Genomic DNA, 72,089 nt, shown 5'->3' on the forward strand with positions numbered 1-72,089 from the left:
ACATTCTATTTGTTAGACAGGAGGTGACAATGCTGTCCTACACTGAAGAGGAGAGGAATTAGACTCCACCATCTGAGGGGAGAATTGTCAAAGAATTTTTGGATACATTTTTAAACTATCACAGTCACCATGGAAATTCAGTGATTATCCTGGAAGTCCCTCCTATTAGTGCTTAGCTGGATCAGGCTGGAGGGGAGTTGAGATGGGGACAAGATTCAAGACCAGGAGCATTCCCAAGCTGGATACAGAGATCGGGGGGTGCTGGACTAGAGGTCATAAAATGGTTTAGGGGGAGACATTCTTGACTTGTGGACGTTCAATGGGAGAGTAATTGCCCGGGTCTTGCCTAAATGCTGACCAAAGGTTTTTATCCCAGAGCAGTTAGTCTTACTCTCTCTTATTGAGTGACTTACTCTCCCCACTGCCATGGGACCTTGTAGAATCAATCCTGGAAAGTTTGACTGGTTTGAGGGAGGGCGGTGAAATCTTCTGTAGAAGAGATTTATTCTCCTGCTATGACTCAGTCCTATTTTTTGGGGGGGGGGGGGGGGGGGGGCCCGATAAGGGTTAAGGAAGGGATTAAAGCAGAAGATCATGAATTTAAGAGCCAATAGGGGATGGTCAAAGGGAGTGTAATAACAGATCTGAGAAACAGTTGGGAATGGGAAGCAGTGTGGCAGACTGGGAAGCAAGTTACATATGATTTCACACTAGAAAAAGAGGAGTATATGGATCTTTTAGGAGTCATTGGACATTGATTCTGATCTAATCATTAGGGTTTCAGAAAACCACCATGTTAATGAGAGTCCATTGATAAAGAGAATTTAGGACTCTTTCCATCTCTCGGTGGGGCCAGTACATCTATGAACATATTTATTTTTTCCCATAGTTCCTAAAAATTTAGTATTCAGCAACAGGTGGAACCGCCACACGGGCTCCTTGCCTTGAGAGTGAGGGCGTGTGTGAGAGGATAAGCAAAGCAGAAGCCCCTGTAGCACTCACTCCCCACTGCACTAAAACAACAACAGCAATACCGCATTCCTGGGGGGCAAGCACATCTAAAGTTGTAAAGGTGGCAATCCCTCCCACATCTCTATTTAACTTCATTGTTAGGCCTTTTCAAAAGACAGAAATGGTAACACATTACTTCAAGGGTTATTAGGTGATGACTATGATTGAAGTTGCTGTTCCAAGTGTTATCTCTCTACCCTGTGGTTCTGCTATATGGCTATTGAACTGCTGAATACACTTTTTAAAAAGAAGTTTTCCTTTACTTGACAGGAATAACAGTATATATTCACTATCCTGTTTTGGAGCTACATTAATTTTTTTCTTTATGCCATAATTTAGATCAGAGAGATTTTGATCCTCTTGTTAAACCACAGAACAGTGCATTGCACCACAGTTTCTATGACATAATGCTAATTGACCAGGTGAGCAAGCAATACCACATATCTGAGATATTCTATATGTGTGTCTGAGTTTGGAAGATACATCCATTGGAAATTCAGGGATCTCAGAGACACTTCTAAAGGTTTATATGCCTATATAACATGAAAATATTTCATTCAAAGTAAAAGAAACTTGTACCATGCATACCACACCACTAAAAACTAGCAACACATTTATTGGCCTTCTTTGGATTTTGAAGGCAGCTTACACCACACATATGGATGTGTGCTCCTCTGACCCTGTTACTGAGTAATGCATAAGGTTGCTATCTTCAAGCCCAACGCAGGAAAAGCTGCTTCAGGCCATAATACAGGCAATGCTGCCAGTAGATCTGCTGACTAATGAATCCAATGGTGCTTGAAGTGTCTGTGGTTGTTTAGAATGCTATACAGAGCCTGTGCCAAGTCCTGATTAAAAAAAAATCATAATGGAGAATTATGTTGTACTCAACATTATATGAATATATATTTCTTTAAAAATCAACTTCATGAGACTTCCAGCAAGACGGAGGCATAGGTGGATACACTGTACCTCCACGCACAACCAAGATTAGAACAACAACAATTTAGAGTCAGAATAACACCCAGAACTGATAGAGAATTTATCTGAATGGAAGTCAGACAACCAAGAAGTTGAAGTAGACCCGTTCACCCAGACAGGTAGGCAGGGTGGAGCCAGGCGGGTGCGGGTCGGCAGCGGCACACGGTGATCGGGGAAAACTTGGCGGGAACTGGGCACAAACTTGGCACGTAAGCCATCCGGGGTGCGCAAGATCGCAGCGGTGTGAGTACACAAGCGGCAGCTGGCGGACCCAGTGAAGCAGCGATTGTTGACCAGGGCAGAGTGCACAACCCAGGATCCCAGAGAAGAGACTGTGTTCCTGGGAGAACGGAACTACCGCCATCGTTCCCTCCCACCCCCGCACCCGTCCCCACATACAACGTCACAATCTAGCAAATGGGGTGCCCAGCCCAGGTAAACACCTAAGGCTCTGCCCCTCACCGTAACAAGAGCGACCAGACCAGAAAAAAAAGAAAAGAAAAAGGAGAGACAGGGAGAGATATGTTTCCAACAGAAGAACAGATCAGTCCCCCAGGACTCATCCTTTTGAGCGACCAAGAAATAGCCAATCTATCAGATGCACAGTTCAAAACACTGGTGATCAGAAAGCTCATGGAATTGGTTGATTTTAGGCGCAAATTAGATTAAAAGATGCAGGTTACCATAAAAGAGATGAAGGAAGATACACGGAGGAGAGCCAATAGTGAAGGGAAGGAAACTGGGTCTCAAAACAATACAGTGAACCAGAAGGAAGACAGAAACAATCAAGCAGGAAAGCATGAAGAAATAAGAATTCAAAAAAAAGAGGAGAGGCTTAGGAACCTCAAGGACATCTTTAAACGTTCCAACATCCAAATTATAGGGGTACGAGAAGGGGAAGGGGAAAAGCAACAAATTGAGCACATATTTGAACAAATAATAAAGGAGAACTTCCCCAATCTGGCAAAGGAAATAGTCTTCCAAGAAATCCAAGAAGCTCAGAGAGCCCAAAAGAAATTGGACCCAAGAAGAAATACACCAAGGCACATCATAATTACATTAGCCAAGGTAAAAACGAAGGAGAGAATCCTAGAAGCAGCAAGAGATAAGGGGACAGTAACCTACAAAGGAGTTCCCATCAGAGTGTCAGCTGATTTCTCAAAAGAGACCTTACAGGCAAGAAGGGGCTGGAAAGAAATATTCCAAGTCATGAAAGACAAGGACCTACACCCCAGATTGCTCTATCCAGCAAAGCTCTCATTTAGAATGGAAGGGCAGATAAAGTGCTTCTCAGATAAGGTCAAGTTAAAGGAGTTCATCACCACCAAGCCCTTATTTTATGAAATGTTAAAGGGACTTCTCTAAGAAAAGAAGATAAAGAAAAAACTTGTATAGTAAAAGGACAGCAAACTCACAATTATTAAAAACCACACCTAAAGCAAAACCAAAAGAAACTAAGCAAACAACTAGAACAGGAACAGATCCACAGAAATGGAGATCACATGGAGGGTTAGCAACAGGGGAGTGGGAGGAGGAGACAGGGGGAAAAGGTACAGAGAATAAGTAGCATAGAATGTAGGCTGAAAATAGATAGGGGGAGGGTAAGAATAGTATGGGAAATGTAGAAGCTAAAGAACTCATAAGTATGACACATGGACATGAACTAAAGTGGGGATATAGATGGGAGAGGGTGTACAAGGTGGAGGGGAGTGCAGGGGGGAAATGGGACAACTGTAATAGCATAATCAATAAAATATATTTTAAAAAATCCACTGAAGTGTAATTAATGTACAATAAAGTATGCCCACTGTAGTATACAGTTCAATGACTCTAATTCTGTCATATGTGTCAGTAGTATCAGCATTTTTTCTTTTTTATTAATAAATATAAACATAGCACAATTTCTTTATCCATTAATAAACACTAAATTGTTTCCAGGTTTTGGTTCTCATAAATAAGGCTGCTATAAACATTTTTGTAAAGCCTTTATGTAGACAAATGTTTTTATTTTTCTTGGGTAAATACCTAGGAGTGAAATTTCGAGACATATGGTTAATGCATATTTAATTTGATAAGAAACATTTGTTTTTCAAAGTGGTTGTACCATCTTACATTCTCATCAGTGATGTGTCAGTGTTCCGGTTGTTACACCCCCTCACCAACATGTGCAATGGTCAGTGTAAAAATATTTTAGCTGTTCTAATGTATGTATAGTAATATACGTACAATACTATATGGTTAAAATTTTTCATTCCTTTATTTCTAATGGTATTGAGCATCTTTTAATGGACTTATCAGCTGTTTTCAAATTTTTTGTGGTGTCTGTTCAACTTTTGCCCTTGCTAATCAGGTTATTTTTTTCTTATGGAGTTGTAAAAGTTCTCCATATATTCTAGCAATAAGTCATTTGCAGTATTTTTATGTATATATTTTTTCTTAATCTGTGATTTACCTTTTCATTTTCTTAATAGAGTTTCTCAATGAGTAGAAGTTTTTAACTTTGATAAAGTTCAATTATTACATTTTATTTAATAATTTTTGTCCCGCCTAAAGAACTCTTTTTTTTTCCCCAGTAAAAGAAGCAAAGCAACAGACTGTGTTCATGATATTGGTGGTGCTCCTGTGCACCCCATGCTGAACAGTAAAATGCACTCTTGAAGACAGTTCCCGCTGCATCTGGGAGACTCTATGTTCCGAGCCTGGAGTGAGTTCTGCAGGATGCAACACATGCTGTGACCAGTGACTAATATCCAGCCAGAAAACATAGATCTACTAACCAAAGCATAGATGTAGGAAAGGAACCTCTAATATTTCACCCAACGCTCTACTTAAAAAATGTTTACTTCTAATTCCTGGAACACTGCTGGTTTAGAGGCTGCAGTACTACATAGTGATTCTCCCACCAGAAAACACCATCGTGTTTCCAGTGAATTGGATGTAAAGATTGGTCACCTAGAATTTTAGACCCTCATTCCACTGAGTGCTGTTGTTTACTTCAGATAAATCTGCCTCCAACCCTGACCCTGGAGTACGCAGTTCAGAGATGTTCATTTTCTGGCTGATCACTATCTCCAGCAAAATAATTCTTCTGTCACCCTTAGAATGGTGGAACATTCTAAGAGTCTTTAAACAGCCAGCTTCTTTGTATCTCATATTTATGGCTGTAAATATGATTCAATAAAACACTTAAAATTTCAAAGAAAGTTGAGATTGCCACAAAGGAGGGGATTTTGAAGAACGATGTGCATATTTACTTAGTTATGGTATTGTGTTAAATGAAGAGTCTAACAGATTGCCTACTTTGTTCACTGGTATAGATTATACTTATAATGAATGGATCAGAATTCATTGTACCCTAGCAGATGAACAGGGCTATGAGGGAGTGAGACTTGGGATATATATGTTTCAATAGAGAGAAGGGTTTAGAAAAAGTCTAGGGCATGTGGCACCACTGTTATTTGCAGGGTGAAAAGCCTAGTTGTGGGGAAGGAAAAAGAGACAGGATATGATATAACATGGGCACTGGGTATTTAGAGAGGAGATACTCAAAAGGAGACATGAGAAAAAGGTAAAATCAAACTTTGCCTTCCTAAATACCTGGCCCTACCATTATGAAACAGTGTAATATAATAGTAACTCCACAGAAACCTGAGTGAAGAAAGAAAGTCCTTGTCTAACCTCTGCTAGGGCTTCCAGAAGAGCTCACAGTGCCCCACTGCCCTCAGCTAGCCCTTATCTGCAAAATGGGGAAATCAAACATGAATGAAGACACCTATGCTGTTTCTTAGCCTCAGACGTTTAATATAATACTTAACTGAGCCTTATAATCATTCCCAAATAATGAAGCATAAAGTATTTAAATATATATGGGTTGTTTCTATTGAAGAAGTAAAAACAAAACATATTCTCATCCATTAATCTTCAAATTTTCCAATGAAGGCACATAAAAAGAAACATTCTACTGCCTAGACTAGGACCCAAATCTGAATTTTAGTCTTAGCTCTGCCAGTAACTTGTTCCATGACCTTCACCAAGTTACTTCCATTACCAGGGACTTTATTTTGTCTACAGAATTACAGGATGAGATGCACTCCCACTCAGCTCAGTGGCCCCTCCCAGCTCAGGATCCAGGGAGGTGGGGCCTTCCATCATCACGTGTCTGAGCCCACATGGTGACTGGGCCTGGAATGTCTTGTCTCAGAGTAAGGAAGGTGCAGTGGGCTTCTCCTGGCCCTTTATCTACAGTCAGTTAACCTGACACAAACATACTGTAAGTATTTTATACCTCATTTGCATGTTTTGTGGGATGGGTATTCAGAGTATATTCATAGTCATGATGCTAAACTCCTAGAAGTCCTGGAACCTCATACTACATCTGTTCATTCTAGAATCCATGAAAAGACTTTCCCGAACATACTCTGTACCTTATTAACCAGTGGCTTAGGAAGCAGCATAGGACACAATATGTTGATACTCATTTTACAGTCAAAAAAATCAAAGCAAATATGGGCTAAGTAACTTATTTTTAAGCACATACAAAATAAAAAGAATTTAGGAGCCCCCAATATTTACTTGTCAAATGGAAAGTTGCCAATAAATATTTGTAAGTGAATACAAGAAAACAAGAAAGTGCTTGCATTGCTGGATTATACTGCCTCCCAAAGAGCAGCATAAGTACTGAAACCAAGCTTAACTAACCCAGAGCATTGTTCTTATTCTATAAAAGTGACATCAAGTGACTTCATACTTACCAGTTTTGAAGCAGCTTCCAGAGTCTGTAAATTGTCAACCCAATTTCTCCTATCTTCTGAACTATAGGATACTTTGTGACTGAAGTTTATACTGCTGTTATGAGATTTCCAATTATTTATAAATAAAAAGGTGTTTTTGTATTATTATGTTATGCATACTTCCATTAAAATAAATTATTTTACAGTAATATCTATTAAATAGAAGTTATATAGAAATGCATGGCATATGCTATATTCTAATGAAATATTATTTAATAAAATCTTCTTCTACATGACAGGCCCTGCACCAGAACTCAGTATCCAAAGATGATAAGACTCAGGCTTCTGACCTTGAGAAACTTACAGCCATGTGGACGATACAGAAATCTTTTTAATTTTTTTCATTTGTAAAAATTCAAAAACTATTTACAAAAAAAGGTTTCTAAAATATTTAAGAATAAAGAGACTTCTGGCCAAGATGGGGGTGTAGATAGATACATTTTGCTTCCTCTCACAACCAAAAGAAAGACAACAAATTTAAAAACAAAAAATAACCAGATGTGCCAGAAAATCAAACTGCATGGAAGTCCAACAACCAAGTAGTTAGAGAAGAAATATTCATCCAGACCAGTAGGAGGGGCAGAGATGGGCAGCCAGGGTGGAAAGGACTCTCAGCAAGGCAGTGGCTAAAGGACCAGGGTGAGTAAGGCAGCAGCTGGTGGAGTGGGTGATTCCACATTTGCGTGAGGATAAACCAGGAGTAACAACTAGGGAGTGAGACAAACCGCACAACCCAGGGTACCAGCACAGGGAAATAAAGCCTCAAACCTTTGACTGAAAAAACCTATGGGGGTTGCAGTGGCAGGAGAAACTCCCAGCAACATAGGAGAGTTCATTGGAGAGACCCACAGTGTCCTAGATTGTACACAAACCTACCTACCCAGGAATCAGCACCAGAAGGGCCCAATTTGCTTGTGGGTAGTGAGGAAGTGACTGAAAGCCAGCAGAGAGCTGAACAAGTGGCATTGTTCCCTCTGGGACCCTTCTGCCACAGGCTGTACCACATCACAGTTATGTGGGTTGCCTTGCCCTGGTGACAGTGAGACCAAAAAAAAAAAAAATGGCCCAAATGAAAGAATAGATCAAAGCTCCAGAAAAAATACAACTAGGTGATGAAGAGATAGCTAACCTATCAGATGCAGAGTTCAAAACACTGGTAATCATGATGCTCATATAAATGGTTGAGTATGGTGGCAAAATGGAGGAAAAACAGAAAGCTATGCAAAATGAAATGAAGAGAAATGTACAGGGAACCAACAATAAAGGGAAGGAAACCAGGACTCAAATGAACAATCTGGAGCAGAAGGAAGAAATAAACATTCAACCAGAATACCATGAAGAAACAAGAATTCAAAAAAATGGGGAGAGTCTTAGGAACCTCCAGGACAACTTTAAATGTTCCAACATCCAAATCACAGGGGTGCTGGAAGGAGAAGAGGAAGAGCAAGAAATTGAAAACTTGTTTGAAAACATAATGAAGGAGAACTTCCCCAATCTGGCAAAGGAAATAGACTCCCAGGAAGTCCAGGAAGCTCAGAGAGTCCCAAAGAAGCTGAACAAGCAAGCACACACCAAGACACATCATAATTACTTCACCCAATATTAAAGGTAAGAAGAGAATCTTAAAAGCAGCAAGAGAAAAGGAGACAGTTACCTACAAAGGAGTTCCCATAAGACTATTAACTGATTTCTCAAAACAACAACAACAACAAAAACCTCCCAAGCAACAATAAGGGGCTGGAAAGAAGTATTCAAAGTCATGAAAGGCAAGGACCTCCATCCAAGATTACTCTATTCAGTGAAGCTATCATTTAGAATGGAAGGATAGATAAAGTGCTTACCAGAAAAGGTCAAGTTAAAGGAGTTCATCATCACCAAGCCCTTATTATATGAAATGTTAAAGGGACTTATCTAGGGAAAGGAAGAAGATCAAAACTATGGACATTAAAATGACAACAAACTCACAACTATCAACAACTGAACCTAAAACAAAAACAGAAACAAAAATGAACTAAGCAAACAACTAGAACAGGAACAGATTCATAGAAATGGAGATCACATGGAGGGTTATCAGCCAGGAGGGGGAAGAGAGAGAATGGGGGAAAAGGTACAGGGAATAAGTAGCATAAATGGTAGGTAGAAAATAGACAGGGGGAAGTTAAGAATAGTATAGGAAATGGAAAAGCCAAAGAACTTATATGTTTGACCCATGGACAGGAAGAAAGATGGGGAAATTCCCATGGGAAGGGGTGTACAGGGCAGAGGGGAGTAAAGGGGAGAAAAAAATGGGACAGTTGTAATAGCATAATAAATAAAATATATTTTAAAAAAGAATCATATTTGCTATGTACTCTCAAACAATTTAGAAAATGTGTATGTATATATATAAATATATATGTTATAGACATGTATAAGTATGCACACATGTCTATATATGTATAAACAAATGTGTGTTGTGTGTGTGATGTGATCTATGGATATGTACAGGGTGGGGTAAAAATAGATTAGAGTTGTGAGCATGTGAAATAGTTTATTCTTATATTATTATTTATTAATGATTGCATTATTTTCCATACGAACAACTGTAAACCAACTTTTGCCCCATCTTGTACATATCACATATACAGATATATCACATGCACATATACACACATTTAGGGAGAAGATAATAAAGCAAATATGGAGAAAGATTAGCATTTAGGGAATCTAGGTAAAGGATATATAGCATGCATTCTCCATGAGGCAATACTGCACTCAGAAGTATGAAAATTGTCCTGTGGGGCCAAAAAAAAAATCTTACTCTTTTTCTGTGTAAAGCTCAGGTATATTGAATATATGGAACCCATAAGTCAGAGCAGAAGGCAATTAGGAGGAAAAATGTCTAAAAAGGGCTGTTGGTGTGGCAATAGTAAGAAACAGGAATTCTTTAGTCTCTTTTTGCAACTTTTCTGTAAGTTGAAATTATTTCTGAACAAAAAGTGTTAATATGGTGATGTGCCAGTGGTGGAAGAGTTATGGGAGCAGAGGTGAGGCGGCCCTAATTCTACAGGGGTGGCTGGGGCAGCTCTGGGTCAGGGGACACGGAAGTCTCACCAGGAAGATGACATCTGGCTCAAGTCTGGAAGGAGAATTATGAGTGTGTTGGGTAGATAAGGACACAACCTAATCCCAAAAAGCCTCAGAGGAAGATTAAATTCTATATCTTTTAGTTGTATTGTTTAGCATATTTTACCATATTCTAATGAGATACAAACTGATAAGCCACATCTTTTCTAGAGGATGACCTGAAATTAAATAACAATCCTTTGTTAGGCAGAAGATCCAACTCCTAAACTTTCTAAAGAAATAGTAGTTTGAGGGAAAACAACCGTCTTTGCTCTAGGATTCACTGTTTATTCAGACTTTCAGTCCCTGAGGGAATGTTTCCAGATTCATGATTTATGGTCTTGGGGAACCCTTTGGGATTTTGGAGAAGGAAGGTGGCCTGTGCCGTTAGCTCTGGTGCCACACTGGGTCAGGAGGCCTGAGGGAGGCGGGGAGGCTTTCGAGTTCATCGCAGAGCAGCAAACCCTGCCTTTCTGCCACTGGAACCTGACCCTGCTCTGTGGCAATGCACCGAGTCAGAAAGCGTGCTGGGAGGAGGGGTGCAGAAGGGGCAAATGCTGCAAAAACTGCTTTTCTCCCCAGGACGGTTGCCTTGTTTTGGACAAAATAACTTGAGGAGAGAACAAAAAGCAATTGTTTGCTTAATGCCAAGCCACAAAAACATGAAGCTTTTCTAGCCATAGCTGTGAGAAAATTCCTTGTCCCAAACATTCCTGATGATTCACCTTCTGGTCCCACAGACCAAGGTGACACAGAGAGCACCCACTGTCCCCAGAGCCCCTTTCACTGGCAGGGGCTGCCTCACTCATTCATAACTCAGCAGGATGGAATTCCAGGGAGTGCCCGGCTGGGCTAAGCCACGGGGTGGCTGTGATGGGGTGGGGTGGCCTGAAAGCAAGTCATTAATGCACACAGATGCCCGGCCTGCCAGTTGACTTGTCTTCTAGGCCAGAAGAGTCTGCAAAAAAAAAAATGTACAAAAGCTTGTGTTTAAAACTTTTGGAGTTTATAACATATACAGACTCACACACACATACACACACGCCCAGAAACACACAAACTGCTTGTGATACATGCATTTGGTGCCAACATAAACAGGGCCCTGGCCAAAACCCGTGTCGGTTAGCAACTGGCCAGCGAAGTGTTTAAAGTTAGAGGCCAAGAGAAAAACCCAAACACTGGTGTTTTTCCTAAATGTGAAGTCACCAGTCAGCATTGCTTTTCCTCTGCAGAATGGTTTTCTAATATCTTCACTCAGGAGAGATCCTGTCTGCAAAGAGGCCTGTGACAGGTTTGCTATTAGGTGAGTTCATTACCCTAAATCCATCCAAGGTGAGCTCCAATAACAATTACATGGCCATCAAGCCATGAAACCCAATGGCCGCTTTGAATTTGTGACCAGTGCGAGTGCAAGGGAGGAGGGAGGTGCTGGGCTTCTAGAACTGCTTGGTCTCCAAAGTTTATGGAAGCACTGGGGCCCCAAAAGAGGAAGGAGCAGCTTGTTTGTCCAGCCAGCTGACACCTGGAGGAGCAGACTGGGGAGGAAGCAGGCACTGTCCCCCAGGCCCTCATCGTCCACCCCAGCACCATGCAGAGGGAGCACATCATCCTCGGGACATGTCCTCAGAGTAGGAGTGGCTCTTTTCCCACAACCTGCCACTCCCTCAGCCCCCTATTAAAGTCTGTTCTCAGGAAAGAATTGATATCCATCATTTACCTTTGAGTCTGAATATATTTATGTCACTGATATCAGGTCATAGGTGTGTTGCATTTGAACTCTGGCCTAGCAGCCTTGTATCTGCTAGAAGAACTAGAGTCTCTGGCCAGCAAATGGGAGATCTGGAAGGCTGAGGAGGTGCAGGCTTTCTCAAAAGCTGTTCTCACTGCCTGCAAGTTCTTCCCTCTCAGCCTTCAGATCTCAGCCTAACTCTCTACTGCTGTGTAGGTCAAATTCCCATAAGATGCTATCTTGGTACCATATACTTCTCTGTAGTCCTTACTGAAATCAACACCCATGTCTGGATTTGATTACTATTCTCTCTCAAATGCCTATCCCAGTGCCTGGCATAGAGCACATCTCAATGAATGTCTGTTAACTGAATAAGTCAATAAATGGTTAAATAATGGCTTGTTTGGACACACAAACAGATGATGGAACTCCATTACAACTCCATCTGGGTCCTGCCCATCTTCCTATGATCCTGTCTTCCTGAAAACTCTGTTGTTTCAGTGCTAAACTTAAAGAAGCCAAGTCAATAGGTGATGGTGTCACTGGATGCTCATGATGAATTACTGCAGTAGCAACCGAGAAAGGCCAAGAGAACAACCAAAGAGAAGGGCTAGGAAAATAAAAGACAGAGGGAGAAATAAAGAGGTTGAGAGGTGCGCAGAAAAGCAGCCCGTGGGCAGCTGGAGGAGAAAGGCAGAGCTTGGGGCCTGAAGGAAAAACAGAGGGAAGACTGGCATTGAGACCAGCAGTGAGGAAGGGGGGGCAGCAGAGAGCAGGAATCATGGGAAAAGAATTTGCATCATCAGGCAAACAGAAATAAATGATAAGGACTTCTCGAATAGGTCTGTAGGGAGGTGAAAGTTGAAGGTGGGAGGCTTGTAAAAGGAATGGAGAGGAGTAAGAATCTTAACCAGACACAAATTAAACAGCAGAGAAAGAGAGAAAGAAGATGAGAGGAAAATGCTGGCCCCGAAAACTACAGAAGGAGTGCCCGGTGTGAGGGGGCCAAAGCCACAGCGGCTCCGCCAAGGGAGGAAACCTTGGTAGACTCTCCCAGCCAGAATCTTGAAGTCGCAGACTTTTTCCACCTTATGAGCTGTAAATTGATCTATTCAGTTAGAGAAACCTGGTTTTTATTGAGTAATTTCCTCTGAACGACCTCCAGTTTTGAAAATGTCCCCAAAGTTCTCCGACTCCCTCCTCCCCCTCCAGGTCCCTATGTCAATGCCCATAAATCACGGGAGGCAGGCCCCCCTTGTGGCTGGTCAGGGGGTCCCTTGGGTAATCCTGATATTGCAGTGCTGGGCCCTCTGCTTGGTGCAGCGACCTCGGGTCTGTCCGTTCTGTCAGCCAGGTCCCAGCATGCACCGCGGGAGCTCCCATCTGGGCAGCAGCTCGGAAGCCCCCAGCCACGGCAGGGATTTCTAACTGGGCCCCAGCCATGTCCTCTGCCTGGCCTCAGTATCAAGGAAATTTCTCAATGTTTCTTCTTAGCCCTCAAATAGGGCCTCTTGCAGATGCAAACAAGGGACTCTTTATGGGAAACATTGTCCATCGCTTGCTTTTACATTGCATCTTTTATGCCTGCGTCCCTCAAAGCATTTTCACAGACAAGTGTCATTGTCTCCCATTACAGATGGCACCAAGAAGAAAGCACAGAAAGTTAAGTGGTTCAACGAAGGTCACTCAGAAAAAGTGGGAGCAGAGGTGGGAACAGAACTCAGAGCTCCCTGCTCCCAGGCCTCTCACCTGCTCCCTCCCAGGCCTGGCTGGAAACAAGTCAGCGTCTGTCTGCAAGTGCCCTTCCCACACCCCAGCGGCACGCCAGCCCCCTTCATCTTTGCTCAGTAAAGTTCAGAACTGAAGCCTCATCTTCCTATGCAGGACTGCACAGATCTCTGGATGGAAGGGGCTATCTCACAAAATCAATTGCAGGCCGATGGACTCGCCAAGACCCAGTAGGGTGGGAGGGAGGTCTGAGGGCCCCCTCAGGAGGTGAGATGCAGGCGTCAGGCTCAAAAAGCAATTACATTACCTGTGTGGCTGAGGTTTTACTGCCTGCTCAATCTGAAAGTTAGCAAAGTAGTAATCAATGAAAAGGAAATATAATTGAGAAGATTAAAAGCTGAGGGTGGGTATAGACTGGGGAGGGAAGTGATTGCTAAAGAGGTCCATTTGTATAATTCAAAGGTCGATGCCTCTCATTAAACTCACATCTCCAGACACTCAAGGGATGAAAGAGAATCTCTCCTTGCTGACTGGCTGACACCTAAGAGTTTCCTCTGGCCACTTTCAAGGGCAGCATGAGGCCAGAGAGACAGAAAAAGCTGTTGGAAAGAGAATTTAGGGGAATCCATAAGCAAAAGAACATTTGGAGAATTGAAACACAAAACCATGTCTTCTGAGCCTTTTAAAAAGTATGCCCAAGTTTCTTGTAGACTCTGAGAGCTTGTTCACATGATCAAATGCAAGCTGAACTGATGCCCTGCGAAGTTCTAGACTGGCAGGGCCTTCCCTTCTCTGTTTATTCTTATACCCACCCCCCCCCAACACAGTTTATCTTTACATGGAATGAATGAGCTTCTTCAGCTGTGAGTCGGTGCTGGGCTCTGGCTGACACCACATGTTTACTTGCAAAGCTACCAATGACCTCTGCCTCTGAGACAAGTGACCAGCTTGTCCCCATGCTCCTCTCTGGGAAGGAAGGTGTAGGGGAGTGAGTGAGTGTGTGTGTGTGTGTGTGTGTGTGTGCATGAGCGCACAGGTGAACATTGAGATGGCAGGGCCTAGGATCCAGGAGCCAGGTCACTCCAGCCTTCCAGGACACAGGCCCCAGAGCACACAATGGGGTGGTTGGCCTCACCCCCCTCACTCTTTTTCTGTTGTGATTACTAACAAGATGTCCAGGGTACCTGGTTCTCCCTTGCCCTTCCTTTCTTCTTCTGTCCTCGTTGCCTACACCAGCGTGTCTTCAGAGACTGCAGGATACAGGTAGGGCCACCACGGTTAGCAAATGTGTTAGTTCATTGTTGGTGCCTAATGCATGACCACAAACTTAGCTGCTTCAAGTAACGTAAATTTTCGCTCATGGTTTGCAGGGGGCCAGGGTCTGATGTGGTATGATGGTGTCTCTGCTCAGGGGCTTGCACAGCTACAATCAGGGTGCCAGCCAGCCTGCCGCATCTCCTGAGGCTCAGGGGCCTCCTCCAAGCTTTTCCAAGGTGCTGGAAGAATCCAGTCATTGCAGCATAGGGTCCAGGCCCCTATTTTCCTGCTGATTGTTGATGGGAGCAGTTCCTAGCCCCTCGACACCGACCATGGTTCCTTGCCACATGGCCTCTCTGCAACACAGCAGCTTTCTCTTCGGAGGCCAACAGAAGAATTCTCTGTGGCTTCAAATCTCAGACTTGTGTTTCTGGTCTCTAGACCCAAATTTAAAAGGCCTCCTGAGGTTAGTTCAACCCACCTAGATAATCTCCATTTTGTTTAACTCAAAGTCTACTGATTAGTAGCCTTACTTATAATTGCAAAAACCCCTCTTACCATGAAATGTCACATAATCACAGGACTGATGTCCCATCATAGTCACAGGTTTCCCCCACACTCCAAGAGAGGAGATTGTACAAAGGCGAGGGTCACTGGGGAAAGTCTAAGATTTCAGCCCAAAGCAATAAAAAACAAACAGATGCCCAGTTAAATTTGGATTTTGGATAAACAATGACTGATATTTAAGTATAAGTATGCCCCACATGTTTTATGGGACATAAACACACTAAAAGAATTGTTCGTTGTTTATCTGACATTCAAATTTAAGTGGGCATTCTGTATTTTACCTGACAGCCCTAGGCGCAGAGCCTCAGGGTCTCTGGTCCTCAAAAGCCCAAGAGAAGGCATTCCCTTTGCTACTTGAGCAACAGTAGAACTTTCTTCAGCTGGGGGCCCTTTCGTGATAAGAGCAGGCCTCTGTGGCCTTATTTCTGCAGCATCTTTTTCTCCGCTTCTTTCCCCCAGCTCCCTCAGCTCATGGCTGTCAACACGCTGCAGGCACACGGAGAGCAATTGCTGTTCCCAGGCCATGTGCAGAAGTGGGCCCCCAAGGTCAGCCACAGAGTCTCACTTGCCTGGAACCACAGCCTGGTGGGTGGGGTAGAGAATTAAAGGGGTGGGGGGTGTTTGGTGATGGGGGAAGACAGAAACAACGCCAGGCCCTCTCTCCTCTGCCCCTTGTGGAAGATTCCTGCCCTAGAGGTTCTCTTGCCCTTGAGGTGAGTCATACAGGCTCTTTGGACCAGGGAAAGCTCCCCTCATCAGCAGAGTTTTCCTTGTGAGCGATGCTTGGCTCTCCTTACGACGGCTCCAAGTCCTTGCCAGCAACACTTCAAACTCTGGCCAGCCCAGTGCTACATTTTAACAGGCCAGGCCCTACTGGCCTGATCCTAGGATGGGGTTATTCTTTCCAGTTTTCACTAACAAAAATCCCCTTTTATTTGGACATTCAAGTGGCCTCTAGGAAAGAGGCTTTCATGAAGTGCCAAAAATGTTCGGATGCGGCAACATTTGTGTGTGTGGCCAATTACATCGGTACCTCTGGGGCTGATCCCACAAGCCTGTCTCAAGCAAAACTCCTATGAGCTTCCAGCAGACCCCCACCCTTTTTCCTGAGCTCTCTTTGCAAGAGGCGGCCCTGGGCAGCTGTAGATGGGCTTGTGCATGGAGTTCCTACTCTTATGAAATTAATCTGAGGGGGGAGGGTGACTTATATGAGCACTATCCAGTGCATTATTAGAATTACTGTCATTATTTTGCTGCTTCCCTTTTTAGGTTTTCCTCATAAATCAATTTAGTTTGATAAGATTCAGCTGAGCTTTGGTTGCATGCAGACTAGAGTGTTCTGAATTGTGGGAAGAAAATATCATTTGGTGAGTTCAGACAATGCCTCCATTGTTTTCTGATTTACTGAAAGCTCAGGTTTTGCAAGTGTTATATGTACTCACTGATGTTGTGCAAAGCAGGGATTAATGAGATTGTTTTGACCTAAAAGCTATCTTCATACAGTGTTAATTTCTCAGAGTCTAGTTGGTTGTGAGTTGCCTTTTCCACAGCCAAGGAATGGCCACTGAAAGGGTGGGTAGGTGTTTTTATAATCATTCTTTTTCTCCATCTTCATATTGGGCCAACATACACTAACTCGTCTCATGTCTGTTCTGAGTTTCCTGACTGCTCGCAGAAGAGGACCCATTTCAGTCCTTTTCCTCAACATCATCCTTGTTAAATACGTTGGGAGTGAGGTCTGTCTGTATTTTTGATGCCAGCCCATTGTTAAATCAGCTCAGCCTCTAACCTCCCATGAGAAGTCCATGAATGCAGGCACCTGGGGGTATCATGAGTTTGGATGCTCTCTTCCACTGGCCTCTTTGTGCACCTCATGCATAGCCTCCCTCCACCACCTGCTTCCCAAAAACTTGTTGCAAAAGACAGCACTGGAGAAGCATGAGGTTTATTTCTTATGATCAGGACAACATCAGAAATGCTTAGACATCAATCTTCGATAGGAGATCAGAAAAGGCTGATTTATCTTCAGTCCAATCACGCTCATTCACCCTTCATCTCTTTCACCTGCCCTGTCCTCACCCTTGCAGTTGCTGGCCACCCGCTCATCAGAGTTCTGTGCAATGGATTCTGCTGTCTGCACTTCTTGCCTGAGGATTCCCTGGCCCCTTCTCTTTGTTCTGAAAATGAAACTTAGGAGAAAAAGCTTAGGAGAAGAGGGTGCATTCCCACTGGTACATGCACCTGCTCCTAAGAGGAATTCGGATGTCACCTCCTCTAAGGGCTGCTAGACACCAGGTGGTGCTTTGTTTTATTAAATCTAGCAAGAATCTAGGAAGAAATTAAAGTTTAAATAAACCTTAAAGGAATGGGGCTTCCAAACCCAGGGTCTTGTAACAGTCATTCACTAAACGGTTGTTGAATCAACTGGATTTGACATTGATGGGTTTTTCTGTTTTAAGAGAAATTACTAAAATAAAAACCTTTCCCAAACGAAAGCTTTCCCAAAATAAGGGTTTATTGCTATATCCTTAGTGGCAATCTCATGTCAGAGCTACATAATGAGCCCTCCCTGCCCCAGGCCACGGGGCTGGGAATTCTCAGAGCAGCCTCAATTTTACTGGAAACATAACATGCCTACATGTGAGCACAGCACATTGGACCATTATTGTTCCCCCAATCCCAATTCACACACCTTCCCTGGCTAACACGGGCAAGTCTAGTTCTTCCAAGGGGGGACATTACAGAGGAAAATGAATCAAGAAATTGCTTTTGGAAACTGAAAGGGATCTGTAAAACATTGGTGCTAGAATGCACACCATTGAAACAGCAATCGAGGGTGACAAGAACTTGGCTGCTGATGTTACAAGGTAGGAGCACTCTTACTACCTTATAATTCCACATCCTAAGTCACTAGGCTTCATTTCAGCTTCATCACCAACACAGTATGCTTGGAAGCTGACACGTTAGCCCCGTTTCACAGATGCCAAAATCAAGGCTCCGAGACACGTGGTGTCTTGCCCTAACACTCAAAGATATGGACTAAAACCAGTTTGCTTGTTCTCCTTTTGAAAAAATGCTGTTCAAAAGAAACACATTTTCCCATATAGAAGCTCTTATTAACCTATCCAACCTGGCTGTGAAGTCCATGATGACAATGACAAAGATAATGATGATGGTGATGATGACAATGGTGACCGTTTATTTTGACCCCAAACTGTTTAAGTCAAGTATTATGCTTGAAATTTATTTAGTTTTGAAAATGATCCTGTCAGTTCAGATAATATTAGCCATTTTATTATTTTTTAATTATTTTATTGTTGTTCAATTACAGTTGTCTGTATTTTCTCCCCACCCCTCCCTACCCCCTCCAAATCCACCTAGTTCCATTTTATTAACTAGAGGGGAAAGGCTCAGAGATGTTGATTAACTAGTCCAAAGTCACACAGCTGAAAGATAGACAAACTCTGATTTGGACTGTGCTGTTGGGTTGCACTGAACCAAACACCTGGTTAGAAAGGCTAGGCTGATTGTTTTTGTGTCTCTTTCTCTTTAAAGCTCAGACTTTTTTTCTCCTCATTTTTCAAAGTAGGCATTTCCAACCGCTAGCCCATTTAACATTTCATAGCGTGCAACTGACTGATACCAACACACAGCTGACCATCTGGAGCATGGCACATGGGGTGCAAAGGAGGGCAAAGTGTAAGATTCTCTCTCTCTCCCACCCCTGTCTCCAATAGCTGCATTTGAGTCTCAATATTGTCCTACTTCTGGCTTCTCACCAATAATGTAGATCAGAGCCACTAAGAAGGATCCACTGATGCACTTCAGTGAATCTCATTGTAAATGATGCACATTATACCCAATGCAGTCTTAGCAATGTTCGCTCTAGAAAAACTAGCCGAATGTAGAAATGTGTAGTCATGCCTCAGTACAGGAAATGTTCATGGATCATTCTGGATAATGATTCGTCTTTCTTTGAGACAGTGTGTTTTTCAGTCAGAAAATCTGTGTTCAGCTCCTACCTCTGAAACACACTGGCTTTTAAGTAACTTTTTTTTATGTGACTTCAGGCAAGTTACTTAATTTCACTGAACATATTGTACTTCCACACCTATAAAATGGAGATAATGCTATTGTACTTTCAGCTGCTAGAGGATTAAAATACACCTGTTCTGGCAAGGAGCAGGCCCTCAACACATACTGCTTTTTCATTTTGGAATATATGCAGTACAATTTAGCCTTAGCTCCCAGGCACTAGCTTATATAAACTGTAACCATTCACTCATAGACTGTAGACTGTGTCTTAACATAGTGAAGCACTCAAAGGTTATTGACCTAAAGGACCTCAATTTACCCGTGCACTCGGCACTCCAGCCCACGTGTGTGGACCAGTTTGTGTGGCTTTACTTTGACACTTGGGGTGGCCTCAAGGGCTGGGAGTCTAAGTGTCATATATGGCCCCAGGCTGCTAGGTTGGTATTTCACATCTTTGCCCAATGAGTCAGGCACTCATTCTGTTGGTGTTACCCCAGTTGTTACCGTCTTCTCTACTCCTCTGGCCTTCCAATGATACTGTCCACTGCCTTCACACCCTTTCTTCTTCTTCCTGATTTTCTGTTTTCTCCTTTTGCCTCCTTTTCTCCAGATTTCTCACCCTTTAGTACCAGTGAACCTTGCTAACTGTTAGTTAGTATCACTGCTAACCATTCCAGTCAAGGGCCCAGCAAGAACCTGATGGCACACTCAAATTCAAAGAATTCCAGAAAGGATTCATTCAAAAACTACTTCCAAAGTGTGGGTGGCATGTATGTCACGAGGGGCAGTGCAGCACGCTGGGTTTGAGTACAAGGTTGCTGCCAGCACCTCTGGGCCTGAAGTGGGGAGGACACGGAGCCTGGAACTTAACTTCTAGAATGTGGAAGGAGTGCCACAGAGAGAGACCCCACTGGGAAGGGGGATAACCCCCTCAAACTTTCTCTCTTCCTTTCCTCCCCCATCCTGTTAATTTTCACCATTGAACAAACCCAATAAGAAGCCAACGATCAAGACTTCCAGGGACCAGAACAGGCTGAAGGAGGGGAGAGGGCTTAGAGGAGCACAGACACCAAGAGAGGTTGCCAGCTTCTGACCTTGAGCACAGCAATCACACACTGTCAACTTTGGCAGCAGTGTTTCATCCTCTTTTGGGTCCAGACTCCCCACTGTGTAGACAGCCAGAGTGTGGGGCGCTGGGCAATTAGGGTGTGGCTTCCATTTTAGGTAGACTTACAGGCTAAACTGTGTTTTCAATCTTCGTTTCGTTTTCCTTCCTTTCTTTAATTTACTATGGTCCGCTCTACATTTTATGGAGCTATTTTAAGCATACACAGGAGATCTTCTTGCCATACACAGGGAACAATCAATGTTCTCACTTAATAATTCATTCTTTCATTAAATGCCCCAAGTAATTAAATAAAACATGAATAAATTCCACACTGATATTTGCTAAAGTTTTGTTTCTAGAGAATTTTACCTGTTAGAGGGTATGTTGGGACCACTATTCACAAAGATGAACAATGAAACAAGGAAATCTTTAGAGAATATTCATCACATAGTACTTATTTATAGTATGTAGTCGCTCTAATATTTATCAAACGCCTATAAGCATGAGATATTTTAGAGACATTACCTCCCACACTGAAGCAGTCCTATGAAGACTCAACAAACTGGGACTCCGAGAAGCTCAGTATCTTACCAAGGGTCGCGTCAGGCAGAAGTTGACGCCAGGTTTGCCTGGCACCACAGCCCTGCTCTTCCTACTGCTCCCCCAACTCCGTCTTTCTAGTTCTTCTATGAGGAAGCAGGTGATGCAGAAAATATCTTAATAACTCACAGAATTATTCAGATCTCAACGCCTACCTGGGGGGAGCATGAGATTCCAGAGGCTTGGGAGACCACCTCTGAAGAAAGTTCTAAAAGAATAGCAGTGAAGAAGGGAAGCAAGCTGGCAGAAGAGAGGATCTTCTTGTACCTCATTTCCATGAATGACCTTCCCCGAAAGTTCACCCAGCATTTTCCGATCAGCCCAAAATGTTTACCTACACTCTCCAGAGGAGCCACCTTCACAGCACACAGTCGTGTCCGGGCTCTTCTGTGAATCATTAGGAGAAACAACTGCTCTTGAAAGGGCTTTCACATTCGTATTGGGGTCACACACCTTTGGAATAACTTGTTCCTTTGATGACCTCTCTGTTAGCATGTTCTGATTGTTTCACACCATCATAAACCTCTTCGCTTTAACATTAGTTTTGTGTAAGGTGTGGATTGATGCTAAGTCTCCCGAAAGTACTCTGAATGTTAGGAGAGTCCCATTCTTTAGAGAGAAAACTTGTTTCTTTGTACGTCCCCACCTCTCCCCAGTCCTATCCAATAGAGCTCCTCTTCCTACTTGTCCCCTTTAGAATAGTGTCCCCATCGTTCCCTTTGTGGTCTCAGTAACCCTTGAGTCCCACCCCTTCATCATATCCACATCAAATCAGTCAGTGAGTCCTGTCATGAACCTCTTCCTCCTCCTTTCTCACCATGACCACTGTAGTTTGATCCCCTGCCCTCTCCCCGTCGACACATACTGAACCCTGCATAAAGGCTTCTGAGTGACCGAACAAATGAACCATTTTGAGAGACAGTCTCCTAATCATCCCTTCACTTCCTGTCCACATTCTGTTGAGCCACTAGAGTTAACTCTGTAGCATTTAAATTTGATTGTTTTACTTCCTTATTTGAGGTCTGCCATTTGCCTAAGAGAATATTTCAAATACTCTAACCTGACACCACAGGGCCCCACTCTCCTTTCTGGGTGCTCCCTCCAGCCTACTGTGCATTCTTGATTCATTTATCCCTCCCTATCTATGCTCACAGTGTCCTTTCTACCCATGATGCCCATCACCTACCCCTTACCACACCTCCTGCATTACTACCAGCCCATGCTCTTAACCACCACACTGGGAGAGGAAAAACCACTGGCCCAGATTGGCTCAGTTAGTTATGGCTAGGGGAACAAGACCATTTACCATGCACACTTATTATGCACATGTGTGTACTTATTATAGACAATGCCAGTGGGGAGCACTGATTTTTGGGCGGTGGGCATGGAAGGGTGAACCATTAGTACCAGGTAGCCAACTCAAGTTATCTGTTGTATTTCCTGTGTTGCTATAGGAACACAGGCAGGATACACTCTATGTCCATGAGCTAGTGTGTTACATGGGTCCCAGCCATCACAGAGACCTGAGTGCCAGCTGGGAGAGGCTCATACAGGGAACTCACTTATTATATTGGTTAGCTAATGTGCTTTTCTGGTCATTCACAATACAGGGTGGGCTAAAAGTAGGATTATAGTTGTGAGTATGTGAAACACAGTTTTTTCTTGCATTAGTATGTATTATCTATTATATTATTTTGCATATGAACTGTAAACCTAGTTTTGCCCCACTCTGTGTATGGAGACATAACTCTTTGCTTGTCCTTTCTGACTCTTGGTAACTCAGCCTTAAGTTACCATGCACACACCTGAAGAAAGGAGCAGAGGGTTAAAAAAAGAACTTCTGGGCAGCATCAGAGGTGGTGGGGCACAGAAATCAATGCACTTCATGTCATTCTCTTCCTTTCTTATAGCAACCACCCATTAGAATGCATCTGAGATCCGAGTACTGTGGGATATTTCTGATGCCTTTTATCTGCAGAAGCCTTCCTTCAAAAGAGACTTTAGTCGCACAATATTAATGGGTCAGATAGAAATGGAGTCGTTGGGTGCAGGGGCACTGAGAGCATTGCACACCCTACCCAATCCCTCCTTCCCAGCGGCCTGGGAGGCACTGGGGCTGGAGCCTGACTGGAAAGGCCCTGAAAAGGACCAATGTCAGGTGGGTCTGCCCACCAGAGAGGACTGAATCTCAACCAGGGCACAGGAGGTTTCATTACAAGCTCTGGTTGAGTTTTCTGTATTAGCTTTTCATCAAAGAATTCTAACAAAGCTGTTTTTCTTTTACCTTTGCAGTCTCTTACTTGAGAGAGAAAATGGCTATATCATTTGTGGCCTGTGTGTGTTGTGTCTGGTTCCCGTGGTTTGTTTTCCTGCTTTGAAAACGAAACCGTTCATGGCTCAGAGATGGAAAGCAGACCACGTTTTGTCAGCGAGGCCATTCGTCATGTCCCCCAGAGGGGGCTGTGAACTCCCGCAGCCTTGCACTCTGCCAGCTCGGGGACCACCCATGTTGCAGAGCTCACAAGGCCACCAGGCAGCACTGGGCACAAGGCTCTGCTGCTCAGCTGGCCTCAGGCCTCAGCCAGCTCCTGCCCACCCCTGGGGATGCAGGTCTGAAGTAAACCAGTGTGATGGCTCTGGGAGACTGGATGCTACCTGGAAAATTGAGGTCTCTTGCAGGGTGAATCTGAAGTGGGCCCAGGGTAAACTTGCAAAAATGTCCAGAGTGAACAGAGCTTCTCAGATCTGCTGCAGAGCAGAGCCCAGTGAGGAAATCACTTGACTGCTCTGCTAAAAGTTGTTTGGCTTCCTATAAGTTGAACTCTTGTTTTTACTGTTCTGCAGAAAGCTAGTTGTAAAATGCTCTGACATATAGCAAAGAACTTCTGTTAGCGAATGTCTGCACCTGCTGGGTGGGGGGAACCAAAGGAGTCATGCAGAAGCATCGTGGTAAAAAGAAGCTCCTGATGCAGCTGTGCCAGGCAGGCTGGCATTTCTCAGCAACTCTGTCAGGCTCACCTGGAAATTTACTAAAGATGCAGTGCTCTGCAGTGGCCCACCCAGACCTGGGGGCTGGCAGCCGGGAATCTGCATTTATAACAAGTTTCCTGGATGGTTATTAATGTGAACTTACTTGAGAACCAGGGCACAAGGACAGTGTTGATTATGAGACTCCATGCCTGGGGAATGTGTCTTCATGTGAGTCTAGAAGGGTGTTCTGGTCTCCAGGGCTGATTAGCAAGGCCAAAGAGGAGAATCCTGATTGCTTTGCCAAGTGATGTCAAGACTGGAGAAAATGAGCATAGAGCTCAAGCGTTCGAACCCATAAAAACACTGGTGTAAATATGCCACTGGACCGGGAACAACAGCAGAAGACAGAGCAGGAACTAACTGTAATTGGGCTCAGTGAGGAACAAGTTGAGCCTAGAGCCTGTACTTAAAACCTTGTTTCATTCTTATGTCATCATTCATTTTTATAGGAAGTAATAACTGACTCACATTGTGATTTTAATAAAGATAAACTTAGAATAGAAAAACATGGAAGTATGTACTTTCTCACTTTCTCTCATCTAAACCTATTGGACATCCTATCCTGTTGTCTTAGGCATAGGCAGCCAAGGTACCGTTCACCTAGGGAAGACTCCAGGCATCAGGATGGATCAAGAACATGGTGGGATTTCACTTGCAACTGCAGGGATACCCAGCCCGCAGCTTATCCTGACCCCAGAATTGATCTGACCACTTAGGGTTTCCCAGACGTGCTGAAGCCGTCCCAACCTTCCCGTCTCGCTCTGGCTGGCTCCTGCCCACTAAGGCCCTCAGACCAGGCTGTGCTCCAGGGATGGCCTGGGTTACAGTTGTCCCAGACCATTTGGTGCTTCGTCAGCTCCCACATTGGATGGTGACTCCTGAGTCAGATTTCCTGACTTCATGACTTCAGCATGTGTGGCCAAAGGGACTGAGTGGTCATGCTCTCCGCAACATCTGGCATGCTTTGTCTCTTGGGCTTCGTCTTGCAAATTTTCTAAGGAAAAAATAATCCTAATTATCTTGTTTCTTTCCCTTTGGGTACAATGGTGAGTTTTGGTGGGAGGAGCTGATGCTGGGCAAAAAAAAATGGCTCTTACTTCTTCCTGTGCATTATCTGTCTTTGAAATCCAGTGATAAAGACGTATGTGGGAGGGAAGAAGGGCTTTGGGAGGAAGACACATTTCAAGACCTACTGGCCTGAGCAGTCAGCTAATCATATGTTATCCACAAATGATTTATATGAATACAATCAGTATTGCTGGGGTGAGGGATGAGCATTACTGGCTATGGCCACCTCTCCTTGAAAAAAAAGAAAGAAAGAAAGGGAAGGGCAAATGGCATCATGGGTGTGTGGAGAGAAGGAGGAATCTGAGAACAAGCAGATGAAGACACGGGGATTAAAGGGAAAAAAGGACTGGAGAGAAGAACCAGGAGACAATTCTCTGCAAGAATTGTATTTTCTATTTCCTTGGTCATCCCCCCTTTACTTTTAAAAGGAAAAATGTTTTCCTTTATTGAATTAATATCCTAGAAGTATTTCACTGCATCAGACATCTTAGGAATTGTGGATTGAGGAGTCTCTCTCTTTATGTTGAAATATATAACTCGTAGCCAATATTTGAAATTACTGAGGCTTGGTAAAGACTCAGTGAGTAACTGAAATGACCATTATGGATTTTTTTCACTTATCTTCACTGGTGAATGAAGTTCTTTGCCTTGGGGATAGAAAGGCCAGTTCAAAGGTCACCATTGGTCTCCTTCTCTCTTCATTTTTATTTCCCTAGTTTTTTGCTAAAAGTGAATTTTTTAAAGAGAAAAAAAAGACTACCAAATTTCAATTAGTGTTTGTATTCATATTTGTAATTATCATTGTATTTGAGATCATCATGCAGTGTTGGTCTCACCCATTATTGCACGGTAACCAGGGTTTACATGTAGTGACGGCCAAAACATGTCTTTAAAGTGGATACAGGCAATGCCCTTAGTTGTCAGCTGATATAACTCAGTATCAGCACCTCCTCCTGTTGCATTCTCCTCTGTATCACAGGGGAGGAGCCTAAACACACATTTCTCAGAAATCTTCCTCTGTGCTGTTGTGCGTGAGAGTGTGCCTCCCAGAGGCCTTTGCACAAAGTTTGAAAGCCAGAGTTCTCCTGCATGAATTCCAAGCAGACATGTGGTCATTCCACAGATGTGGGGGTTTCCAAGCAAGCCCTAGAGAATCATTGGCCTCCTGGAGATTTGAAACTCATGGTGACTTCCGGCCAAGCTTTTGAGAATTACCCACTGCAGCACTGCAGGCAGCTGAGATGAGCAGTGGGAGTTTCCCTGACCTTAGCTCCCTAGTCCTTCCAACAGCTTCCTAAGCTTCTAATTCTCTGAATTACAGACTGTACGGCTTTGTAAAACCTACAGTGTTTCAGTTTCCCTGACCAAGCTCTGACAAATGTAGCAAGCCATTGAATGGGAGTATAGACACAGAAGAGGACAAAGGAGTGAGGAAGCCACTTCCTTCCTTCCTTTGGAAAGGGCTCTGGCTTGTCTGACATGCTCCCCTCCTGCTGGGTGGGCCACCCCCTCTTCCCAAGCCAGGTGGCTGGTAAACTGCCTCCAATAATCCTCAAAGTTAAACAAAAATGGTGCCCAGGACCAAAAGGTACTCTTTTCTCAATTTAAAGAAACAGCCTTTAAGCATCCTGCTTTATTGGTTTCAAACGTTAATAGCACAACTTCTAGAACATATTGATTCAGGTTTAAAAGGAACCACCTGTGTCCAACATTTACTCAATAGAATATTCTGTAAGAACAGAGTAACTCAAGTAGAAAAACAATGTTTTGGTCTCTTTAGTCTATCACTAATCTCAGCACAATCGACTGCTCCTGAACACAGTCTCTGTAAACAAGAAAACATGATAAGATCACTAAGCGTAGGGGCTGAGTGCTGCCAGCACATACAGACACTCCAAACTTTGCTAACTGAATGAGGTCTTGAAATCACAGGGAGCATTCCAAGAGATATGGCTAAGAGGACAAAATAATATCTCTTAGATGCAGAAAGACCCTCCACACTTTATAATTTTTCCATGGGGGAGCTAACAACATCAAAAGATCCTTCCAACACCTAAACCTAAAGAGGCTCTAACTCCAGAAAATCTGAATTTCTGGGTCTCTAAGACGGAAAGGAATGTGAAGCTGTGTCTTTCTAGAACTACCCCTGCCCTTGCCCCAAGAAGTATTTAACAGCACAGAAGATTTAACAGGCATGCCAGCCAGAGAGCACAAATAAATAGTTTCATTTTCCAACAAAGGGAGTTATTTAAAGTTTCCATGGAATATCATAAAAAAATCAATGTCAAGAACAATGCAGGCAATATTTTGGACATGATCTTGGAGCACTGTTTCAAACTTTGTTTCTCCCTGTGGTGGAAAGGACTGGCCACTACTTAACTGAGTGGCCTTGGGGAAAAAAATCACTTTGCTTCCTTGAGTTGCTTTCCTTCAACCATAAAATAGGGATAAGGCATGTGGCCACCTAACCCTAAGGATTGTCGTGACGGTAAAGTGATGAGAGTGAAATGTCTCAGAAAGTGGAAATATTCTCAGCATATAAGCCATTAATAAAATCTTGTATTCCTGATTTTGGTAACCCTATCTAAGTGCTCAGATTCTAAGTTATCACTCTTTTCATAACAAAATAAAAACCCTTGTTAACCAATGTCTACGGTATGGGAATGGGTAGTGATTTTATTCTACTGACCCATACACAGAAAATCTGCAACTACACAACATTGTTATTACACACACATACTTACAAACAGAAAAGTTCACAGCAAAGTTGGAATGGCAACAGCTGAACTGTGGGTATGAGACTGGAGTGGACCGTGTCCTCACTAATAAATGTCAGCTTGATTTGAATTACTTGCTAAAGTACAGCTTAGACAAAGCCAAAAAGGAAAAGCAAAGCTTTCTCGATAAAATGGAATCCCAAAACATAAATAAAAGATTTCACCTGAGAAGAATGATTTATTATTTCTCACTCAAGAAAAGGATGCACAGTCAATTCTCTGTGACCACATCTCTTAAGTTATTTGCTACTGGTTTATAAAAAGCTCATGCTTGTGTGTGCATACACACACACACATACACACACCCCACAGATTCATAAATTTAACTAAAAGGAAAACTGGGTTATACACTGGTTACTTGAAGTAAAACTAGGAAAGTTTATTCTTTTCAAGAATTGACACTTCTTTGTCCCTTAAAAAGCAAATTACCACACATCCAGGTTAGAAACACTGATGAAAGTTTACATTGGCCAGAGATTTGGAGATTCAGGGAACCAAGGTTGTCAGTTCTTTAGCATCAAAGTGAGGCCCTCACAAAAGAAAAGAGACTGAATGTCTAAAACTTAAAAACCTATCATACCTACTATGTATATGTGAATGGATTTATTCTGCATCAAACAAGTTTGAATCATGTCTAGTTCAACTCCCTCTAAGCTATTTGATCAGAAGTAATGGAAATAATCATTTTACAGCACAAAGTCCTTCATTCTCCAAGTTCTTCAAGCCACCGGAGATATGACACTATGAAAAATATTTACATGTTTGTGAGGAAGACTCCAAGTACCTTTTCCAAGAGCAGCCATTTAGAAATGAAAGGCTATAATATATTTTCCTTTTTTTTCATCATACATGAACTAAGTGCCTCCTTTTCTAAACAGAATTTAGACAGCTTTATGAAATCAATATCAGATTTCTGAGGAATTTTTAAGGTTCTTATATTTATGAATCATACGTTGTGCCCAGCTCACTAGGTGATCATACCTACTCTATAATATGGATAGGTAGGATAATTGGGATAAAATACTGGATCAGTGGAGAAGTCATTTGAGAGCTCTGTCTTGCATTTAAAAAACCTAACCAATAGGAAGCAAATATTTTAAATATTTGTTGCATTAAATGAATACAGTTGACAGTTCACCATTTAAAACCTAGGTTTCCCTCCCACCACACAAACCCACCTGAGGAGATCTAGCATACCTGTCAAGAACACAAGATTTCAATTTTCTTAAGCCCCGTATCAATTAGAATGTTTGATGCTTAGAGGTATAAACTGTGAAGAAACGTTGTCACCCCCCACACCAGGAAGCCTAGGCCCATCATGCCTCAGGCTCTGTTGCTCTGAATTCTCTCAGCCTGGCCCGCCTGCACATGTGGAAGTTTATATTATGAGTAGCATGACAAAATCTGGCAAGTCCCTCTCTGCCCCACCAGGGATGTGCGTCATCCATTTGTCCAGAGTCTCCACTCATATAGGCTTCTTGTCCACTAGTCACTTAATAGCTGCTTCTTTCATCATACCAATTGTTGATGTATCTCAGTGCTTGTATTCAAGTAACCCTTATGTTACTTCAAGATGGCCCCAGAGCACAAGAGTTAGTGATGCTGGCAATTCAGATAGCCAAAGAGAAGCCCTAAAGTGCTTCCTTTAAGTGAAAAGGTGTGTATATACAGTCATCCACTGGGTTTCTTGCAACACACCCCCCTGGATAAGGGGGAACTACTATATTTTCCCTCTATAGAAGGACACCAGTGGTATTGGCTTAGGGTTCACACCAATTATCTCTCTAAAGACCCCATCTCCAAATGAGGTCACAGTGTGAGGTACTGGGGGGGGTAAGATTCAATATATAATTTGGAGGGACATGGTTCAAGCCATAATGCCGTGTCACTGGGGACCTTTAAAAAGAGGACAGGTAGCCTGTGACCAGAGATGGGGCTGGTTTCATCCTGCAATGTGACCAGTTGGGGATAGGCTTTTACAAAACAATCACAGGTCAAATCAGGACTCCCAGCATGTGATGTGAGGTGCAATCAAAATCTTGACTTCTTAACCCAGAGACCTGGCTTGTTCTCATAAATTACAGTGGCAAAAGGGCAGAGCAAAATTTCAGCTACCTCTTTGGTCCATTTTCCTGCAGGGGGGAATACCTCATTATGACCCCTTTCAGGCTGCATCGTTGCCTCGATTTTTTTTTTGTCATTCCACAAGTCCCAAGCACACCCAAGACAGCAGTATCTGTGGGTAAATAATATTCTTTAACCTCTGGAACACTGCAAACTTTTTTCATCTTTATCTCATTTTATCTTACCAGCAATTACAGAGACTATAAACATCAAATAGTCTCATGCTCATTTCCACATGAGGGAACTGCAAGGTTAAGCTTTTAGTCTAGGGTCATGTAATTAATTAATGGCAGTGCTGTGATTAGGTTTAAGCTTCCTGATAATCTATCAATTACAAGTCGATTTATTGATCATCTCTTATTTGTTTAACATTAGGCTAAGTATTGACAATTGAGACCTGGTGTCAGTCAAATTCAATCACTGATACTTCCAGTTTTCGATTAGAAGCCACATCAGTCAAGGCTAGTGGATTCCTGCCCATTCTTAACTAAGACATGACCATAAAAGATCTCAAGACTTTCTTCCCCTTTATCTTGGCACAGTTACCTGCAGATCGCCCAAAGGCCTTCACTGCAACCTCCCACAGTAAACAACATTTTGAATTGCTGTATCCCTGCTCTTTGCTAGAATGGAACCCTCAACTGTCCTTGCTGTACCTTGGCAAGTGCTGCAGACTGTCTCTGTCCTCTCCCCATACCTTTGAGGTGATGGCACTAACCATTGGGAGTGGTCATCTTGCCACAGAAAGCAATGTTTTAGAGTTTTCCTGGGTTCTGAAACCACCTTTACTTATTAAACTCAGGAATCAACTCAAAAAAGAGCAAGGGTATCTCTCTCATTTGGCCAAGGGCAGCCTTGTTCAGTGCGTGCAACAGTCAGGTTTGCTGCATAACAACCAACCACAAAAAAACCTCAATGCAAATCAACAAAAAGCTTTCTTTATTCTCAGACATCTGTGAGTTGGCAGGGGTTTGGCTACTGATGGAGGCTGAGCTTGGCTGGGCTTGGCTCCAACCTATGGATTGGGTTTAGAGCTCCTCCATACATTTCTTGCTTTCCCTGGACCAGCACTTAAACCTCAGGCATGTTCCTTCCATGGCTAAAAGCGGGGGCATAAAAGGGAAAACCTACTCTCACAAGTCTGTTTCAAGCCTATGCTCACATCACATCCATAAACCGCCCATTGGCCAAGCCTAAAGTCAAGCAGTAACACATCGCACCCACCAAAAGACCATGGCAAAGGTATACAGGTATGATGCTACTGCAATGGAGTGCCGAATCAAACCTATAATTGATCTGCCCTGGTGAAACCAAGTCCCAGTTCTTGAGGTTGCCCATGATGGCTTGGCCACTGAGCACCTGCCCTTCCGGCAGCATAGCTTTATCTTTGACCACGGAGCCATCCCCCCTTCTCCTTTCCTCACCAAATTCCATGACACTGCCTTTTAAAAAGCTGTTCCTCCCTCCTCGAGCTGCTTTATTAAAAGCTTTCTGCCAGGCTAGGAAATTGAAGAATCCCACCTGCATCTAATCTATGATAATTTACTAGTAACCCAGCACAATTTGCTTTTTTCTCACTCTGTTGCTTGCCTGTTGCATTGTTGTTGGCCAAGTTCCAAAAATCATAATAGGAAAGGGGGGAAAAGTAACTATTTAGAAGATGATTATCCAAATATCCAAGCCATCCTCCAGGTAATGAATCCATATTAAGTGAGACCAGCATTTGGAACAAAAATGTAAAAGGAAAAGAAAAAGAAAAATTCCCATCAAAGTAAATAGATCCTACAAGTCTTTCTTTGCAGACCCACAATATGGAGCCTCATAGATTTGATCGTTCACACCTCTCCCATATTTTCAGAGCCATTAACCATTGTGGACTTGTCAGGGTTTCAACAATGTAATTGTTTAGCTATAAATTTCCCTGCTGGCTGGGGCCCGAGGTTTCTAATAGTCACAGGCAAAGGCCAAAGTCAAAAGACATAGTGCATGGGGGAAGGGAGAGAACGCAGCTTGAGGATTTACTGAGGTGGGAGGGCCTGAGGCTGAGGATGCTGAGGAGCAGGGCACAGGACAATGGGGGCTGCAGGTTAGACAGCAGGAAAGGTTTCTGCTTCCCAAAAAGGTGAGAACAAGACTGAGCTGCTGGATCCCTCCCACAGAGCTGATCTGGAAGAACCACAGAAATAAGAAGCAAGACTGGATTTGGGGAACTAACAAAAACACTGTGGGGAACCCCTAGGTAGACTAACTGCATAGTGGGGACCAGCCTGGGACAGGAGGTGTCAGTAAAGTCATGGAGAATAGGTTGAGGGAAAGCTGTCAAGTCCTGCTCTTGCCCACATAACCTCTGGAGGATAGTCTCCTGTCCCACTACAGAACAGAAACCAGCAGCATCAGCCAGGGGCGAGTGGGAGGTGGGTAAAATCCGGGCAGCACCAACGCACTGTGGGGCGAGGAAGTGATGAGAAAATGTGGTCTGACCAGTTGGCCTTGAGCATTCACTCCTATCACCTCCATGGCCACCTCACCTCAGAATTCAGGGTTCACAGTCCAAAGCTGTGTTCTTTCAATTGATTCCGACTTCCATTACAATGAGAAAACACATTTTACACAGTGACTCAGTAACCTATGTGCCCTGTACACATAAGTTTCACAGATACATTGTGTTTGCTATTGGGATGTCATTTATATTTTTCAACTTTTCTATTCTGTTCTATTCTATTCTATTCTATTCCATTTTATTTCTTCTTCCCTCTTCTCCTCTCCCCTTCCCTATCTTCCCTTCTCTTTTTCCTCCTCCCCCTCCCCTTCTCTCTCCACCACCTGCCTCTCTCTCTCCTCTCCCACCCTGTACTGACTGACTCGCTAAATTGATTTCATGACCTATTAATGGGGTTATCACCCAGAGTTTGGAAAATTTATTCATATAGATTATTTTCTAGGTTGCCTTTACAGAGCATTTAAGGGAGGTTGCTAACCAAAGTTGTGGCCTAATGGAGGGGCTAAATATTGGGGGGGGGGGGGGTGCTATCATTCTGTGGGACCTTGAGCACTCTGCTTTGGAGCTTACCCCTACCCTTCCTGACTTTGAGTCCCTCTATCAACATAGATAGGCAGGCATGGTAAATCTTACCCCTAAAGGAAAGGACAATTTTAATACAGAATTCTATATTCACCCAAATTATTACTTAAATCTGATGGCTCAGTATATCTGTCCTCCAGCACAGAAGGCTTTAGCAGGTTTGCCACACAAAGAACAACACAGAAAATTCAGGTAAGGAGTAAAGCCAGGAGGTTTCTAAAAGAAATATGGGGGGAAAGGGATTCAAATAATTTAGTACAATTTATTCCTGTCTAAAAAATTAAAAAACAGATGAGTGTATCTATAATAACCCAGAACAAAAGTTTTAAACAATATCAAGAAAGAAATAATGGAAAGGGATGAGAGCAAAGAGATATGAGAATGTGTTAACAAGTCCAACTTGTTCAGGATGAGGGTATAGATGGATGCTAGGTGATAAGTAATAGATAAATGATAAATGGACAGGATATAGGCAGATCCAAGATAGCTATAGGGATAAATGAGTGTAAATATAGAAAAGACAGAGACTCTCAGCTTAGCTAAAAGTTGTTTTTGCATCTATATCAACAATATACAATCTCTGAGGGAAATTAAAAGAAACATAAAGGTGATTCTGGACAAATATGAGTCAAAGGTCAGAGTATCAATTTCAACATGACAATGGAATTCAAGACAAAAAAAACCTGAATATCAAGGACAATAACGCAAGCTCCATATAACTATCATTGGACTATATGAACCTCACAATATGGATTTTATATATAAATATACATACATATATAAATAAATTATATATATATATAGTTGCTATATATTTATAAAGTAACAACAATAAAACTGAGATAAAGAAAACACCGCAACACCTCCATACACACACACACACACACACACACACTCACACACACACCTAAAAAGTGACAAAGTCACATTTGTACTCACAGCACTTGGTGGCTCCCTGCTGTTCTCAGAGTAAAATCTAAAACCAGGGCTTATGAGGCACCAAATGATCTGCTCTCTTTCCTTCCTCTCCAGCCCCATTCTTTGTGTGTCAGTCTCCTTAATAATTTCTGTAATGTTTTGAATTTACTTTTATCCTTTATGTATACCTGTTCTCTCTTACTTCCAAACCTTCAGATTTGTTTTTCTTCTACCTGGAACATCTTTTCCGCCACTTACCTGGTTAACTCCTACTTACCTAAACCATCCGAGATTAGATGTCACTTCTTCCACAAAGCTGTGAAAGCACTTATTTTTTCCACAGCACTCTTCTCCTCCCTTGGAAATACCCTGTTTGACAGGGCATCTCCTCCACTAGACTGCAAACACTGTGAGGAACAGACAGGGTCTGTGGTGGTCACTAATGCCTTCCTCGTGCCCAGGACACTGACAGGCGTGGGAAGGAACTGAAAAAAGTATTTGTACATAAATGAATCTGAAAAAGTACTTGTACAGTAGTAACAGATTTTTTAAAAAAGGAAATAAGCCCAACTTCTGGTTCAACAAGGCAAAGTTAACATGTGCATTCATCTGTTTCTGGGATCCCCAATAAAATTCACTAAAATACCAGTAAAATTATTTTTTATTGCAGAAGTCCTCCAGAACAAGGAGAATGTTATTAAAGATCGCTTATCAAAGTCAATAAAGATAAAGCCTGACTGGACAGAGTGGGTGGGCCTGGAAGCCAAGGAGAAGTATGATCGAAGCACAAACAACAGGGAAGGCTCAGCAACTGAAGGTACGGGACCTTTCAGAATACGGGGGCAGGTAGAATATGAGGCAGAGCATAGGGAGCCTGATTGACAGTCTTTGCAGAAAATGTAGATGCCTCCCATCCCTCATTTAGCCCATTGATACCAAGAACCCACTCTACACCCAAGTGAAAGAAAAGAGGCTGGGACTGTGGCTAGATTGTTCCAGAAGGGCTCTCGACTTAGAGGCAGGTAAAGCCGAGTAGCAGTGAGATGCTATACTGAAAACCAGAAGGTGAAGTGAAATTTTGTAACCCCTCCTTCCGGTCAGTTTCCCACTTTGTTCACCCACCTCAGACTGGCCACTGGAAGAGACAGGAGAGTGCAGAAACCGACACCACCAGCAGAAAAGGCCTCGCTTTGCTCGTATCAGATCAACTGTCAGATCACAATCTGATGAGGTCCGCCACTCCACGGCCCCACCTGTGCACACTGACTTTTTTCTTTAGCTTCTGCCCCTCATTCTTAAATGTAGATACATGGAAGAGGTGTCTATTCTTAGGCACTTGAGAAAAACCACAAACCTAAAATAAAGAGACCTAAAGGGAATTCACAAGAAGTAGAATTGAGGTAAGGAACAGAACAAATATTTTTAAAAATTAATATAATATTCTAGGAGAAATAAGAATATTTTTGATCAAGTATTTCTACATCCATGAAGATTCTACATCCAGGAAACAAAAACTGAGTGCCTATGAAAGGGATTTTCAATAAACACGCAAGAGCTCTTGGAATTTAAAAATTTATTTGACAGCTTCCCTTTGGATTGGGACACACACACACCCACACACACACACACACACACACACACAAATATGCTGTCTTACCCCAAATTGTCTCTCTGCTGGCCTGTGCCCAGACCTCCTAAACCAAACCTGAGTATGTGGATGCTTCTGTATGTCAGCGGTGCTATCATGCAGAGGAGGCAATCTGGGCCTGCGCGTCCGCCCGCCCCCAGTTCCTCACCTGCGGTCTCAGTCCCGGCTCGGACTTACGCCCGAATCTGTTGTTATCACCGATATCCCAGGAACCCTCAGGCAAATAGGGATCGACATGGATGGGCCGAGCAGGTGTTAGGACCTGTGAAGTAAGTCAGACAGATAAAGACAAATACCATACAGTTTCACTTATATGTGGAATCTAGAAAACAAAATAAACAAAACAGAAACAAACTCACAGATGCAGAGAACAAGCTAACAGTGGCCAGACATGAGGGAGTTGAGGGGATGGGTGAAGGTGAAGCGCCTGAGAAGTACACATCAGTAGTTATAAAAATAGTCACAAGGATATAAAATGCAGTGACTATATTGACTATATAAGTAATAGAGTCAATAATATTGTAATAACTACATATTGTGTCAGATGGGTACTAGAATTATCATGGTGATAACTTCATAAATATATATCAAATCACTCTGTCATATACCTGAAACTAATATAATATTGTATTTCAACTGTAATTGAAAAAGAAAAAAAGATTGAAAAATAATAGGCTTAGAAAGGTAAAGTGACTTGCCTAAGATCATATAGATAAGGGACAGAGACACTAAACCCTAAGTTTCCTGATATCTCTTATTTGTTCATTGATCCGTGCATTTAAGAAACATTATAGCAGGGATAAAAAAGATGGTTAGTTCCTGCACTTAGGCAGCTCACAGCCAGGAGAGGAGAGAAAGAGGCAAGCCCAGCTGTTCCAATCTATTCTGAGACGGAGCTCTACTCAGGGGGCTAAGATATCTCAGGAGGGGCCACCAAGAGGTTATTATGCCTGAGCTGAGTCTTAATGGATAAAGACAAGAGAAGGAGAAGGAATGGAGAAGACCCGGACAGAGGTGAGAATGACCACTGTGCTTCGGGGGCACGACAGTGGTTCTTGAAGTCTGGACACTAAAGATAAAAAGGTCACAAGGACAGCTGAGACTGGAACATCACTCAGGGACCAGACCAACGTAGAGCTGGTGTGTCCCACTGAGGAGCCCAGACATCATTCCACAGGCGGACAAGAGGCAGACCTAAGGGCTTTGAGTAGGTGACTCTTGTCCTGCATATAATCAATTTAGTGATGGAGAGTCCAATGGCTACACAGGCTAAGAAAAGGATGAGACAATTATGTGCTGGTGATTATGTGTAAAAAAGGCAAATGATTTATGCTAATGAAGTAGAAGGAGAGACCATTTGGAAAAGGAGATGGTGATATGAAACAAGGTTGGGAATCAAAGTGTTGGCCAGAAGAGGCCTCTATCTCCAGGAAATAATGAGGGACAAGGAGAACAGTATGGGTAAAAAGAACCAGTTGAGGTAGACACCAAATTGAGGAGGTTAGACAAGACTCTACATATTGGCATTCTGTAAACTTCCCTCCTGATCGCAGAGGAAAAAGGAACCCAGAACTCTTGGGCAGTGTCTGAAAGTGAACCTCTGCAGTCAGTCTTAGACTTCTTTGAAATTTATGTTTCCTCTTCAAAATTCATGTGAATTCTACTTTACACAGAATCAATCTATTTTAACACAAACATGTTTTTAATTACTTTCTAGTTAAAACACTGAACTTCCCACACCCGAGAAATCCTACAGTCAAATTAGTATTCCAGAAAAATGCTCCTGCGGCCTCTCATGGCCAGGGAGGGCAATCTCTGAGGGGCATGGCGATGAGCAACAGTAAGAAATCTGTTTTCTTCAGGTGAGCTGTGAGGTGAAAGAGGTATCAGGAAAGTTAAATAAAAAGAAGGGTGCCAGATGATGTGACAGTTTGAAATGGGTGTTAAAGAGCCAGGTAAGGGGCTTTTGAGATAATAGTGATAGATCTGAGACCAGGGGATGGTGGTGGTTGAAGAAAAAATGGCACACACAAGAGAAATTTTTGAAGACTTGATGGATGATTCAGTACGGGGCAGGAAGGAGGAAAAGGAATCAAAGATAATTCTGACTTTGAACTGGGGGACCAGATGGCAGGGCTGAAGGAGAGGAAGGGGAGAAGGGGGGCTGTCTTTTTCCTAAGGATCAGGAGGAACATCTTGACTTCAGCCAGCTGTGCATGTCCGTGTGCATGATGCACATGTGGGGATGTGTTATTGATGGCTGGACATGAGGAACAAGGTCTGACTTGGAACCATGAATGTGGGATCATTCTCACAGAGGCTGCCACCACAAGGGGGGATAGAAAGCCTGTGTGAGGGAAAGAAGAAACCACAGAAAGTGAGGACTTAACTTTGGGAGATATGCATACATGAGTGATGGAGAAAGAGTGAGGGACCTCCAAGCCAGAAAGACAAAAAGGTGTATCAATCTAATATACAGACATAACACTTTCAATTACAAGTAGCAGGAAAGAGAATCAAACTGGACAAAAAGAGGGAGTGAGAAATTTCTTGGTTAATATAATTGAAGAATCCAGGAACGGACCCTGGCCTCGGGTATGATTAGATCCCAGAACTTAAATGCCATCAAAAGCCATCTCTATCCACCTCTTCTCTGCTCCCCCCTTTCAGTGGCTTCAATTTCGAGCAGATTTTCTCATCATGGTGGCCCCCAAAGCTCCAGGCTTTTATCCTCTCATCTGTCTCACCAACCCAGATGAATGGGAACTTCTCCATTCCAGAAGATCCAACCAAAATTTCCAACATTCTGATCAGACCATCTTGGCATCTTTAAACCAAATACAATGGCCAGACATGGGTCACATGCTCCCAAATCTCCACACCAGACCCTGCATAAATAAGCACTGGGGAAGGGGGTTTCCCTAAATGAAAGATGCTTATGCAACAGAGAGAAGTTTCAATGAGACAGAGGAAAGTCTTTAGGAGCTGGAGGGTGAAGATAGGGTGGCCAAACATGTGAAATGTCATACAAAGGCCAAAGTGGGTGCAATAGCAACTCCACTCTCCTTGGCTAAATACAAAATGCGGTAGCTCTTCTCTGGTCTACATCTTTCTCCTGCCTCAGGAGTGTGAGTATAAGGACAGTGATGCCCCATACCCAGCTTCCCTCCCCCTCACTCCCAGCCTGGCTTCCAGAGCCCTGGTGCACAGCCCCTGACCACCACACCCTGCCAAAGCTGTGCCATGGCCACCTTGGCTGGGACCCACAGACCTCTCAGGCAATAAAAAAGTCCCTCTGGCTTCAGAAGGCGGCTTGGTAATATGAGAGCCAGGGCCTTCCTGGCTGGACTTTCCTGTCACACACATCATACAATTCCTTCTTTCCCAGCAGGTAATTTTTCCAGAAAAAGAATTACCCCTTCCCTGTCTTTTGCCTCTGACCCACCAATCATTTGCAGAGGCAGAAATAAGAATGCTCCTTGGCTGGACTTCAGAGTTCCAATTCAGCCAGAGGAGCTAGGCTGGGATTTAACTGAGGACCCTGAGGGGGCTCATGGTATATGAATCACCTCCCCAGCGCACCCAGACATCAAACCACACTTCACCCCTTGCTCTTTCCCTGCCGCTTCAGCTCATTGGTGGTTAAAGTAACATCGCTGGCAGCAGCTCATCTGGAACATCCTGGCACACTCCCCTTTTCATGAGAGTGAACACCCTTTACCTCAGAGAGCGAGGAAGAGAGTCAGACAGAGACAGACAGATGGACGGGGAGAGGGGAGTCCAGCAGACAGATGAATATGGATTTTGAGCTACTGCAGAGGGAGGGGGGGCCTAGGCAATCACATCCAAAGCTGCACTCCAGCTTGGGATGGACCAGCAGCAGCTCCCCTTAGGAATCTGAGTGGGTCCTTTCTTGTGTGGCGTTGTGAAGTATGTCAGCATTCCTGGGCACTGTCAGCCTCTCCAAATGACCTGAGTAGGGGTGTGAACAGCAAGCTCTCACCGCCTTGGGCTGTGCAGAGGGAAAAGGCTGGAAATGCTGTTCCAGAGGTTTCCTTCCACTGTGAAAAATCAAGGCAGAAATGCCTCAGCCTCAACTCCTCAAATTCTCTTGAAGATCAAGGGGCTGATAGCTAATCTATTATAAATTCTAATGCAGCAGACTTCCCTGACCAGAGCCTCATCTCCTTCAGTGCCCCGAGCGTTAGCCAATATTTCATCAAAACCAGCTCCCTTCCACAGGCTCACATCTGCTCCTCCCACTCACACCAAGAAGCTTCCAGCTGATGCCTTCTCCATGCATGTGGTTTACTCACATGCAGACATGTATTCACATGCACACAAACACACATGTATCCACATGTGTGAGCACATGTGTGTACACTCACACACTTCCATGTGCATACACACATGTGTGTACATATACACACACAGCCAAACCCTATTTTTTCATCCTGATTTATGACCCTATCTTGCCCAGTCTGGCTTAAAATTACTTCTTTCACTCTCAGAACCCCACAGAAGGATGCTTAACAACTCAGAATGGTAATATACACACTCACCCAGAACACACATCAAGGAGACTCTCAGAGCTTTTCAAAGATATTTGTCTCCAAGAACTTGTCTCCTTCTGAGTTCAGCCTTATCCCTTGCTCCATGGAGGCCTGACTTCCAAGTGTAATGTGTAATAAAGGTCAATCCCAAGCTCAGGAGCAACCCAGTCACTTCTACGGTGGTTCACTCACTGCTCATTTCTTAGCAGTAAAGATGTCCACCTCATCCACTTGGACACCTTGTACCATGGCTTCAATACCTGACCAGTCTTAATTCTCCCTCCTGTGAAATGGGTCTAATTAAACCCTAATAGGAGTCAGGCTGTGGGAATCCATGTGAGAATACTGCCAGACCCTTGCGAAGAAGAGCACGTGGTCATCACCCTCAGCCCCACTGTGCTGATCCAGGAGGAGGGCAGGGCTGAGCCTGACCTTATACCCTGTCTGGGTGATCAGCTTAAAAAAGCATTACAGTTTAGCAGCTGGGTGGGAGCACAGGTGAAATGGCACCCATGAAAACTGCACGTCCAGCAGCACGTGAGCCCGGGCTTCTGTTGTGCATAGTCATAATCCTGCAGGGAAGCCCTCACAGCATCCCTGTGTGCCAGGTGCTCTGCTTCACTCGGACTGGCTCATCTGCCTGTCTTTACCACCCTCTGAGGAAGATACTATATGAAGCCCTAGATTATAGATGAGAAAACAATAGTAGAAAAGCTAAATAACTTGCCCAAGTGGTAGAGTCAGGCTGTGACTTTTTCATTAAATCACCTTGTAGCTAGCAAGGGTATGAACAAGCGAGCTTGTGTGTGTGCAGAACAGAGCCTGGAAGAACACAGGTGGTGGATGACAGGTGGTTTTCTTCCATGCACTGCAGCATCGGGATTTTATCTAGATTTTCTCAGTTCTATGGTGAACCTAAATTGCTTTTATGAGAATAATTTTAAATGTTATGTTCTTTTGAGGAAACATCACCATTTCTGGTTTCCAGGCACCCTGCTGTTTTACGCAGGGCAGCAGGAGCAAGCCAGCCAGTGCTTACTCTGGAGGGCAGGCTCAAGCCGCTGTGTAGACACAGCCACCAAAACAAGGCAGAATGACCAAGAAGAGGTTAGTCTGCTGTTAAGGAATGTCAGCTGCACGGAAATGGAAAGTGGCCTTGTGTATCCCAATCCACCCAAGTTCCCAATGGCTGTGGACATCATTGGGGAGATAGTGGGAAGGATGGAAAGAGGGGGTCAGAAGACCACCTTTCTAGACCAATGTCTTTCTTGCTCTTATTCTGTAACATCCAGATAATTATTCTCTGAATTGGCTTTCTCACCTGTGACTGCTGAGGGCCTCCTGGGTTCTAAGGTGCCCATGAAAGAGGCTGTCTGTGTGCCTGCCATTCTCCATGCTCTTTTCACAAGTTGTCTCATTCACTCACAAAAAGCCCACAAAGTAGATGTTGCCATTCCCATTCCACAGATGGGAACACTGAAGCTCCAAGACTGAAGAACGTGAACCAGGTCACAAGCAGGTAAGCCACTGAGTCTGGATGCAAACTCAGGTACAGCCATTTGGAGTTCTGTTTGAGTTAATGATGTTGCCAGATTTCTAACCCCAATACCCCAAAAACACCTACCTGGCCTAATCCTCCCTCTCAAGCTATGCATCAGAATGGTGTTGGCATTATCAGTACTGCTCTGGGGGGGTGATTTTAAGTAAAGTGCTTCGTGGCTCTTCCCCCACTTCAGCCCACCCTTCACTTCACTGAGGCTCCGCAAAGTCCTCAGGGCCTCTTAAGCTTTCTAAGGTGAAGGGGAGCCAGTTCACTGAGAAGAGAGTTCAGTCCTCTGGCACCCAGAGAGAGACAATCGCACATTAGCCCTAGGTGCTGGGCTGTGAGCTTTTCCCAGAACGGACCAGAAGTGGGAGTGAGGGAGGGAGTTTGCGCTGCGCCCAGGCAGTAAGCTCTTCAGGCAGACAGCAGTAATGGAGAACGTGATAAGCTGTCACTAGAAGCCAGCTCAGTTCTCTGAGACTTAATGGTAGAATAACACAATAGGGTCAGACTAAAAAGGTTCCCTTATGAAAATTTTATCAGCAACTTTGGTAAATGGCTATGGGAAAGGTGCTTTGCTCCCAGGCAGACCTGGGACCCGATTTTACAAGGTACAGGAGGCCTGAATTGCATCACCCCCACAAGATATTAAGGGCACTCAAATTGAATTAACACCAAATCAAGCCGGTGCACTTAACAATACAAATGCACTTAAGGGATGCCTCAGGATGATTTGTGACTAAAGAAAGCAAAGAAGAAAACGGCCTGCAAGCCACAAGGGTGGTGTTGTGTGTCATATACAGGAAAGGCCATAAGTAGAACTTAGAATACCGGAAAACCATGAACTTCAGGGGCTCTCAAATACCTTAGACCCAGCCGTAAAGTAGAAGGTCGCTTTTATAGTATGCAGAAACAATTGATAAATAAATTACAGCCAATTTTCTTAGTGGCATGGTCTCCATTACCTCTGACAGCGGTGTAACTACTCCACTAAGATGATAAGAGACAAATAATGGTGTATCAAGTAGCAACCCCAGGAAATTCTCTGCCAGTTGCCAAGTCTCTTCATGATAGTGATGACACGAAGATCCTCAGTGAGAGCCAAGTGATGAGAAGTGACAGCTCGCCAGGCAGACCATGACAGGTCCTAAACAGAATCAGCTGAAATGTCCCTGGCAGGTGGGACACCAGAGTCAGGGCTGGCCCTTTGGTGTCTCCTTTTCCCATCAGCATTTGTGGGCACACATTTTCTTCTCGTTTGTCTTCATCCTTTGCTCTCGGTCTCCCTCACCCTCTCCCCACGCCCCTATTCTCACCCCCTCGCCTTCTCTCCCAAACACACCCTGTCTACTGAGCTGGAAGATAAGCACACCATCTTCATAGATGAATGGCTCCTCTGTGATTATCTTGGAAACTTGGATACATTCTGGGACTGGGGAGAATTCAGGGGGAAAAAATGGCCTCACCAGGGATTCCTTTCCATCAGGTGAAATACACACAAAAGCAGGCTTTTGTTATCCTTTCAGGAAAGAGCTGTCTCCACACTGGATCTTACTCTGTAAACGAGCTGCATTTAGGTTGGAGGTGGCCTAATTTTGCCAGAGTGAAAACAATTGCTTGTTGAGTCATAAGGTGGCTTGGAAACAGGAGCAGGCAGGTTCAGTTTTTCACAAGAGGGAAAGGAGTTCTCAGATAGTAAGAAGGACCGTTTGTAGCCAGCATGGAGTCTCAGCCAGGACTTGCTCAGTCAGAAGGCAGGCATTCTCAGAAAGGAACCAGGAGGAGAGGACGGTCTCCGTGCCTGAAACGAATGAGTTTGGCCCTTGCTCTGTGAGAATTCAACTTCGTGACCTTTGCATTGTTTCGAGGACTCAGAGAGAGTAATTATGGAAAACATCTTAGGAAACTAGGAACCATCTACAGATAGAAGGCACTGTTATGAGGAAAATATTCTACAAAATACTCATGCAGACCCACTTCATATTAAAAAAGTTGTAGGTCTCAAGAAAGAATATTCAACCTGGTTTTCCATAACGGCAGCCTCTTTCAGATAATCAGAGAAAGAGAAGAGCTAACAAATGTGAGTGAAATTTATACAAATTACCAAGTTTCACAGTACCAATTACATTTTAGCTTTTCCCATACTGAACTTTAAAGACAAAACAATTAATAGTATAATACCTGGTATTTCCAAGGTCACTAAATACATCTGCAGGCTTGTGATAAGACCTCTTGCTTCTCAGAGTGTGAGCCAGAGATCTGCCCCATTTTCGGGTCATCTCCAGTGAGGTCATCCCTGCCCACACCCCAGGTGGTGGGATTCCAGGTCACACATACCTCCACGTACTTTACTTCCACTCTGGGCAGCCAGAGTCCCTACCATGTCCTGCCTTGGCTCATTCTATTCCTCTACATGATCCCTTATTTACTTATGGATCACTGCTTATTTTCGTACCAATCACTAGTTGATTTCCTCAAACAACCTCTTTTGAAATTCACAAGTCATTATCCATCAATGCTCACCTAGTCAATATGTAGCCTGTTATGTGCCCAGCATGGTGCTAGATATTAGGAGTATAGGGGTAAATCAGATGACACCCCTAACTTCAAGGAGCTTCCTTTCTACATCATTATCCCTTTCTTGACCCCATCTTTGGTTTCTCTGTTTTGTTCTGAATTGCAGAAAGCGAGGTTGAGCATAATGCTTTAGTGAGGAAAGCCTCTCTATAAATTGGAAAGGAAGTAAAATTTGCGTTACCTGGAAGCTAGCATGTATACGTGGCTAACTCCATCCTTCAGGCCCACTGGGTAGATTTTATTTCTTTCTCGCCTGGACTCCCATAGACTCATACATATGAGAGGTATGTCCAGGAAGTATCCATCCACGTGTTATGTAAAATAGAGACATTTGACGAAGATACGGGATAAAGAAACATTGTACACAGGACAATGACACCTCAGTCCCCTTCAAAGTAGGCACCTTGGGACCTCACACAGTTCTCCCAGCATCTTTTCCACTGTTCAAAACACCCTGCAAAATCCCTTGTTGGAATCGCCATCAGCTGCCCTATCACCCAAAGGTGATTTTAGTTTTGGGAAAAGCCAGAAGCCTCAGAGCACCAAATCTAGGATATAAGGAAGCTGAGTCACCTGGGTGATTTGATATTTCAACAAAACCTCCATACAAGACGTGATGCATGAGCAGGTGTGTTGTCATGATGAAGCCGCCAATCACTAGGTGCCCATAGCTGCAACAATTTTCATCATACTGCATCTCTCACCCAACAAAAAACAAAGGAGTAGTTACTCCTTATTAATTGTTTGGCCTGGAGGGGTGTACTCATGATAGACAACACCTTCCCAATCAAAAACACAGTTAACATAGTCTTGATCTTACTGTGACTTTGCTGTGCCTTCTTTGGGTATGAAGAACCAGGCAACTCCCATTTGGACACATAGGCCTTCTTTTTCAGATCATAGCCATAGACCCATGGTTCTTCTCCAGTTATGACCTTCTTGAGGAATTCTGGTTCATTTGTAGCTTTTTGAATCAAGTGATTAGCATTTTGCAGTACTATGTTCCTTCTGCTCTGGTAGCAGAAGGCACAGTACAAATTTTACCATGACAAGATCCTGCATTAAGATCACAGATACAGTATTTTCTGGAATCTCCAGATCAGCTTCTAGTTCTCTTACCATCGGTCACTAATCTCTGTTGATTGCTGCCCTTACACCTTCAACATTCTTAACAGTTCTGTTTATTGCAGGCCTTCCAGAACATGGATCACTTTCAACAGATTCTCGACCATCTTTGAAGCATTTGTGCCACACATTCATTTGTGTTGCATTCATTGCATCTTCCCCAAAAGCCTTCTGAATAGTCTGAATAGTTTCCATGGAGAAACGTTCAAGCTTAACACAAAATCTGATGCATATTTATTGCTCTACTCACTCAGTCGTTTTGAATGAGATCGCCACACAGCACACAGGCTCACTCAATGTCATCCACTGCCCCCACTGACTAGTACAGTGAAGTCATCATTGTTCACTCGTGCACATTCCAGTCTACTCTCCCTGGCTGCCAGGTCACATCAATGTCATGCAAACTGTTCTTGTAATATCAACAATGGCTAGATTCTTTCCAGACAGACCTCACACTTCTATTACACAATGTGTTCAGGTACTGGCTTATATGTCTCTCTCACTCTAACATACTCTGGGTTCTTAAGGCTCATGTGCCCTGCCCATCTTACTCATGCTTATATCCCAAGCACCCACAAAAAGGCTTGCTGCTTAGCTGGTACTCAGTAAGCCTTTGTGGAGTGACTGAGTGAATAAATGAACTTGTCATCCTTACTTTCTCTGCCCATGACCATTTCTCCTTTCTCATTCCTTTTCTATTTCCCCCCACCTGTGATCTAGGGAGGCATGTAGGTCTGTGGTAACCAACACAGGCTCTCTCTGGAGTGTTTTGGGTTTGGCTCCTACTAGCTTATAAGAGCAGATTGTTAAATATTCAGAGGTTCTTTGAGCTGGTTTTAAACTGTTAATAAATCAGCCATGGTGGGAGTATTTGCACCATGGAAATCAGTAAATGTTACAAGTCAGGAATTTAGGGGTTTGGGTTTTTTTTTTTTTTTTTTTGCTTTTCTTGTTGAGAATTTATTTGTCAGTAAGCCATAGTTCTGGTTTAGCCAGACCTAGAGTTGTGGCCCGGCTCTGCCACTCACTAATTGTTGCTTGATATCTCTAAGACTTGGGTTCTCTCATCTTTAAAGTGGGGAAGATAGTTGTGGCTCGACAGGGTTATTGTGAGAATTAAATGACCTAATGTTTATAAAGTGCTTAGCACAGTTCCTTACACATAGTGAGTGTCCAATAAAAGCAATATACTAGTATTAGTATTTTTCTCTGGCTTTCAAATAATGCATTCTTTCATCCATTAGTTATACTTTTTTTTTAATTTCCCAAAGAGTTTGGGACAACTTAAAAAACCAAAGCCATAAAGTAAAAAATATAAATTAAAAAATCAGAATAAAAGAAAATAAATATCATAATACAAAGTCAGGATCACAACACTATCATAATGGATAGAATCTACAGACTACGCCTCACTGGAGTGTTAGCTGGAAATGTACGAAGGTGATGCCGACAGAGTCACAAAGTGTGAGAGCAGAAGGGGCCTCGGAGATCTAGTCCAATTCCCCACCTTGCAGATGGAAAACCGAGGCAGGTAGGCAGGAAGGAATCATTTCTTGAATACTTGCAAGCCTGATGGCAGATGCTTTCGCCTGCACCATCGCCACATCATTTTGATGTACAGATGAAGTCACTGAGGCGAGGGAAATGACAGGCCTTTCCCAAAGCCTTCAGGGTGCAAGTGGTAGAACTGAAATTGGGACACAGGTTACCATTCCTTTCCTCTCTCAGGGAACCATGTTGTACCCTCACTCCAGGAAGATCCGTATTATGATAGCAGCTTTCCTGAGGATCAAAAAGTCTTTCAAGATCCAACAGAGTCATACTCCAGTGGAGAAACTGCAGGCTCTGTGGCAGAGGGGACTTCTAGGGAATTTCCTAGGTCTGACTGTGACATATGAAAGAATGACAGCTAAGCCCAATGGCAAGAATAGCTGCTGTTGCATAAAACACATCCTCATCTGAGTTGGCTTTTGAAAAGAGAGCTGTGTTCTTAATCCATATTCATTTGTGGTCCACTCTGCAGTTCAGGTCTTTTACTGCTGTTCTTATAACTGGATTTTTCTTTCTAACTTGTACAAATAACTTCAACTCCATTCTTCACAACTTAACAAACCACAGAAATCAAATCTCTTTTCCCTTCCTCTTCATCTTAAATGAGCGGCACAAAGGAGGAAGGGGTTAAAAAGCAATGGGAGGGCAGGAAAGAGGCTGTGTGATCCACAAGGTGAATGAATCCACCATTTATGGAGAGCTGACAGCAATGTTTCATTTATTAGACCACCACCCCTGTTTGGCAGCAGGCAGGCCAGCAGCCCGGCCTGGGGGGTCTATTTTATAAGGATGCTGTTATTGCCCTCAGAGCTGTAGCTGACCTCACACCAAATAAACACGTCAGTCACTTCCCAAGTCACTGTTCCAGGTGTGGCCTGAACGACCCTCCAGACCATACTCCCCCTGCCCCCACCTCCACTCAGAAATGGCTCTCCAAGTCCCAGCATCCATGCTAACAACCCTCTCTCTCTATCTCTGTCCCCAAATCATCTGTCACATCTGCCTAAAATCTCGTGAACTGGACCTGCAATGCCTCTGGGTACAGGGTGATCTACCAACATACAGAGAAACATCTGTTTATTAAAGAAGGCCCTAAAGAGGAGAAAATCCAACATACAACTAAATACAAATTATATTCTATCCATATCTATATCTGTAGTTATACCTACATCTATCTATATATCTCCCTCAAAGGTTAGGTTGGGCACTTGGTGTTTTCCATTATTTCTTTTCCCAGTTAAAAAATTGTTTTATGATTTGTTTGTCCCACAGCAGAATTAACTGCTCCAGACTTAATCCCAGGATTGCTTAACCACAAATGTAATTCCAAGCCCCATCTCTCTGCCATCTCTTTGGGTGAGCTTGAGGAACACTGACTCATTCTTAATTTTTTAAATGAGGCAAGCCTGATACCCAAAAAAAAATGGAATAAAGATCTGCTAAATCAAGCAAAAGCCCCATAATCCACTGAAAAGCCAACTCTTAAGTGCCATCCACCTCACCCACAGTGTGGAAGTGCTCTCTGGACCGGGCCAAGATGTGCTTGTCGGGGGATGTCTCCGGTCCGCCACGGTTCCCTCAGAAGACACTCGAGGATACCATCCCCACCACTCCCCAGCTCTGTGACCTCAGGCAAGCGTTTCAACCTTAGCCCCTCCAGTGCAAAGCGGGAATATTAATACCTGTGTTACATTCTTCACGTAGCAAAGACAAAAATGCTTTACAAACAACAACGTGGTAGAAAAATGACAGTTGTCATTATGATAAGATCGAAGGTGAGATGGACAAGCGTTTCATCAGATAAAACCTGGGGCGCTTGGTTCTGGATGCTTTTCTTTTGGAGTGAGCAGTGAGGCTCCATGGAGACAGCAGCAGCCGGACCTGCCTCCAGGTCTGCGGAGAAGGCTCCGGCTTGTGGGGAGGGCAGCCGTGCGCAGGCCTGTCTTCTGAGACCCGGCCTGAAACCATGCTCTTGAGGAAGTGCTGCCTGTACTCCCTGAACAAAAAGCATTCAAACGCGTGGGCTCAACTCTGGGACTGTTTTCGCAAGGCCAGTCCTTCCTTAGAACCGCGCTGAGGAATTTATTTTCCTCATTACTTGAGGGAACTAAGAAGCGCAGTTGAGATGATTGTAACTCTATTCTGAAGGTGAGACCACAGTTCCGTTTGGCCTGTGATTTATTCCCACCTCTCCTTCAGGCTTCACCCGAAGTCTCCCAGTGGAAACGTGGCTGGGAGTTGGTATCTTGGCGGGTGTATTACAGGGCCTTTCTGTGTTCTGCTTCTCAAGTTTCCGAGTCTGTAACCTGTGAAATACAACTTGCAAAGCGCCTGGTTAGGCAGAAGGACCATAGGAATTCACAACCTCCTCCTGCTTTCAGAGCCAGTGAGACTGGCGGGCACCTACGTGGAGGAGAAGGCCCTCAGGCTCAGAGAAACCTCTGGACCAGGTGAGGGTGACTCATGCTGGCCAGCAAGGAGCCGGACACACCAGCCTGTCACTGCAGGCTCACAGGCGAGGGGCTGGAAAATGGAGGGAGCAATGAAGCCACGAGCATTCTCACAGTGGATGGTGAGGGGAGCGTGGAAGGATGTGGTCATGGGGAGAGAGGAAAGAAAGATGAATGGGGCCTGAGTCAGTCATAGGCTAAAGCAAACAGGAAGGTTTTAAAGTGAGATTTGAGGAGAGGAAGTGGTTCTGAGCAAGGGAGGGAGAGTGTTCCAGAGATCTGTCTTGAAAAAGAGCTACTCTTCATTTTTTTGGATAGTCCTCCTCATGTGAATATTTCTTGGCGGTACTGACAGACGGGTGAACCAATTTTTTTATTTTATTTTTTTAAATCACAACTGGCTCCAACTTTTCCCTAGAACTTGAACCAAATAGGATTGAGACTTTAGGTTTGGAAACATTCAGTGGATTCATTTGTGTTAACTTGCACTGCTGCCTGCTGCTCTCAGCAAACACTGGGGCCACCCAGATGAAGTGAGCACAGCGAGGGGGTGGGCTGTCCAGCCGAGGTCACCTCTCTGACACTGGCCACTGCACCTCAAGTCCTGAGAGCGCGATCCCAGGAGAGCTCCGCATCTTTCGAAATCTTTCTAAACTGCCAGATGTGGAGTTAGGTTTGGCTAACTCCCCACCGGGCAAGAGGAGCTGTGTGTGGTGGGGGAGGGAAGCAGGATGGGGCTGCGGGTCTAGAGTGAGAACACAGGAAAGACAAGGAGTTGTTGCTCCGCATTTCCATGGAAAGCGTCAAGACACAGCTCTAACCAAATAAAGGGCAGCCTGCCTTCTGCTTAGGGCAGTTCTAGAGGCCAAGAAACAAAAACAAACTTCATTTAAAGGACTTAAAAGCAGCAACTCTTTCCAGTTCCTTGGGGAAGTCCCCTTCCCAAGAGAGTTAATCAGAAAATGGTCTGCTTATATTGTAAAAGATCCTAAAACCCTCCGAGCTTCCAAAACTAAGAGACTTTGTTTTTGCTTTCTGTTTCATGACTTTGAGAACTGAACCTTCAGGGGCCACATTTTTCTCATCTATAGAACGGGATGATAAGCTTGTTCCCACCTCAAAAGATATTACTCAGATGGTTTGAACTTACACAAAGATCTAGACATGTATACAAAAGAATATTATTCCCAATAGCAGGAATTGTGGCAGAATAACATCCAAGTTTTGTCTCCTCCTGGTCTAAAACTGAACTTGGGCATGAATAATCTTAATGCTGGATCACTTTTTATTAAGCTAGAAGATAAACTATTTAAATGAAAACCCCAATGTTTTTCTGTGCTGTGTCCACATTCCCTAGTATGAAGTTCAAACTCACTTCCACATTGCAATGAAATTTCAAACCTTGATATAGTGAATACACTTCAAATGTTTATTTCATTTTTAACAGTTTTATTGAGCTATAATATGTTTTCTTATGCTAATTTTTGTACTTTAAGACTGCACTGTCAAATACAGCAGTCACTAGCCCTGTATGGCTGCTAAAATTTAACTTTGACTTAGTAATAACGTAGCACAATAAAAAATTTGGTTCCTCAGTCATACTTCAAGGGCTCAATAGCCACATGTGATCCGTGGCTATGGATTAGACAGTACAGATAGACTCTTCCCATCACTGTATAAAGTTCTTTTAGGCAACACTGTTCTAAAATAATACATACTCATTACAAAAATTCAGAAAACACATAAAATCAGGAAAAATATATATTTCTTATTTTTTTACCACCTAGTGAATAACACTACTAATATTTTGGCAGACTCTTTACAATGTTGTTTTTTTCCTGCACAACTGTTTTGTTTCATTTTGTTTACATTACATGGCTGTGACCTGTTCAATATGCAATACTATAGTCTGCCTTTTCAACTTTAAAATATAAGCATTATTCCATGTTATTATCTACTTTTCAGAAACATTTTCAGTGACTGCAGAATATTTCTCCAAGCAGAGTTGCCATTACCCCATTGTTAGGCATAAAGAAGGCATATGTTTGCATTTTTTAATAAAATAAAAGTAAATTTTAAAACTTGATAGCATTTGTGAGTTTAAAAGGGGACCAGAGACATTGCTTCATTCTATGATCATTTCCAGTCAATTACATTTTTCTAGGAACATACACAAAATCCAGGCACAGGTGACTGATATCCAGGAATAAGCCACCTGAACCAGTGGCAGCTTCCTCTCCCTTCCTGAGCTCCTAAAAATGGTGGCAGCCACACGAGTGTCATTACACATCAGAGCACCTGTCTCCCACTACGTTAGGGCTGTGCTCAGCAGATGCTAAGTAAGGACAACATGCTGCAGAATGAGGATAATTATCATGAAATTACACGTTTCATTTGCCAAAAGCTAAAGCAGAAGGATTATGCTCTCACATAGCATTCTTTCTGCAATCTACCTTGAGCCTCACAGGGCTGATGGGAGTACCTGATGAGGTGATTTACCTGAAAGGGCCCCACACCGCGCCTGGCACACTCTCTCCAGCTTCCAGAACCTCACCCTGCTGGTCTCCTCCTTCCACTCTGGCTGCTCCTTGTCCGTCCCCTGTGCCGGGTCCTCTTTACTTCCTGAACTCCAAGTGTCGAGGCTTCAGACTCTGCCTTTGGACCTTGCTCTGCGTCCATCCTCTCCCCAGGTGATCTCAGCCAGCCTCAGGCTTTGGCCACCATGAAGCCCCCAAAGTCCTCCCTGCCCACCTGACACCAGTCATAGGCCCACCTGAGCGTCTCCTCTAGGCTTCTCAAAATGAAAATGGCACTTCACCCCATTCCCCCATCAAACATACAAACAAATCAACAAGATTCTCTGCCCCTTCTACAGTTTTTCCATTTCCATAAATGACACCTCCATTTTTCTAAATATTCAGGTCAAACACCTGGGGTTCTCCCCACCCTCATCTTTCTCCAGCACTTAGTTGATCATAGAATTCCAGAAGTTCTACCTTCCCTACCTCCACCACTCTGATCCCACTTCTAACTGGCTTCCCTGTTTCCACACACGCCCCCCAGGGCAGACTTGCCACCAAGGCGGTGGCACCTGCCTCACCCTTGGAAACCCTTGTTTGGAAACACGTGGGGGCTTTGGGGTTTATCATAATACTGCTCATAGCCTTTAGTACCTGGGGAACCAGTATCCTAAATCAAGACGGTCCCTCACAACTAAGCATTATCCCACCCCAAATGTCAGTAGCTCCCACTAGGAAGCTCTGAACTGGAATGATCCTTTTAGAACTAAAATCAGATATTTTTTCCCTGTTCAAAACCTTCTGTGGCTCCCCATCCCACTCAGAATAAAATCCCAATTTCTAACCATGAACTAGGAGGCCCACTGCTCTGCCCTCTCTTCCCAGCCCCCACTCATCCACATGGGTGTCTTGCTGGCCCTGAGGTGGGCCTTCATGCTGGCTGCTCCATCCTCCCGGGGAGCTCCCTGGGCCCTCCCCCTGCAAGCGGGCTCTCCTGCCATCACCGCCTATAGTAGACCTCAGCCCCAGCAGCCCATCGGAGTTGGTCCCCTTTGTTTTCTGTCTCTTCATTAATATTTATTAACTTTTTTATTTGTAATCTGTCCCCTCCATGTGATTGAAAACTCCATGATGTCAGGAACTTTGAAGAGGTGGTATTTTTTTTTTCTCATTAACACCTCCCCAAAAATCTAACCTGTAGAAATCATGACAATAAGAAGCAACCTTAGGGAGCTCTTCCCCACTGCCAGACTCTGTCCTGAGCACTCTCATGCATTAACTGTACTAGCTTCCTATTCCTACTGTAACTACTACAAACTTAGTGGCTTAAAACAAGACAAATTTGCTGTCCTACAGTGCCGGTGGTCAGAAGTCCAAAATGGGTCTCAGTGCACTAAAATCCAGGTGCCAGCAGGCCTGCATTCCCACTGGAGTCTCTATGAGCAAATCTTCCTGGCCTTTTCCGGCTTCTAAAAGCTGCCAGCATTCCTTGACTGTGTCCCTTTTCTCCAACTCCTGGCTCTCCTGCCTCCCTCTACGTAGAAGGACGCTTGTGATTACATTGGACCCACTGGGTTAAGGCAGGACAATCTCCCCATCCCAACATCCTTAACTCAACCACATCTACAGTAAGGTAACATATTCTCAGGTTCCAGAAATTAGGCTGTGGCTGTCATGTGGGTCCATTATTCTGTCTATCACAGTAATCCACTCTGGATTATTTGTACTCACAACACTTCTGGGGTTTTTTTGTTTGTTAGTTTGTTTTTTAAGATTTTATTTACATATTTTTGGAGAGGGGAAGGGAATGAGAAAGAGAGGGAGAGAAACATCAATGTGTGGTTGCCTCTCACGTGCCCCCTACCGGACTCCTGGCCCACAACCCAGGCATGTTCCCTAGACTGGGAATCAAACTGGCCACCCTTTGGTTCATAGGCTGGCACTCAATCCACTGAGCCACACCAGCCAGGGCATTCTCGTTTTTTTTTCCCACACCACCAGCCAGTTCTCTGATTCTCTGGACACCGGCAGGTATCTACAATTCAATCAGTCCTGACAGCATGCACGTGACAGCATCAAACCCCTCAGGTGGAAGGCAGAGTCCTACGAGACTGCCGCCACTTCAGTTGTCAGCTGCCAGTTCCAGGTGTCACTGGTACTCCTGATTGACCCCTTATCGGTTTTGCTACTCTGCTAGAACAACCCACAGAACTCAGGAAGGCATTTTACTTATGATTACCTATTTATTACAAAAGACATCGCTCAGGACCAGCCAAACAGAGGAGTTGCCCAGGGCAAGGTACGGGGAATGGGCACAGAGCGTTGGTGCCCTCGGTGAGCGTGCCACCCTCGCAACACCTCGGTGTGTCTGCCAACCCAGAAGTTTCCAGATCCTCTAACTTAGGGAGGTTTGTGGCCATTTCATCATGTAGATTTAAAGGATTGAATGATTGGTCATTGGTGATTCACTCAACCTCCAGGCCCCTCTCATCTCCTGGAGGTCAGAGAACAAGGCTGAAAGTTCCAGGCTTCTGGTGGCCAGCCCCACCCTGAAGCTATTTAGAGACCCACCAAGAGTCACCTCATCACAAAAAAAGATGCTTTTCTTACTCAGGAAATTCCAAGGGATTTAGGAACACTGAACAGCAAACACGTCCCAGAAACTTCATGAGGTAAGTAGGTCGGTTCTCCCTATTTTCCAGGTGAGAAAACTGAGGCAGAGCGGGCTGACTCATTGCTCAAGATCGCAGAACTAGTTAGTGGCACTGTCTGCCCTCCCAACTGCCAGGCTCTAGGGTTAGCACTCAACACATAGTATTAAAACTGATTATTCTTTATTTCTTGTACTTTTGCTATTAGGGATGAGTCCATCCCAGCTTAGAAGGACTCTCCACCATCAGACAGCAACCTGGAGAGATTTTTAAATGGCTAGTTTGAATGGGGTTTTTTGGAACCTTGAAGCCAGCCAGTTGTTTCCATATTTAGCCTTCTCCCATTCACTCTTGCCCCTAGCACAAGAATGGATGGCACACCTAACAAGCCTGTCACAGTCAGCCACCACAGATCAAGGAATCACCAGGGTGTCCGAGCAGGGAGTAGAGGAGAGGCTTCTTGGAGAACATGAAAGGTGTTTATAGGAACCCACTATGCCTGGACTGTCCCTCCCCATCTAGCCAGTGCCCTCCTCCTAGTCCTTGAGAATTCCCTCTGAACGCCAGCACCTCTGGGAGCCCTCTCAGGCCTCCACACACAGACTGGGACTCCTTTCTCCTGTCTGCCAGCACGGGGCTTCCCGCACACCTGCAAGACAGCATCTGTCACACAGAACCGATTGTTCCTTGCTGATCTTTCCTCGGGGACCGTCTCAGGGCAGCAGGACGAAGCCTTACCAGGGTGCGATTCCAGAAGCCCCAGCAGGCATGTCCCTTCACCCTCTTTGGCCACACAGCACCGACCTTCGCTGCCTGGGCTGGACCTTGGGCTCAGGTTGTGGACCCTGAGAAGAAGCGCATCCCTCCACACACTGAAATGTGAAGACCTCATCAGCACATTTTGAAAAACAGCAGCAAGCCCTGAAGAAAAAGGAGGGCATATTGCAGGAGGCAGGAGAGGGCACTAGCAGGCAGGCTACAGGTGCTAGGAACCAGCGCCAGCCCTCTCCCCCTTAACAAAGGCTGGCTCAGCCCTCGAACTAAAATGAGAGTGCGAACAGGGGCAAAAATTGAATGCATCAATTACACGACAGGCAGCTTGCCCCCAGGAAGGGATGTCCGGATTTACACTCATCTGTGGACCCAAAAATCTTCTGGTGGAATAATTTTGAAACTGTGCCTTAAAACTTGCTGCTCTAAAACACTCCTGAAATGAAGAAGTGCAGTCACAGTGAGGCGGTCAACATCTTGGAAGCCTCCGCAGGTGCCAGACTCACATCAGGAGCTCTCTCTGGCCCAGCACTGCAGCGACTGTGGATTCGGCCTCCATGACAAATAGCAGCTGCTGTCACTATTGGTGGTGAGGTACCACACTCGGAGGCAGGCTGACCAAAAGATTGCTTTCTGGAGAGGCTGAGGAGCCAGAAGGAGAGAGAAGAGCGGCCACCATTCCTGGATGCCTGTGCTAGGCACCCTGCTGTTATTTACACACATCTCACAGTGAGCTTACAACAAGGACAGAAAACTGAGGCTCCAACGGATGCAGTGACTTGCCCAATGGCACAGAATATAGGTAACACTGAGATGAGAGCCCTTTTGCCCCCCAGACCCCACATCCATCCCTCTTTATTACACCTTCCCACCCTAAAAGCTCTCAGACAGCTCTATTAAGAGGCAAGAAGTGGAAGCAGATTCAAGATGGTGAAGAAGGTGCTATGTGCTCCCAAAGCTGACCCAGTGGGCCTGAGCTCTAGTCCAGGCTTTGCTGGTGGTGACTTTTGGCGGTTCCCCTGAGCTCTACAAATTCAGGTTCCTCTTTGTCTAGAGTGGCCCTGCCTAGAGATCTCCGAGAGACCTCCCAGCTCTAAAATGCCATGATCTTCAGAACTGACACACATCAGTGAGGATTTGTCCAGCTACAACTCTGAGAAGACTTATTCCCGCGGATATGAGACTAGGAATGTTAAGACTCTGCGAATGTTACCGTCCCAGCAATAATGCGTGCATAGAATACTCTTGGCCAGGAGGGTGAGATTTGGGAAGAGCAGAAGTCCATCTGTCAGCAGCGGGCTTAAATGAGGCTGAATGGTGAGTGGGCTGATGGGAGGAAGGAATCTGGAAAGGCTCATGGTCTGATTGAAAAGAAAAAGGGTTTTGATGGGACTTCCTCATTCCATCTGGGTTTTAACAACTTCTCCAAATGTCACTCAGGGAGGAGAAGAGTTAGGGGAGAGGATTTCTGGGGTGAACAGAGGGGAAGAAAGAGAAAGTGATCAGAGCAGGACAAATTCCACACTGGGGGTCAGTGCAGGGGTCACAGTGCATGTCAACCACAGGACACAGCTGACTACTACCCTGGCCCCTGGGGTGGGAGGGTCTTGAGTTGACTATTGAGAATATTTTAATGCCAGAAATTAGGTTTGAAAAGCAAACATTTAATTTTAAAAATTGGAAAGCTCCAATACGTATAATACAGGTCAGTTAGTTAACCACTCTAGGCTGTAGTTCCCTCATCCCTAGTGTGAAGAGAAGTGCGTACCTTGTAAGGATTTTGTGAGAATAATACAAGACAGCACACACGTACCCAGCAGTGCTTCCCCCCTCCCCCCCTCCCCGACAGAGCAGTCACACACCCAAGACAGGAAATGGCCCCAGGAGCAGCAGCAGATAAGGATGGCCAGAGGGCACAAGCCAGGTTTCTCCAGGGACAGTCCATGGTGGCCTGGCAGGGAAACCGCAGCAGGAGCTCACAGCCAGGGCAGGGATGTCTCTTCAGAGCCTCTCCCCTCCTCCTGCCTCCACCCCGACTGGCCCGTCTGGGCACTTCAGAGGTATGGGCAAGCTTCAACAAAATACAGGCTCAAGTCAGAAGATGAGCGATGTCACACAACTTGTATTCCAAGACAATGAGTAAAATGTGATGGTTAAGAATTCCCAGTTCAGAAGGCTGGGGTTGTATTTCAGATCCTTGACGGCACACTCTGGCTCGGTAACAGGAGAGTTGAATGAAGAGATTTATTGAACAACAGTGTGAACTGGGCTTACAAAAAACAACAAAGGATGGAGTGTACTTGAGAGCTGGTCACAGCAGAGAGCTGTTACCACCACAGGGCCTCAAGGGTCAAGGAGGGGCTGGCAAATAGAACCCCAAGAGACAGCTCCCTAGAGAAGGCAAGGTCAGAGCAAGGTGGAGAGCAGAGGATGAGCGTGGATGGCAGGAAGAGAGAGTACTGCCTGGGACCCTTCTGGGACAGGGTACAAACCAAGGCCTGAAGACTGTGAGCTGTGAACACACATTGTCCCTAAACTATTTATAGATAAGGAAACTGAGGTCAGAAGGGCTAGGTGGTGTGGATGATCAGAGCTACAGATGAGACCAGAATCCAGCACTTCTGTCCCTCCATCTGGCGTTGTGGTCTAAATGTCTCCTTAAAATCATCACTAATACTTCCGTCCACAGCAATTACCATGGGTCAGGTACAGTTCTAAGTACATTGCATATAATAACTCCTTTAAATCCACATAGCTCCATTAGGTGGGTACTGTTATTATCCCCACTTAACAGATGGCGAAACTGAGCTACTTGTCTAAGGACATACTATCTAGTAAGTGGCAGAATTAAAATTGGAACCCTGAGAATATCAACCCAAATCTGTGATCTGAACCTCTAATAAATGTCAGAGGGGGCCCCTTGGAGAAAGTGAGGGGGTTTCGCTGTTATCAAGGTAGGAGGACTCAAATTAACTATTCATTTGCTGAAAGGTGGCATTCGCTTCCCACGCATCCCCCAGTGCCTCCAGCCCAGTCTCCCAGGTAGGCCCTCCAAGGGCCTCCTGTCCTCCCCACATCAAGCTGTCTCCCAGAAAGTCCCAATGGGGACCTGGCGAGCACATGAGGGCTCACGGAGGAAGCACACAGGCCGCCAGCCAGCCTGCACCTTTTCTGGCCAGTCCAGCTGCCACATGGAGTGCCATCTGTATATGAGCGATAAAGGGTCCACAGGTTCTTCACCAGTTCAATTAGCCAGGCAAACACTCTGGACCCCTTAATTTTGCTCTGCGTAGACTCACAGGACAGTGTGGTGAATTCTTGGAGGGGAGGTGGCTCAAGCTCAGCAACTGTCAGAATTTGATGAGTCAATTGATGTTTTGCCTGACTCATAAGAGCTTATCCCTAAACATAGCACAGGCCCAAAACTCTGTTCCTTGCCCAGGCACCATTCAGATGTCCTTTTCCACTAGGGGCCTCGCCTCCAGATGGACACGCCAGTGCTGGCAATGTTCTAATCCTTCCTGCATCCCCATTCCATACCCAGCCCAGTCAAAGACCCCGTGTCACAGATACAGAACAGGATGCTGTAATAAGACGATGTATGGCGTGCAGAACTCCTCCACAAGTGTCATCCTACTTCACGCTCGTGACAACCTTGGAAGTCAGGCAAAAATAGTGATAGAGAACGTTTGTTAATCTTGTAATGTGGGCCAGGTTCTGTTTAAAGTGCTTTTCATGGGTTAATTACACAGAGACTGTTGGTCCCTATTTTACATTTGAGAACACTGAAGCTGAGAGAGGCTGGGGGTGCCAGGATCTTAACCCAGGGAGTACTGACCCTAAATCACACTGCATCCCCCCTCCTCAACAAACAGAGGACTTGGTATGTTTGGATAAATGGTTTGGAGTTCTTTGAAAAGTGACAAGAATTATTTTTTAAATTTCAAATAGTATACGGTGATGGTCATCTATGCCTTTTAGAAAGAGCGCTGAGGGACTTGAAGTCCGAGAGGTCACTTTGGAGGCTGTCGTGATGTTGGAGGGATGAATAACGAAAGTCGCCTGTGTTTAAGCAGAGATGGGAGGTAATGAAGCAGAGACAGTTCTAAGAGATATTGGAGATAGAATGAGATGTTAGGTGGGAGATGGGCGGAGGGGTGTTGGGTGAGAGGGAAAATTTAAGAACCCTCCCAGATTTATGCCTTGAAAAGCTTCATACGGGTGTGTGTCACCAACTAGAAAGAGATTACAAGAAGCAGACAAATTTAAGGGTAGTTGGAAGTTGTATATGGGACTTGATAGGTTCAAGTTGCCCCCTGGAATTCACATGGAAATGTCCCCTGCTATGACCTGAATGTTTATATTCCCCCAAAACTCATATGATAAAGCCTTACTTACCCCCACCAATGTGGTGGTATTGGGAGGTGGGGCCTTGGGGAAGTGATTAAGATTAGATGAAGTTATGAGGGATGGGACCTCATTAATGAAATTAGTGCCCTAAAAGAGACATATGAGAGCTTGCTTCCTCTCTCTCTTCTCTTTGCCATGTGAGGGTACAACAAGTTGGCATTCTGCAATCTGGAATGAGAGCCTCAACCACCCTTTACCACGCTGGCTCCATGATCTTAGACCTCCAGCCCCTAGAACTGTGAGAAATAAATTTCTGTTGTTTATAAACCACCCAGTTTGTAGTACTTTTGTTGTAACAGCCCAAGCTAAGCCACCCTACTCTTCCCCAAGCAGGGTCTGAGCTGGAGATCATACATTTGCAAGTCACCAATCTTAAAATCAGGAACTAAATACATTGAAGTTAATGAGCTCATCCAGGGAAACTATTAATAATAAATAATAATGATAAAGCCAAGGATGAGGTCTTTAAAGCCAAGGCATAAGAGTAACTGCAGGAGAACCAGCCTAGGAGACCAAGAAGGAATGCTCAGAGCAATGGAAGAGAAGTGGTAAGACTCCCAGGAAATAGCTGAAGGAGATGATTTCCAGAAGAGGCTGTTTACTGCATCAAATGTCAAAGTCAAGCAGAGGAAAACCTTGAACTTGGCCATTTTGAGGATCTTTGCCAGACGTTTGCCAGAATAGCATCAGTGGAAGAGCACAGGAGAAGGGCCCTCCTACAGGCAGCACTTGGAGTCTAAAGCACCTGGGGCTCTGGGGCAATTCTATTAGGCTGTCTTGATAGAAGAGAAAGCAGCCACTGTTCTAACAAACCACGTTCCATTACAACTCTCAATTCCCCACACTCAGGACCACATTTCATGGCTCAGCTGGTTTTTTCAGCATGCATCCACATGTTGGAGCCTCCTGAAAATGTTCCTCTTCCTAAAATATTCTGTCCCCTTGCCCAACACATTGGGAAATTTTTTAAAAATCATACACTTTACATGTAGGGAGAACTGAGTTCAAATCTGGCCTTTGCCCCTCAGTGCCTGTGCATCTGTGAGTGGCAGCCTACGCTGTGTGTGACACAGGTTGATAAGAGCTTTGCTGTAGAGCTGATCTGAGGAAGCAATGAGATAGCCCAGGGAAACTGCCTCATTCCCAATAGGCTCAAAATGCAGTGTCCTCCTTTAGCTCAAGTGTCTCTGGACCTTGAGAGAAACTGCAGCCTGGGGAACAGCCTGCCTACCCTTTTCTTAGAGAAGATATCACAAGGGTGAAGGAAGAGAGGACATCAGGTTGATGGGCGCTTACAGAGTTAGGAAGAAGTCATTGAAAACAAGTATTTCCAGCTTTACCTCAGCCTGCCTCCTCCTTGCAGCTGTCTGCAGTCAGCCAGCGCCACTGAGTGGCGGCGGTTCCACTCACTCCTTTGCCTCTGGAAGAAGGTGCAGCAGACACTTCAGGGCTCACCCGTGGCCGAGCCTCAGTGCTCACCAGCCAGACTTTCCATGGCCAGAACCTGCACCTGACCCAGGGTTCCCTGTGGTTCCCGTGGTTCTAAACCATGGCATTTTGCCCCCACCAGGTATATTTGACACTGTCTGGAGACATTTTTTATTGTCACACCTGGTGAGGTAAGGGGCTGCTACTGGCATTTAGTGGATAGAGGCCAGGGATGCTGATAAATCTCCTACAATTCCCAGGACAGCCCCCACAACAAGGAATTTTTGGCTCAAACTGTCAGCAATCCTGAGGCTGAGAAAACGTCACTCGGTGGCCACTAGCTTGATGATGCTCCTTTGGTGGCCTCCTTCCCGTGCCTCCCTTCCTTCTCACTGCTCTCCAGGGACCTCCTGGGATCCTTTTTCAATGAGCCATTTGTACTCAAATACTGTCTCAGTGTTTGCCTCTGCACCCCCAACACCCACCAGACATGCCTTAAGCTGTTTCTGGTCTGGTTTAGCAGGTGGAATCTACCCCCTATCCCCCATCCCCCACTAGAAAAAACACTCCCTACCATGAGGAAAAATATGTTTTGTATATATTTATAGAGAAAAGGAAAAAGTCCAAATGAATATCTTATAAACAGTAACCTCTTAGAAGAGAAGATGGAGAGTACTAGAAAAGAGGAGAGACTGGGTTTGGGCAGAGTCTACCCAGGATGTGTGCTGGAGGATCTGAGTTTGAAGGAGGCTCAAAGCAAAGAGCCGGGCGGGATGGGCAGCAAGAGGGAGGATGGGCTTTTGGGGAAGAGAAAGCACCCCTGTGGGTGCTCCCCAGATTCCAACCCCAAGTCCCAGCTCCCTGGGTTTCTTGCCCTTCCAAGGCCAGGCTTGCAGGGCACCCTGGGAATTGTAAACACAGTGTGCAACACCACAGGCTGTGCACAGGGCCTGTGCCGCCCTCCTCTTCCCTCGCTGTGGCTGCAAATGTCTCCAGTGTGAGGGGAAGTCTTCGCTGGTGTCACGGCCAGGGGATTACATCTGCCTCCAGTTACAGGATGTATCACTTGCAAAGAATTCTTTCCACAGTATACTCAAAGAACCAGAAAAAAAATAGTATTAAATAGCTGGCTAAATTTGATCTATATTTTTCATTCTGTTTTTTTCCCTGTGGTTTTTCACAAAAGTCTCATTTGACATGCCATTAAAAGAAAACCCGATGTATATGAGCAATAGATTTAAAAAGAAAAAAACACTAATATATTGAACAATGCCACATATACAATTTGGAAGAGGTAACTGGATCCCCTGCTCCGGCAGGCTGTAAACTGTGCTAGGGAGGGACATTGTTTTTCTTTTGGTTATTCTGCCAAGTTAAAAAGGAAGTTGGAGATTAGAACAAAATATTTAAATCAAAAATGAATCCTTCAATGAAAGTTGCTTGATCCCCTTTGCTACCATCCCTTGCCTCCCTTCCCCCTTATTGGAAGCATATTTCTCTTTGAAAAGAAGTAGAGCATTGTTGCTGAATAGCAGGGGGACAGCCCACTGGGGAGACACATCGACCTCATCATTTTTAAAGTGGGAGATAAATGACCTAAGGCCCCTTCCCAATCAAATGCTGTTTCTGCACATTCTCAGGATAAATGGCACGGTTTTCCCCAGTGAGCAGACAGGGCTCTCCCGCTAGCTGGGTTTTCCTCAGCTAGCCATGCATTCCAGCTCCACAAACAAAGGTAAGTGCAACTGAAATGGACACCTGAGTGACACCAGGTCACCTCGTTGTTCTTTGAAACTCAAGCAAGACCTTGACTCTGTTTAATGGGGAACTTGTAGAATGGCCCCCATATTAAGATGCAGTGTCTTGATTCTTGAAATCTCCCTCAAATTCAGTACAAGGGGTGGATGGATAGCTTCGGTCCTGCAAATACTATTGCAAAGTAATGTCTGAGAAAGATGTAAGAACAGAGCCATGTCTGATATCCAAAGCTGCCTCTTCCCCTGCACCCTGCCAGTCTCTCCTCAAAGGGATTCCCTTTTAGAAGAGGCCCAAATAAATGTGGTCATCTTGGAGCCAAGTCTACTTAATACGTGCTGAAAATAACAATGCAAAACGTAAGATGTGGTGGTACTTTCTGGCACCAGATTCTGCTTATTAGAAACATGGTTCAAAAGAGAAAAAAAGAAACATTGTTCAAGAACTTAAGCAGGAAAAATTAGCAAGAACGTGATTCTGAAAGAGTTCAAACAAACAGGGAAATCCAGAACTACATTATTAAATTGGCTGCCATCTTTGTAACTGGCTGGGTTCTTCACGAATACCTATGCAAGTAAGCTGGAAGCCCAGCATTCCCCCTTGCAAGCACTGAATATTTTAGAGGGAGGTTTTAAAACTGGAATACAGCATCATCATATGATCCTTGATAGGCCCGCCAATGGGCATCTCCAGTGGTAGCCTTTTCTTTGTCTATTTTGCTCACCTACAATGTGTCCTCAGCAGGAGGCAGCCACTCATTTCCATCTGATTTGCATGTGTATGCCAGCGTTTCTTCAGCCTGATTTTTCTCAATGATCTATTAGAAATTACAACCAAGAGAAAGCTCCTGTCCCTTAGAGCCTCTCTTTTGTTCTGAGATGTACACCCCAAACCACTCTCATCCCCAGACAAACTGCAGGTCTCCGTGTCATTTCTAGCTCACCTGCTTGATAGTTCTTGGATCATTCAAAAAACCTGTATTGAAGATGGCCACATCCCAGGGACTGAGCCAGATGATTTGCCTCCATTGAATCATCTAAGTTTTATAACACCTTGCCCTCAGGGCTCATGGTTCATTTCATTTTGCACAGGAGGAAGCTGAGGCTCAGAAAAATCAAGCGACTTGCCCAAGGTCCCTGAGGAGTCAAGTGCCTTCAACTAATCAGCATCTTTGCCTGGGCTGCCCTTGCCTGGGACCCCTTCCATGTCAGCGCCACAACACCTAGCCTGGGGGGCTGTCATTTGGGTTGTTGGTGCCATAATTCCTTTAGGCCCGAATCCTATGACCCTCTTCACAAGGGCTGTCTCCTTCTTGCCTCATCCTAGTCACCCTGGCATCCCCTACCACCTGCCTGGCTGGGACAACCCGTCTGCCTAATCTGGTTGCCTCCTTCACTCTGCATCCACACCTCAGGTCCACTGGAGTGCAGGCACTGCCAACTCACTATTGCGAGGACACTGCTTGAGCCTCTCGAGGCTCCTGAAAGTCTTGCTCCACCACAAACCAGCTGTGAGAGTCTGGGAAAATCATTAAAACTCTTTGACAGTTTCCTCACATTTATAATAGACATCGTAATTCCAGTTCTATCTCTGGAAGAAACTGAAGTGAAGATCGAATGAGACTAAGAGTGTGGGCTTCAGGGGACATAATTTCCGTGCCAGATTTTTTCTCCAAAATGGCCCTGACATGCAATTTTTCATCCAAATTTGTTCAAAATATGATGTTTCTCTGTCTGAATCCAAGGCTGAATTTTTCCTCCAAAATTTCCCCCTGTCCACAAAGAATGAAAGTTGGTCAATCAACTTTTCCCTGAAAAATCTAAGTTCAGAATTTGTGTTCCAGAAGGTGTGGCCAAGAATTATACTCAATAAGAAATTCTGCCTTTCTCATTTGTGAAATCCCCAGTAAGGAAGTCTTGATACGGAGTCTTATTTTTAATACCTACACATCATATTTAATTAATCCAATCCTAATTTTCTAGGTTAAATCATAGTCACTGAGGTAGCCAAAAAGAAAAAAACAAAACAAACAAACAAAAAAACAACAAAAAAGAAAAAACAAAAACAAGTTTCAGAAGCATAGATTATTGAGAATACCGGTACCCAGACTGGTCCAGATCCAAATCAGTCCCCAAAGCTGTCCCTGGCTCCCCTTCACCATGCAACAGAAGTCCTGAATTCTCTTCCAGTCCCAGCCGTAATCTGCCTCTCCCACCTGAAGTTGCTTTTCTCTTCCATGAACTATTTGCTCTAGCCTCTCTGCATTATTTGCTCTCTTCTTTTAAAAGCCTCTTCATTTTCTTCCCTCTGCATTTCCTCTCAGGGCTCCCCCACTCAGAATGCCTCTCTCCCTCCCCTTAACCTAGCCAGATCCATCTAGTTCCAACCCTCACTTCTTCCATGAAACCCGCCCTAACCATGCCAGTCTGAAAACATCTCTCCTTCCCTGGAGCGCCTGTGGCAAATGCATGCTCTTACCATGCGCTGCCTTCTGATGCTTCTGCTGGTATCATCTGGAACTATCGTTAAACATCTTTTCTTTTCACATTTTCACATTTGGTGCCCTGTTCTGCCTTGTACCCCAGAACCAGCTAATGTAGCACTTTACATACAGTAGCCAAGCACTGAAAACTTACTTAAATTTGACCCACAGGCTTGCAAACTACTCTGATCAAAAGAAATACTTCTTATGCATAAAGCAAGGAAATTGTAGAAATCCACCCCATCAAATATTTTTGGCTAAAAAGGAAGGAGTATCTTTCCACAGTCTCAACGGAAACCGTGCATGTGAATGTGTGTTTGGGGTACAGAAGTAGAGAGAGCTTTGTTAATTTTAAAGCTACATAGCATGTTTGGCTGACTATGACTCCATTTGTGTATTTCAACCACGTAAAATACACCCTGGGATTCTGGACTGAGAAAAATAGCCATATAAGGAGAAAACAAGACATTCCCTATAGCTGCCCTTGTAAAACACTCTATGATTTAACCCTCTGCTCGGACAGATCCAAGCTCCTGTACTTTACAACTGTAAACAGTCAGATTCCTGGGAGGAGCTCAGCGGGTGACCTGCACCATTGGGCACAAACAGATCACAAACAAAACCTGACAGGTCACACACAGGGCAGCGTGACCAAAGCTTTGTAGCTGCCTGCCAGTCTCGGGCGGTGGGCCATCCCCAGCCTGAACAAGCACTGAGATGAGCTCCAATGCTGACACAACTCCAAGGAGCCCATTAATCCTTCTTTCCTTTAAGAACACAGGGATCAGGGGTCTGCCTCCACCTTCCAGGTGACAGTCCATCAATCTGCAGAATCCTGCCACTGGGGAGGTGGAGTGGGGAGCGATCAGGAGAAGGAAAGGGGCTCCAGTCATGGCAGCCAGAGGCAGGAGCAGGTCAACTGTCCCCCCTTTGGTGCAGGGTGTGCCCAGCTGGGGCCTCTGCCCTGTGCAGAGGAGCAGCTACAGAGCCAGGGGCCCACAGAGAGTCCATAGGTGCTTGCTTTCACTCTCTTCTTCTTGATTGCTGTTAATGCCAAGTCTGTGAGGGAAGATTTTTCTAGGTGGTAAAACTGATGCTCTGAAAGCTTTGAATGTGAGTGGGGCTATGGTTAGAAATCACGTTTTATGCTGTGGCTGACACAGCTCATTTTCTTCTGTGGTCCAGTATAATCTCTTGCCTTGTAGCGGTAGAATGACCCCCAAACACCCACATGCGTACGCGAGTGCACACATACACACAGAGGAGCAGGGAACATGGCTACCCAGCTGGAAAGATTTCCCAGGTGTCCAGGCAGCTCGGAGTAGCCATGTGACTAAGTTCTAGAGACAGGGACAGGAGTAGAAGTGCTGTGTGCAAATTCTGAGTCACAGCTCTGAAAAGAAGCTGCGTGCCCTTCCCAAGGGCTGAAATGAAGGTGAGGGCAACAAAACAGAAGGAAGCTGGGTGACTTTATGAAGCAGCGCCACCTACCTGCCTGGTACTGCCACCTACATCTGGACTATTACTTGCAGGAGAAATGAACAACCTCATCTGAGCCTCTGTGTGTTTCAGTGTCTTCAGTGTTTTTGTGACAGTGGCCTAGCCTACACCTTAACTAATGCATGTGACTTTCTGCTGCCTCAGCTGTGTGCAAAGAATCCTGAAGCCATACGAGCTTGCACTAATTTAAAAAGCAGAAGGGAAAAAAATCATAGCCAAGTTACATAACAGTCAGCAGTATTTAAGTGCCAAAATCACCTCCTCCCTGAGGCGAGGCTGGAACAAGTCTCATCCACACGAGGGAGTCCTGCACAGGTTAGAGCAAAGGCCACAGAATCTGGCTCCTTCCTTCCCATAAAACAGCGTCCTGCGGAAAGTTGGCCTTCCCAAATACGCTGCAGAGAGAATGACCCTGCAACTCTTTGAGCTGGAACCAGAAGCATTATCTGAACAATTGTCATTATCATTCCAAGAATGGCCTTTCAAACCTTTTTCCTCCCTGGTTTTAAAGTCTGCCGCACCTCTCTGAAGACAGGTGGTAAGGCATCTCCTTTGATTTCACATTTGACAATTTCTCCTGCGAATTCCATTTTTGCTTTTTATTTGAAGCTATATTATTAGACACATATACATATTAAAATTGTTATATTTTATAACAATCTTTATGCCTAATCATAAATTTTGACCTAAAGTAGGGTATAAACGTAGCTCTATTAAATCTGCCCCCCCTTTTTTTGGCCCAATAGGCCTTTTCCTATTTTTATGCCTTTGTTCTTTTCTCTGCCCTTATGTTTTAGACAATTCTCTTATAAACCACAGATTTTTTTTCCATCTAAGTTAACAATCTCTGTGTTTTAAGTGACTCATTTGGTCCATTTATATTTATTTAGGATTTGTTTCTGCCATCTAATTTTGGGCTTTGTATTTACTTTGTTATATATGGTCTTAACTTTCTTTTTTACTGCCTTTTAATGGACTGATCAAGTTTCAAGTTTTATTTATTCTCTTTTCCTATTCTGCTGACTTAGTAGTTATACATCTCATTTGTATGTTTGTACACGCACACAACCTTTTAAATGTTACCCTTTCATTTTTATCACATACACTTGACTTCAAAAAGTATGATATCAAGTCAGCATCTCCACCCGCCCACTGATCCTCACAGCTCCAGTCCTCTCTCTCCTGCACGTTATTGTTGTCCACTATTTCAGTTCCGCATTGTTTTATTTCCTCAAAATTGTGAACACTCTTGTTTCTACAGACAATGCTTGTTTGCATTTAATTTCCCTCCTTGGATCTCACTCCTTCCTTCGAGCTTTGGGTATAGAATCTTTTTGACTTTTGGTCTGTGTTGCTGCTGCAGAGAAGCTGCTGCCCGACTAATCCCATTATCTTTGTAGGGAATGTGTTCGAACTTTTTCGCTTCGTTGTTCTGCAATTCCATTGTTGTGGACTCAAGATTTGGATATACACTCATTGTTTCAGCTCAGGCCTGGTTGTGCATCCTGAATCCTATTATTTTTATCTTTTACCTATTGTAAAGAAAATCCTCAGCTGTTTTCTCTTTGAATAGTTCTCCTTATGTACTCTCATCTTCTGAAACACTTATTCTTTCTCGTTCTGTCGTCCATATCCTTAATTACTCTCTCATATATGTATGTCTTTGTGATACGTTCTGAACTGGAATCAAATCTCTCTTCCAGGATACTAATATTTTCTTTAGCAGTATCTAATTCATTAAAATTAATGACTATAGTTATTAATCCTCAATGTTTACTTATTTCTCTTTCAGATCTGTATTTTCTTTTTTATAGACTTTGTACATTTAATATATTTTCAATTACTTGTTTCACATCTCTAAACATTTTAAACATACATATAATCCCCATACCATAGATCCATTATCTGGAGTTATTGCTAATCTAATCCTGATGCATGTTCTATCTGTTGATTCACTCTCATTGGGGGCTGCTTCCTAATAAATTTTGTGATTTTAGACAGTAAATTCATCTTAGTATGTCTTTATTTATGGGAATTGTGTGTGGCCTGGACTGAGGTTGTGACTCAGCAGAGAGTTTTGTGTTTGGTTCCTAATTGTATGACATCATGGCTTAAAAATATATTTTCATTTTAATATCTTATCTCATGTTCTTAAACCACATATATGAGGTCTGTCCAGATGTTAATATAACGAGAACACAGTTTGCATGACAGCGGTGTAGCCTGGCAGCCAGGGAGAGTGGGCTGGAATGCACACGTGTGGACAAGAACGCCCTCTCTGTACCAGTCATCAAGTGAGCGTGTGCGCAGTGTGGTCCTTGCACTCACAATGGCTGAGCAAAGAGAGCGATGAATCTGCATCGAATTTTGCGTTAAGTTTGAACATTCCTCCACAGAAACCATTCAGATGATTCAGAAGGCTTTGGGATGATGCAATGAGTGCTGTGAAAATAAAGTGTGGCACAAATGCTTCAAAGATGGTTGAGAATCTATTGAAAGTGATTTCCATTCTGGAAGGCCTGCAACAAGCAGAACACCTGAGAATGTTGAACACACGTTCAGATTGCCCCGTGACTTCTGGCTTTTCTCAAAACTAAAATCACTTTTGAAAGGGAAGAGATTTGGACCACCAATGAGATTCAGAAAAATACAATGGGGCAGCTGATGGCGATTCCAACAGAAGATTTTGCAGCATGTTCTGAACAGTGGAAGAGATGCTGGGAGAACTGTGTGAGGTCCCAAAGGGAACTGAGGCATCATTGTCCTGTGTACAGTGTTTCTTGTACCTTGTATCTTCTTCAATATATGTCTATTTTTCATAGTGTATGGCTGGATACTTTCCTGACAGATCTCATTGTATAACATAAAATCAAACCTCAAACACAAATAAGACATTAGGTTCTTGGTTTAGAATTCCTGAGAGGCATTGATTTGTATTCAGACTTCTGGTTAGGACAAATTTCTTCATTGTGCCAACAGATTTCTTGGCAATGCCTATATTTGGCCCATTATAGAGGCCACAAAATATAGGTGTCTTGGCCTCCATAATTACTTCCTTTTCCAATTCAAGCTCTCAAGACAACTAATGTAGTCTCTGTCTTTAGACTAAATGTGCTTGCTGGCTTATCTTGGGTCAGGAGTCCATATTCAGTTAAACCAGCCAGAGGCATGGTCAGGGTCCTGTACCACTTAAGGAAATCCCTTTTGGGATGCTTTTTGAGAGAGAACTCTAGCGAGAAGGCCTGGAAAAAAGGGAAGAAATGATCATTGGAGAAAATAGCTTTTTCTCCAATAGCTTTTCTCCAACACTCCCCTTGTGTAAGCTCTGCCCTCCCTGACCATGTAGCTTCCGCTAGGGCATGAAGTTGTTCAGGGTAAGAGTCTGAGCTGCCGTAACCAGGGAGGGCCTTGATAGTGTCTCCCAGGAAAGATCAAGGTAAGCCTGTTTCTGCATAGCAGTGGAATTTGTTTCCAAGTTAGATTAAATGTGGAAGTTACTCTTCCACACAGCACCAGCCCAGAGCCTGATGTAGTAGATATTCAATAAATATTTGTTGTAACAAAATATCAATCACTTTCTCCATCCTACAGTATGGAAATAATACTCCAACAGAGGCAGCATACAGAAAGTATTCAAAGAGACAGAAAGCTGCGAGGCCATGCCAAAAGAAAGATAAATCTTTCCCAGAGAAACAAGTTAACCTGAAGCAGGCAGTTAGCAAAGAATGCTGGAGGAAAGGAACCTCTTCAAGGGCTCAGGGCTTGGAGTGGACTTTGAGTTAGCACATACACAAGATGGAGGATGTTCTTCAGCTGGTAAATAAGAGTCCTGTCACAGATGCTGATACCTCCCACAGACCCTCACAGCAGAGGCTCATCTGTGAACTTGGGATTTCAGTAAGCTAAAACACACCCTATGAAAATGAAGACAGTTCTCTCAGACATACCTACATAAGAGATTTAAAGGGAAGGGAACTGAAAACAATTTAAAGCAACTCGCTGTATTAGTTTTTTGTGTATAATAATACCCATGTTAACTATACATTAAAAATAAATAGTTCAAATATTCCTATGGAGTTCTTCTTACTATGTTCTTTTTGGTTTTTGTTTTAACACCAAAGTTAATGGATTTCTCCAAATAGCATTATAAATAGATATTTAGATGAGTTGAGCACTGTAAACTTTGGGAGCTAAAAAGCAATTCCCCTTACAGAATGCTGTTCTTACCTAGGACTTCGTTGTAATAAATGTACCACACATTAGATTCAGTCTACTAATGGAGTCTCCAAAATTTCTTTAGTAAAAGTTCTTAGGAGTAGTCATCTGGTTGAAAGATGGAGACTAGCAGACTTGATCTGAATATCAAAATGCATATCAAGTATGCTGTGTTTCCACTCAAGTTGTATATTTATTAAAGTTGGGTTAGGGAGGAGGGAAGTTGGACTCCATTCTCTAAGCTCACCTTTGTTCCCAGAACCTTAAAACTGAATAAAGGATTCCACATGTAAAAACTCCGAAGAATAAAACCCATGGCGTGAGACTGCTGGTCAAGATGGAGACATAGGTAGACACACTTTACCTCCTCACACGACCACAGGGAGAATTATAACTATATCTCAAAACAAATAACAACCAAAACTGTCAGAAAATTGAGCTGTATGGAAGTTGGACAACCAAGGAGTTAAAGAGGCCACATTCATCCAGACAAGTGGGAGGCGGGCAGTCACAGAGAAGGGTGGAGAGGAGTGGAGCAGGGTGTGGTGCAGAGAGGCAGCAGCAGTGGTGGCAGAAAAGGCAGTCCCACACTCGCAGGTGGTGGATAGAAATTGGGAGGGGTACCACAGGAGTGAGCAATCCCAGCCCCAGACCAGACCACCAGCCCAGGGTTCCAGCGCCAGGAATATAAATCGTCATAACTTCTGGCTGTAAAAACCAGTGGGGGTTGGGACAGAGGAAGAAACTGCCGGACTTTCAGGAATCTACTGAAAGGGCCCACATTGACTTAGAATGTACGCAGACATACCCACTCTGGGAATCACCACCAGGGCAGCAGCTGGAAGGGTGCCAGTCACATACAGGAAGTAGATGAAGTGACTGAAAACAGGCGAGTGCCAGGCAAACCTCCAGAAGCCAGGTAGCAGCACTGTCCCCTCTCTGAACCCTCCCACCACACAGAGCCACAGAGCAGTGAGGCAGTTTGCCCCACCTTGGCAGTT

Source organism: Phyllostomus discolor, chromosome 3 (assembly GCF_004126475.2).
Source record: "Phyllostomus discolor isolate MPI-MPIP mPhyDis1 chromosome 3, mPhyDis1.pri.v3, whole genome shotgun sequence".
Lineage (NCBI taxonomy): Eukaryota > Metazoa > Chordata > Mammalia > Chiroptera > Phyllostomidae > Phyllostomus > Phyllostomus discolor.